Source organism: Aulonocara sp. 'chitande type north' Nkhata Bay, linkage group LG18 (assembly GCF_057382095.1).
Source record: "Aulonocara sp. 'chitande type north' Nkhata Bay isolate Kocher_YH1m ecotype deep benthic linkage group LG18, A_spYH_male_GT1.1, whole genome shotgun sequence".
NCBI classification, from domain to species: Eukaryota; Metazoa; Chordata; class Actinopteri; order Cichliformes; family Cichlidae; genus Aulonocara; species Aulonocara sp. 'chitande type north' Nkhata Bay.
Genome location: NC_141361.1, coordinates 6115556 through 6176503, shown reverse-complemented (window position 1 = coordinate 6176503; position 60948 = coordinate 6115556). Strand labels below are relative to the sequence as shown.

Sequence of the window (60948 nt, the reverse complement as noted above, 5' to 3'; positions counted from 1 at the left end):
GTCTTGGCGTTCATCCTGCTTTTAAGCAGCTGTTTGTGAAAAATGATCCGACATGGTAAAATGTAGCTCGCCATCACCAGTGTGTAAATGTGTGCGTGAATGGGTGGATGACTGGATGTGTAAAGCGCTTTGGGGTCCTTAGGGACTAGTAAAGCGCTATACAAATATACAAATACATATATGTCTGTAAAGGTTTCAGATGATGAACAGTTGGTTTTTACATGAAACATCCCAGCCAATACCAGTTTACTGATGACGGGTCCTCTGGACTAACCAATACTTTCTTCACAGCTTGTGACAATTTTCGTTTTCTTTTGGCCACCTGGATGCAAGAGCAGGATATCACTTTGGATCCTTTGTTGATATATTTACCGTGATAAATCTATACAGTAGATTGTATGTGTGTCTGAATCTGCTGCCTTGACTACACTTACTCAGACAACAGAACTGATGCACTCTGCAGAGAAATGATGAAGAATGTGCGTACTGAAAAAGGACTCAAGGAGTGCAAATCTAATGAAACCAAATATTTGATTGGTTGAGGTCGGTAGAAGTGCTGCTGAGACTTTGATTAAAAAACAAAACAAAACAAGCGAACTGGCACATTTCAGTCTGTCCAGATATTTTAAGTGTCCCGCCGCTTCACAGACCTGCCAGGTTTTAGATGGGTGCAAGCGGCTGAGTGTCAGAGTTGATAAACGTCATTTACTGCAGGCTCTTTAACAAACAAGCATGGCGAGCTTTTGGCTTACAGTTCAAACTCTGCTGAAGGAAACTGAAGCAAACTTAAGTACCCTGGGACTTTGAAGAGAAATGGCGATAAAAAGAGTTGATCTGGATCAGGACGCCTTCTCTTGTTCGATCTGTTTGGATCTACTGAAGGATCCGGGGACTCTTCCCTGTGGACACAGCTACTGCATGAACTGTATTGAAAGCTTCTGGGATGAAGAGGAAAAGAAGAAAATCTACAGCTGCCCTCAGTGCCGGAGGACTTTCACAGCGAGGCCTGTCCTGGTGAAAAACACCATGTTAGCAGATTTAGTGGAGGAGCTGAAGAAGACTGGACTCCAAGCTGCTCCTGCTGATCACTGCTATGCTGGACCTGAAGATGTGGCCTGTGATGTCTGCACTGGGAGAAAAATGAAAGCAGTGAAGTTCTGTTTGGTGTGTTTGGTTTCTTACTGTGAGAAACACCTTCAGCCTCATTATGATTCACCTACATTCAAGAAACACAAGCTGGTGGAGCCCTCCAAGAAGCTCCAGGAGAACATCTGCTCTCGTCATGATGAGGTGATGAAGATGTTCTGCCGTACTGATCAGCAGAGTATCTGTTATCTCTGCTCTGTGGATGAACATAAAGGCCACGACACAGTCTCAGCTGCAGCAGAAAGGACTGAGAGGCAGGGAGAGCTGGAGGTGAGTCGACAAAACATCCAGCAGAGAATCCAGGACAGAGAGAAAGATGTGAAGCTGCTTCAACAGGAGGTGGAGGCCATCAATCAGTCTGCTGATCAAACAGTGGAGCACAGTGAGAAGATCTTCACTGAGCTGATCCATCTCATCCAGAAAAGAAGCTCTGATGTGAAGCAGCAGATCAGATCCCAGCAGGAAACTGAAGTGAGTCGAGTCAAAGAGCTTCAGGAGAAGCTGGAGCAGGAGATCACTGAGCTGAAGAGGAAAGATGCTGAGCTGAAGCAGCTCTCACACACAGAGGATCACATCCAGTTTCTACACAATTACCCCTCACTGTCAGCACTCAGTGAGTCTATATGCTTTATTACAATCCACTCCTTTTGTCTGCAGCATTTTGACAGAGTGCAAAGGGCACTATCAGAGACCAGAGATATACTACAATCAATTCTAAGAGAGAAATGGACAAACGTCTTAATGAAAATCACTAATGTGGATGGTTCACTACCAGAATCTGAGCCAAAGACCAGAGATGAATTCTTAAAATATTCATGTGAAATCACATTGGATCCAAACACAGCAAACAAATATGTGTTACTATCAGAAAAAAACAGAAAAGCGACGTTCATGACGGTAATACAATGTTATCCTAATCATCCGGACAGATGTACTGCTAGAGGTCACAGTAACAACAAATAAATTAAGCAGAATTAAGCATGAACAAAATTATTCAAATCTTTAACTGTGGATGGCAATGAAAAAGATAACTTTAATTGTGTAACATAAAGGGTTGCTCAGTTTGAATGAAGCTGCTTTAAGATGGTTTAAGTAAGGAACTTTCAATTGGGGCATTAAAGTCTCTGCTTAATCAAGGTAAATAAAAACCTGGCACCAAATCTTAGAACAAAAGGTATTCAGGATACTATTTCTAATACTTTCTGAACTGAACTGAGCTAAATAATTTTACTGTCTGTGTTTCAAACCCACTCTGAACCCTTTGTGACTACATATTTACTGCTACTGCTGGTGCCACTGCTGCCTCCGTCTGTGTCTGCCCTGCTGGAGGCGTGTCTGTTGGTCTGCTGGTGTTTACGTTCACGGTGGGGCTTGCTGCTGTTGCTAGTGTGGCTCTGCAGCTGGATGTAGGTCTGATTTTCACCCTCCAGGATTTTCTGTGGTCTACCACTGTCCTTGAACAGCCCTGGGTGCATCTCCCTTCCTAGCTCTGCGCTGGTTTTCATCATTAATGCTGTACTGTTGATGCTCCTCTTGGTTCTGCCGAAATGCCGGCTTGGCATTAGTGAGACCAGTGATGGGTGGTGGTTGGTTGTGGTTCCTTGTACCTACTAGAAGAGGTTTGATGGCGACTTTGTACCCAGTACGTGCAAAGTGATTCCACCTCAAAACTGCAAAGTAATGGCTCCTTGGTTCAGATCCTCTGGTAGTGGGAAATCAGCTAGACACAACTAAAGTTAATCCACTGGTTAGCTGCACAGAGATGACCACAAAGCATGAAAACCTAGCACACATAACATGCAGCAGCTACACAATACACCTGCACGATAGCGACCAACAAAACTGTTTATCAGATGAACGAGCTTCTTACCACAGACGGGCACATTTTATAGTTGTTCATATTTTGGAAAATTAAGTTTACTCAGTTCACAACAAAACTACTTTTCCTTTTTCTTAGGAACAATTCATGCTCTTCGTTATGTTGATTTTTTTAATCATAAAAAGTATGTATTGTACAACGAATTAATGGGGCAGCCATTGTGAGGCTTTAGAACTTTGAGTGACAGTTGTTAGTATTTCCAAACAATAAATGATGTTATGTTGTGTCTATTGCTTCAGATTAATATGATATGTTGTTTTTTTCTTGCTTTTTTGTGAAGCACTTTGTTATATTTACGTGAGATGTGCTATATAAATACATTTTTCTTACTTACTTAAAATAATTTTAAATGTGTTAAATATTAATAATGTGAAAAATGTGATTAATTTAAATGCAGGTTTCTGTATTTGTCGTTTTCATATTAACCACCAGAGGTCGCTGCGTTCTTGTGCTCTTTTCTCAAGCTCAGGTCTCTTACCTGCATATCCCAAAAGTATATGGACACCCTTTGTAAACTTTTAAATGGTGTCTGTTTTTTTTTTAAAAGTTTGTTTTTCATTAGTTGTTAATATTTTGTTTTATTTTAGCTGGATTTCAATTCAGTTAGTCTCCAGAGATAAATTTTTTGGCTATTTGTTCCTATGAGTTTCTATTTTGAGAATGTTTAATTTTCAAACTACACTAGACTGTTTGAGAGATGTAGACATCACACGCTCAATAAACACATGTACAAATTCCTCATTTTGGTTCATATTTTGGCAAATTTAATTAAAAAAAAGTAAAGATTTTACTTTATTGTATTTTTTTAAGTTGTTATAGTTTTTGTTTTAAATGTTTCGTCATGCTACTGAACTTAAATAATCTTGTCTTTTGCAAACTCTTGTGGAAGACCCTATCCAGTGTTTACTTGATAGTGTTCATGCCAGCAAAGCTGGGTCCATAAAGACAATCTGCATGATAATTGTAACTTAATCTTTCATCTTTGCGATGAACTGAAACAATGATTGTGGACATGTCGTTGCACAACATCAGTGTTGGACTTCTCTAAGGTCTCATCTGGCTAAATGGGTGTAAATGCCTGCTCCCATATTCAGTGTCTGCATCTCATTTTTTTGGGTTGTTTTTGAATTTGGATGCCTGGTAATAATATTTGTGGTTTTTATATGTTTTTTCTTATTTATCTACCAGAGATGGGCAGTAATGAGTTACAAGTAACATGCATTACAAGTACAAGTAACGTCTTACTGTTACTGTAATCCGACTGCTTTTTTAAAGTAACGAGTAAAGTAAGGGATTACTATTGCAAAAAAGGTCATTAGATTACTGTTACTTTCCTGTAAGCACGCTGTGTTTGATTCCGTAATCGTGGGATGCGTGGGAAGAAAACTTCTTTTTACAGCGACAAAAACCCTAAACGTCCGAGCAAGTACCGACAGTATTCTGCCACGGGAATGTGAAACTCCCAGATCCTTCCACTGACCGCTGTGACACACCTGCACCAGGGCAAACCTCCGCCTGCCCTACTCCTGCTATACAGGTGAAAACAGAGCAACAGGTTTTATTTATTTTCTGCTGTGTTTTACTTGCATCCAGGGGCGATTTTAGCCCATTTTTAGGGATGAATCACAGCACCCCCAAAGATTTCTTACTTTTTTGACAATATTTGCTGTTTGTGTGACACACTACTAAAAATATAAAAAGCATACAGTACTTGGTTGAGACGTAACATTTTAACAACAGAAGTATAGATAACCCCCCCTCCCAAAGTGGTTTGTTCCAGCTCGCCTCTCCCCTGCTCTGGCTCTAGCGCTCTTGCTGCCAGAGCGATGGTGGCTGCGGAGGTGTGAGTGCCTGGCTTAAAACAGGACATGTTAGCTGCATTTAACCTTCAGTTACTCTTTATATAGTTAGGTAGGAGTCAGACCATGTTTCTTTTTAGCTGAAAAACATTACACCAGGTAACCTGCATTGTTGAAAACGTGTTTTCCAACAATGTTTGCTACCCTACAATCCGTCCTACTCTGTAGTAAAATCATCAACATTTCACCGTCCTGTTGCTCCCATTGAAATGTATACAGCCTATTTAAAATCAAAAACTTAAAGTTCTCCGTAGCCTATTGTTGTTACCACTGTCCTGTTTGAAATGGATACTAACTAGCTAACTGACTGGATGCCCATTAATCTTATAACTTCTGTTGTGTGTGTGTGTACAGAGAGGCAGCCAGATTCATAATGGATATAAGGAAGTTTTTTCAAAAAAAGGAGCCACATTCAGGTAAAAGTATAAAATCAAATGATCAATAATGTTGGATCAGTGTTTCAATATTTATCTTTTATTAGATGTACATGTGGTTTGGTTATTTGCCTTTTGGTTGAAAGTACACTGAGAGGACTTTTTGTTAGTGATCTTAATAGTATTTTTTTTTCATATTAATGTAATTTTTCATCTAATTGAATACAATCTATTTGTGTATGATTGTCAGTCCGAAGAGGAAGAGAGGAAAGAGGAGAATGTGAGGAGAAAGTACAAGGTCGGGAAGAACCAGGTAAGAAAACAGACAGGGAACAGTGACAGGCACAACAGAAACTGTTAAACTGACAAAGAGAAAAAAAACCTGATTTTACTCACACAATCTGGAAGTTGTGTTCTCTCCATATTAAAGCTGCTGTACAGACTCTGCTAAACAAACTGGGTTGAAACAGTTTTGACCCTCTTTAACAACATTCCAACATCATGTTATAATTGATTGGGGAGATTAAAATTAATTATATATTTTTATGTGGTTCAGCCACAACTCTACTAAAACCTCAGCCAGTAATAGGTAGGCCAACTTTTGGACCGTCCAGTTGTCTGTATGACTGACGCAGTACGTACATGAGGAGCTGTAAAGAGAAGCAGATGCTCTGTTTATATTCTAAAAATGTTTTAAGCTTGTTTCAAAGATTCTGCACTGCAGCTTTAAATGTTTTCCAAAAGCACACATACACTTATCAGCTTTTCTCAAACTTTTTACAGTGTGTACCACCTGATAAAAAATGTCAAGCTCTCCTAAGGACCACTATGAAAGCATGAAACTCATAAATCTTATGAATCTAACGCAAAATTAGTATTATTAAATTGGTCAAATTAGTATCTGCAGTAAAGATTTTTTCATGCATGGTATACATTCTACCACAGGCAAAGTTACCTCCATTTTTATATATATATATTTCTTAATATTTTGTAATAATTTATTTGTAATAATTTATTCTTTTTTGGGAGTGTTTTTTATGCATCTGTATTATATTATACATGCACATTAAAAGTGAATCGCTGTCCAAAAAATGCACTCAGTTTACTTTTTACTCACTATGAGCGTCACTCATTATTCTCACCCAGTAATTAAGGTTAGGATGTGTTTTTTTTTTTATTCCAATCCATTCTTCTTTTGCAGTATTTAAATAACCTTTATCTGATTTGATGGTTTTGTTACAGACAAAAGTGTTTTGCTTTTCTTTCACAAATGTGGGGATTAAATTGTGTTAAAATGTACAAAACAGTGATGTCATGTTTTGTGATGAGGACCCAGGCACAGAGAGACTTGATGAATTTAAGAATCTTATGATTTAATAAAGAAATTTGCAGAATTGCACAGAGATGGTAAAATTTTGATGACTGATAACGGAGACAAAGACAACAGACAACGAGGACAGGGAGGATGCAGGGACTGACAGAGACAGGCAAGAAGTCTCATTGTGACGAGTATATTTTTACATATTTTATTTATTGTTTACTCTATTTAATTTGTAAAATATGTGTATACACACACACACACACACACACACACACACGTAGAAAAATATTTAGTATACACATCCAGAAATGCATATACTATTATATATTGTACATATATTTATTAGTTTCAGATGTAGCCATTCTTGTATTTTGCTTGTTTACATTATTGTATTTTGCACAACTCTGTTGCTTGTGAAGCTCGCACACAAGAATTTCACTCACATGTACTGTACCAATGTACCTGCACATGTGATGTGACAATAAAAGTGATTTGATTTGATTTGTAAAGTGTATCTTGGCTGGCTGGGCAGCTCTCTGGGTGCTCAGCCCCCCCAAAGCTCTGATCCTAGAATCGCCCCTGCTTGCATCTGTTTGAAAGAGTGAGTGTAAACACACAAAAAAATTATTTTATATGCTGGAATATGCAGAAAATAGGTTTAAATGTTAAACAAATTTCTTCTAGTCAGAGAATGTTGCATATAATTTAATGTTTGCTTCATGCGCAAAGTTAAAAGACTAAAACTAATAAAACTAGTTTCAAAAAGAGACTTTTTCATTTGATTACATTTTATATGATGGATGATGCAGAAAAAATAGAAAGCTCTTTACCTATTCAGGTTGTAAATCATTTTTTAAATAAGTAACTAAGTAACTAAGTAACAAATTACTTTTGAAAATAGGTAATCAGTAAAGTCACGGGATTACTTTTGGGGGAAGTAATCAGTAATTAGTTACTGATTACTTTTTTCAAGTAACTTGACCAACACTGGTATCTACATACTTAAGGCAAAGCATTGCAGGTCTTCATTTAGCCCTTGGAGAAGTTTGAAACCTCATTATGCTTATTATGCTGCATGACGTTTTAACTAAATAAATAAATACTTATCATTAAGTGTATATTGTATATTTAACATGCAGTATGTGTTTTTGTATTATAGTATTTTTTTCACAATCTCATTGTTCTCACTTTTTTAGATTTTAATTTATATTTAACCTTTATCTAAACTCTTTGCCTATTTTAGGATCTAGATAAAAATGTAAGATAAAAAGGCTTAATTTAATATTTATATATTGGTCACATACTCAAGTATTGGCCTCACTGACTGATACCTGTGGAAATTTGTTTCAGCCTCTGACCTAATAACTCGAAATTTCGTCTAACCTTTGCTTGGCTTTTTTACTCTCACACAGAGGGGTGTTCTTTGCTCTTTACATCTGCTATCTTTGACAAAGAAAGATTTGAAACAGTTTAGCTTATCTTTTGATTTGACACTACAGTATGAATAAATAACAAACAAATAAACAAACTCGGATGCATCGGCTACTGGCCAAACTGGTATTTTAAATACCTGCAATTCCTCAAAATGAATCTCCAAAGTTCCCTTGCTTTAATGGGCGATCGCCCCCTTTTTTTCTGACGCTTTTATTTTATTTTGAAAACACTTTTCCGGTATTTTCTCCACTAATTTGCTACATGATATTTTGGATGTGGAATATTTTAACAAGGGCGTTGCTTGAATGACTCTTCACTACCAGCCCTTGAGTATTATTTAGTGGAAGTTGGACACGAAGGTCTGAATGATGTCTCATCTTTACCGTATGTCAGGTTAATGAAAGACAATGTCGATATTGTTATTGTTACGGGTTGTTAGCCGCTAGCTGTATGGCCGCGAGCCATGGTTCTTTTCAAAATAAAACATTTTAATCTTCCACACATTATATTGTAAACCCTACATTAAAAAGAACAACAAACAAAAAACAAAACAAACAAACAGTAAAATTGTGATAATTCCGACGGCCTTTCTTCTAATTTGCTAATTTTGCTGTTAGGAATTTATTGTGTTTGTGTTAAGCAGACCGAATTTAATATTAAATATCGCAGATTCAGTCACATGTTCAAGAGTGATTATATATAGAGGCACGTGAATATACACAGAAAACGTTTTTTAGATGTAATATACAGTTAATGGGATTCCGGTTTTTTGTTTTATTTATTTTTGCAATATTTGAAGCCGTGTGGAGATAATTGTGAAAACATGCATTGGTCAGGAAAGTTACTACAAGCTATATTATCTTAAATAGTCTAGAAAGCCCGAAATGGCCATTACTGTTCACAGTTATGATGTTGTGTGTCTTGGGAGTTTTGTCACTAAAATTGTAGCTTTTATTTTGAAGTGTTTCCTGGATTGAACCTGGTTGTTTTCAAAACAGCGACAGACAGCAGCCGAGCAGCACTGCAGTGAGCTGCAGCTCTGTTTCTGCTCGCTGTCTTTGGTTCTCCTCGACGACTTCTCCCCGTTTCCCTGATTTTTATTCGTTCATGTTCCTCCCCAGGAATTTGCACCGAAAGATAATCCCTAAATGCCAGCCCCCCTCGCCCGCTGGGAGGACAGCTGGTGCGCTGATAACATTGGAGTCGGGGTTGCCCTTGACTTGGGCAGGAGTTAGGAGGAGCAGGGGACGACGATCATGCAACCTGATGAAAGAACTGACATTATTGCGGCTGTGTGATCTGCATCGGCAGGGCTGTCAGGGATGCTCTGTGAATTAATGTCATCCCTGCTCCCGACCCAGGAGCACCAGCGTCCTGCTGAAGCAAGCATCTGCAGGGAGCCCTGGCCCCGGAGCTCCGCTGGCCGAGCAGAGGAGGCCTGAGCGGTCTCCACCTCCGGATTATGGTGGATGGTGGCAGAAGGCAAGTGTGCATGACAAGATAAACAAACCCAGAGCTGTCTGCTGTCCTGCAGCAGAGATACAGTAGAGGCTGTGAGCGTGCTTGTCATTGTTGCTTTTTTTGGTCTCTTTGTGGGAGTAGGTGTTCCTATTAATAATAGATGTGATGGCCAGCAGCCCCTGAACTGTAAATGTGTTCTTTGACTGGGCCGGCTTCTTTTTTTGAACCTCTAAAGAAAATTGACTGAAAATGATGGCTGACCACGAGGAAGCAGAGCTGTCCGAGTCCCTTCAGAAGGAGGACGGGTTTTCCAGCGAGGTGGAGGATCCAGGTACGAACTTCAAATCTAAAAGTTTGCCTGTTTTAAGCGAAGCTGCACCTCAGGAGAAAACCTTACTGGCGAGCTCAGTGCGGATGTCCATAACGGCCGAGGAGAGCACAGAGTTCATCCAGAACCCGCCCAACACTGAGTCGTTCCAGGCCGAGTCCCCAACGAGAGCAAACTACCCGCCAAAGCCAGGGAAGTCTGCGCTGAATAGGCCGGCCTCGTACATGGAGAACACGGAGATCCGAAGGAGTAAACACATGGCTAGGAGGAAGCCCCCGGGGTTTTTCGCAGCCAGGCTAGCTCAGATTCGTCTGCCCAGTCGGAAGCACCTTGGCGTCATCTTGCAGGACTCTCGCTGCTTCCTGTTCTGCATGTGCTACCTGACGTTCATCCAGTCGCTCATGGTGTCTGGCTACCTCAGCAGCGTCATCACCACCATAGAGAAAAGGTACAGCTTGAGGAGCTCAGAGTCTGGCCTGCTCGTCAGCTGTTTCGACATCGGGAGCCTCCTGGTGGTCGTCTTCATCAGCTACTTTGGTGGGCGGGGCCAGAGGCCTCGCTGGCTGGCAGTGGGGGGCATTTTCATCGCTGTGGGTGCTGCCCTATTCTCCTTACCTCATTTCATCTCCCCGCCCTACCAGATCCAGGAGGTCAACTCATCTTCGGCCAACGAGGGCCTGTGCATGAATAGCAATGCCAGCAGCAGGGATCGCGTTGACATCACTTCCTGTCCCAGAGACCAGGAGGGCAACGAGCACAACCTGTACGTGGCGCTGTTCGTCATCGCTCAGATCCTGGTAGGCATGGGGTCCACGCCCATCTACACGCTGGGGCCCACCTACCTGGACGACAATGTGAAGAAGGAGAATGCCTCGCTGTATCTAGGTAAGAGTTTGGGGGAATGTTTGGTTAGTTTTCCTGCCCACCTTAAATATGGAGCAGTTCTGCTGGGATTTGTACATGCATCCACCACCAGCATGGAGGCCAGTAGCAGCACAGTGGTGAATTGGGCATCACTGGCTCACAGCAAGACAGCGCTGTGACACTTTTGCATGTTGTGTTTGCATTTTGCTCTGGCAGATCTGACAAAACTACAGACACTATGAAAGATGGAAGTAGCCACCATGGTTACTAACCAGACTTCCACTGGTTTGTGAAGTCCCACTATGAAGCCTCAAGTTGAGCATCATTTCACTGTAAAAACACCCACCTTTTCCCTATGAATGCACCCACGATTATCCTCTAGAGACTCTTAGAATGACTAAAATTTCCAAATTGGGCTTGATGTTTATTCAGTGTGACCTTAGATGAGTAACTGAGTCCATAAACTCATCAGGACAGAGTTTAGAGAGGGCAGGTTGGAAGGTTGTTCTCCTATTAACTTCTATACAACTAGAAGTCCAGCTGTTGGCCCCTACTGGCTATTAGGAAGAACGCAGGTTTAAGTTTAAGGCACTTCCGCGCTGGCTTCACCTTTAAGATCCATGTTTTATACTGCCTGTGCTCACCACTCAGCAGCCGTACTGGCCGCGTCCAAAGTTTTAATCAAGTTTTAAATTAAGAAAGTCCATTTGAAATTATGTTAATTTTAAATAAATTAATAAAAAAATGTGAACTGAATGAATCTGGAGTTTTAGAGAAGTGTAAAATTAAAGGGAATTAAGGTACTGAAAGGCAAAAATAATACTATTATTAGAAAGCAGTAGTTTGTTTTATCTTAATCATATGGTTTTAATAATAATTGGAAGCCAAAGTTAAAATTGAAATCAGGTTAAAAGCTTTGGTTGTCAACATTTTATTTGTACTACACATGCAAAGCTACGCACCATGACGGCTTCGTTCATGGCTGTGTTAAAGTTCAGTGACTTTGGCTCCTCCCACAGGAGATCTGAACAGATATTACCATTAGAAAGACTGTAAGTACATTTACCTACATGTTTATTGTAAATGGTGTTCACCAGCAGTGCAATAACACAACTAGCCCACATGTTTTACTAGTTTGGCTGATGATTGGCTCTTTTTAGAGGCAGTGGTGGGACAACCGCCATCTGGAGCCATTATGGAGTCCTCCCAAAAACTTCTATTAGTGATTCTTTGAGTTCCATGTCTCTCTCTTATACAGTGTTTAGTAGAAGCACTTGAATCTCCATTGGGAACAAACTGGAAGCCAGAGAAAAACAACTCATTGCTTATGTTTTTATTTCGATGAGTCCCTGGATTTTTTTCTAGAGAAGAAAATGATGGAGTCATAATAGAAATGAAATACAATAAAACAGGCAATAACTAACCTCACCTGATTAATGCTGGGAAAAACTGAAATGTCTAAATGCTTTGCAACCCTTTGTAAAGTAAAAAAAGAAAAATTATACATTGTGTATTGTGTGTTTTCTAATGGTTTAATACATTACTTACTGTGTGAAGAAACCTCCAAAAACAAATGAAAATCCAATTTATATGACACAGAGAAAGCTATGAGGTTTGTAAACACATCCGGTTTATTAAACTCAACGACTAAAAATGTTACAGTATAGTTGATCTCAGCACTGCACTGAAAACCTACGAAGCACAAGGTAGTTGACTTTAAGAGCAGATGCTACGACACAGACATATAATTAGTGTCAATTTTGCTTATTGCTCTTTGTTTATCTATAAAATGGTTGAAAGAGCTAGTAAGTAATATCCGTGTTGTGTCTTTTGTCCAAGCAAATGCCTCAAAGTTAACAGAAGTTTACATTCATACACGATCAAGAAAAGTGATCGACTAAAGGATTAAATAGCCTGAAGAATGGCTGGTTACATGTTGGTTTGTTAGGTTATGTGTGTTTTATATGCTTCTTTTCCTCCAGTCATTACAATCCAGTGTAACAGCTGTGAGTTCACTGTGGCTGCAGCTGCTTCTCCACACTGATGAAGGACTCTTACAGCCTCTTTAAAACCTATAGCTGTGAAGCTTTTGTTTTTATTTTATTTATTATCATTTTAAGTTGTTGATCTTTGCCACGTCTTTCTTGTGAAAAGCAATCAGTCCTCCCACCTGACTCCCTCACAATGAGCTGATGTATTTTAAATTTAGAGTAACTTTATTTGTTAAATTTATGCAATTTTAGCTTCATATTATGAGAACTTTATGAATTATGTTCCTTCACATGTGGTGAATCAACCATTTCCCTATATTTTTGAAACCCTCACAACTTTGTAAGTGTGGCAGAGAACCACATAAAAACACATTTAAGCTAAAAGTAAAAAGAGCTGTCAAAAACTGCAAGAAAAGCAGTTTTATAGTCTAAATCCAAATTCATCTAAATCTCATGTTTGTTCAGATTTGATCAATATCGTGGGATAGATCATAGTTTCAACAGAGGAACAGACACAAGCTTTCATAGCCTGGATGTCAGATCTGTTTTCTGATATTTCACCAAAGAAAACTTAAAAAAGTTCAGTTTAGGTCAATTTTCCCAGCTTGTATCTGGTCAGAACCATTGTGGCATCGGAAAGGTCTCTCCTTTTTGACATCAAGCTTATCTTCTAGTAATTTCTTCTATCATAACAGGCCATCAGTAGGGTACGTAGTCCCTGTTAACTACATTCACTTTGGGTTAGCTGACTATAACTACAGCTTTGATTTCAGATAATAGCTATAAAGAAACATCTTTTTAGAGGTTTCTTTATAGTTCTTTATAACTCATTGGCTGCAGCTTATATTTAAAAAAAGGCTTAAAACTACAAACTCCAAGGATGGTGAAACATTGAGGCGGTGAAGAATAATAACAGTGTCTTTTAAGCTAGCCCGCTGGTTAGTTTAAGGCAATACAAAACATTCAGTTTGTGAGCCCTGGCTTAAAAATGCTTCTCACATGTTGAAGGTGTTTAATTATTATTTTTCTTTTTAAATTGGTTTTAAATTTTAAATTAAAAGACAATATCCAGTCTTATGGGAAAGCACAGCTGGATCTGCATCTGGCTGCAGGGATTTTATTGAGTGAAGAGCATTAGTGTGGTCCAGCAGTTGTTGGGTGATGATTAGCTTTTTGCTTCATCCCAAAAGTGTTAGATTGGGGAGGAGAAAGACCAGTTAAGCTCATAAAACTAAAACTATTTTTATATTTAATTACCTGCTCTGTGACTCTACTGAGCCGCAGACTTGGTCCAGAGAGTTCTGCAGCCAAATGGGTTAAGTGACCCCCCCTGTTTTCACATGCTTCCCCAGAAGTTCTCGCTCCAGCAGCCTCAAACAAGGTAAAGCCTAATTAAACCGCCAAATGAGAGCTGAGTTATGAAAGGAGTAGGGGGGTGGAGGGAAGCTCTTATGTGCATTCCTGTTATTTGGTGGTGGGGGCAAAAAAAAGAGAGCCTCTGTACCCGAGTCTTGGGTACAGCCTGAGCTCTGTGTTCTTTTGAGCTAAAATGGAGAGGCTTTGACGCATCCATTTTCTTAACCACTTGTACAATTCAGGGTCACAGAGACTAGCAGCCTTTCCCGGCTGTCACAGGTCAAGGCAGGGTAAACCCTGGATGGGTCGCAGGGCCAACACAGAGAGGCAGTCAACCTTTTACGCCTGTAATGTCTTTGGACTGTGGGAGAATGCTGAGTACCTGGACAAGGAGAACCCACACAGCGACATGGAGAACATGCAAACTCCAGAAAGGCCCCAGGCGAACGGAAGGTTCAAACCAAGAACCTTGTTGCTGTGAGACAACAGTGCTAACCACTACTCCACCGTGCCAGCAGCATTTGGTGCTGGGAAGGGGAAATTTAAGTCAGGGAGAAAAGTGAATTTCAAAGTAAATCAGAGGTCTCATACGATCCATAATATTCTTATTAAAATATAAATATGTCTGTATTTTAAAATATAGATACATTATTGTTATTATTTTCTCTTTTTGAGTAGGTATATGTACAAAAATCTAACAAAACAAAAACAAAAAAACGTTACCCACATTCTCCTCTAACTGAATCGGGTTTGTCCGGCAGGACCCAGTTGACCAGTAACCGTTGGCATTCCTTTGTGGTGGCTTAAAGAAAGCATTTGTTCACAGCAGCGAGCAATGGCTGGATGTGACAGAGCAATGCAGAGCAGGGCAGAGGATCCTCAGTGAGCAGGAGGTTGGCTGCAGAAACACAGTGATGTGGTCGGCTGGGTTAATGGCAGCTGACAGCTCCTTCAGTTACAGGAATGAGGACATGGGCTGTTTAAAAACAAATTGTCTTGTTTTCAGTCCTAATGGTGAATGTTGTGTGTAGGTTTACATTACCATCACCTGATATTATGTAAGTAAGATGCTGTGTTACTGGGAGACAGAATCAGAATGTTTTTGCTCCTGCAAAATCTTGACTTCTACTGGTTTTGCTTCAGTGTTTGATTTGCAGATTGATAGCATGTCTGCGTCAGTATGCTGAAATCTTGGACACTGCGAATCCTCCCAGTCATCAGTTTTATTATATCACTGGATTTCTCTCATAAGTTGCAACCAGTTCACCTCGCAGTTCCCAGTGAACGCACAGCAGAAGGAATGGGAAGAGACTGCAGTGTTTTTCAAGCTTTGTAACAGTGGTCAGCACATGCACAGATTAATTTACCTGTTAACAGTTCCTTTAATCTGTTAATTTCTCAACATGTAAACACAGGAACAATGAAAGGTTGCTGTTGCTACACAGTAATGGTTAAAAGCAGTATTTTTCTTTTGTTTTAAATGCAGTCCAGGCTTTTTTAAATATCACATGCAGTCAGTTTGAGGCTTTGTTTGAAGGTTTGGCTCTCTGCCTCTCTCTTGCATGAGTTGGGATCTACTCTGCGTCTGATATTGACCATGGAGAGTGAGCACAAAGGGTTGACTGTACTCGGATAGGCTCTTACGGTGCTTAGCCTACTTAGGTTATTATATTAGTGACATGAGATGAGTGGAGACAGATGATATCTTTGCTGAATCGGAAGCCATACTGTGAATTCAGCTATCCAAATAGACCACAGCTGCGTTTATCTGGGCTGAAGATCTAACTCTGCAGACACAATTTGAACTGAAATCAATCTGTGACACATGACAAATTATTTTCCCGATTCAGGGCGTCACTTAGTTTCTCAGGGCTCTTAATGGTAATAAAAGGCCACTGGGAGGGAGTTTTAAACTGGAGTTTCTAGTAAATCTTAAGTCCGACTGGCATGCCCATTGGAAACTGGGCCAACTCGCAGCAGCACAATGCATCGTTTTCTTTGAGTGTGGCCCTGACTTGTAAAAGGAAAAAAAAAGAAAGGTCTTTCTGGGACAAAGATGGGCTTTCGCAAAAGTAATTTGTTATTTAGAGAGCTTTAGAACAGCTGGGTGTTTATAAGACTGCTATTATCACTGCTCACAATAACAGTACTTCTTGTTCAAGTACATGCTTTTAAAGATGGACTTCAAAGAGGAAGCTGGTGTGTAATGATTGTACTGGGGCTCTCGCAGCTCGAGGTCAGCACCTTCAGCCTGGACTCCTGGGCCAAAGGTGAAGGAAAAGTGAAAGGCCTGATAAGTAGCCGGTAGACCTTTCACCTTAGAGTTTAATAAAGCTTAAAATCCATCCCAGAACACACAAGGCTTTCATTTAAGAGGATAACACCATTCATACTCTAAAACCTCTGGTGTGTAGCTTGTTCATGAGCATTTTCAAGCTGACTGATGAGTGATAAGGTGATGCATCTGAACTGAGACGAGGTAAAGACAGGGGAGGTCCTTGTTTTTGAACATTTATCAAGATGCTTAACTGTCTGCTGTAAACACACATTCTGGTCCGTATTGGCCCTTCTTTGTGTTAGCCTACATATGAGATCACGCCCAAAGGCAATAACAGACGGCCATTAGAATAATTCAGGACAATATTGCTTTGTAACCCCAATAAGAGGCGCTCTGTTTGGTTGCCATGCGAGGCAGAGGGCCACGCTGCAGCCACTCGAAATTTTAATGTGCCAGCTCAGAGACGCAATGTGGTCCTCGCCGGGTGTAACGCTGCTGCCATGTTTGGTAACGAATTACGTTAGCGCTCCATGAATATGACCTCAGACCTGTCGCCTCGCAATTTTTTTAAAACATTTTTTAATTTTTTTAGGGGGACAAGTAAAATCAGTGTTATTTACGACCATGAACTGCCAGTGTGACGGTCTAATTGGATTTAAGTTGACAGCAGATTAAATCACTTATTTTTGGCTAGACTTTGGTGCATCCACACCACAGGAGACAGATTTCTGTGTCTGAGTCTGCATACACCTGCGTACACTGAATTGTCTCGGGATCAGGATTCGTTTGTGATATTATCTTAAAACCTTTGGGAAATATCTCTGTTTTTTGTTATGTCTTGTTGTTGTGTAATTTAAAGCTGTGATATGAGGAGTCCAGCTTTACAGTGTCTGGCAGTGGGGAAAAAAACAGTCGAAAGCATATCTGGATCGAAAGCAGATGTAATTCACCTCTGGTAAAATTTCATCCAAATCCTTCCGTAACTTTTCAGGTTATCCTGCTAACAAACAAATAAACAGAAAAACAGGGGGTATAGCAAATATGATACAAATTAAAACTAGAAAATGTTTTAAAAGTTCAATAAACACTATTTTTTTTAAATTCTAATTTTCTGGCAATTATTTTTTCGTTCAGGGTTTACAGGGTTATCACCATGACACGTGTTGAAGCTTCCTTCTAAGTTTTCTTATTACTCAGAGATTAAGCATAAAAAACTATCATGGCAGGTTTGTACAGTCTTAATGCTGTAAGGGCCTCTTCAAAAGTATTCACTCAAGATATATAGGCAATAAAAGAAAGATCTAAAAGTAAAACAAGGGAAAAAAATAGTCAAACAAAAAATAGAAATAAGTTGATACATCAGGACTGTATGTAAGACTGCATTTAACTGTTTACTCTGTCTCAATAAACAGGTAAATAAAATAAAAAATGGTATCAGTCATTACAGTGACGCTACATACAATATGAATGTGACATTTCCAGTTTTTAGCTTTGGACGATGTGATATTTGGGCTGCGAATTACATAATAAAGCAACCATAAAGTGTCTTAGTGAAGTGTAACCAGATCAGCCCCGGTCAGATCAATCCCACAAGTATAAATATGTTTTATCACAGGATAAATGTGATCACTCAGAACAACTTTGTATTGATCTGTAGTGCAGCTTCCCTCTAAGAGAGCACAAACAGTGCCAACCAGACGCCCCCACCTCCACTGCACAACAGAGTCACCTGAGCCCCTCACTGTTTGTCGTCAGCTTTATATGTGGTGCGTAAACACTGCTTCCTCACAGTGAGGTGCCAGTCAGGACAAATGATGAGAAACAACGTAAACAACATTTTACAATAACTGTTGAAATTAGCTACCGTGCCTTATTTAGCCTGGTTCTTCCCATCGGCATGATCTGCATTTGTCACAGTAAGTGGTGAAGTTGTTGTTAAGGTGGAAGTGATTCAGAAATATTAAACTAGGCCACCACGAGTTGTGGTGGTTACCCATTGAACAGAATAAGCTACATGTTTAGATACTGTGATCCATTTAGTGCTTTGAGGTATTAACTTTACTTTACACTGAGTCTGTATGTCTAAAAAAAAAAAAAAAAAGGATGATTATTGCGCTCTTTGATTATACCTGAAAGTGTTTACAACATAGAGAAGAATGTTGCGCTTTCTGCTTGGCCTGTAAATCAAAGAATTAACGAGCCAGCAGTTCATCTTGAAACTGCTGTGAGTTACTTTTCTGTCAGCCAATTGATTCTTTCTTTGAAAAATCGTCAAGCTCCAGGAAAAAGCAACCTGTAAAGTGAAGGCATGAAACCCTCATGCTGTCACAGCTTGAAAACACTCGGATTTCTAACAAAACTGTTTTGCTTTTGTTTTTCCTTTGAGGAGCATCAGATGTTCTTGCAAGCCGCTTCAGCAGCGTTTCACTCTCCAGATTTGAGCCGCACGTGACACGAGGGTGGGTTATGTTTCTGGGTTTGTGTTCTCAAATATTGATCTGGTCAGCAGCAGAGACAACGTGGGAGGAAGGATTTGGTGTTATTTACCTCTGAGGGCTTTCTTTCTTTCTCTTTTTAAGTAAGAGAGGAGCAAGGTGCTTAAGCAAACAGGCAAAACAGGCAGGGTTAGCAGTTCAACACTATGCTGTTATATACCATAGACACTCATGGTGTTGGGTAATAAATGGTATTCACTGCTGTATAAATCTGTTTATCCTACTTGAGTTGTGTTTGCAGCTTAGATCAGACCAGGTGTTGTACAACACGGGGCCACATTTGGCCCTAAGTTTGTTCCTGACCGGCGCGTGTGAGGCCAATGAGAAGCTGGGATTGAAACATAAATAAATATACATCATGGAGCTCTTGATAACCCCAGTCGTTGATAAACTACACTTAGACTTTGTCAGTTTGGTGTATTTTATTTTGAAGGTGACTGCTACTTTTAAAGACTTTTTTAGAAATATGTGTAAATGGAGACAATGCAGCTTCACTGGTACTGTTGATGTTGATACGAGGTGTGACTTTGCCAGCCCTGAAAGGGCTCCGCTCACTATAAAATAAACGATTGAGACAGCATGTAGAGTTTTAAACAAGACATTAACTTCTAAATATGTATTTACTGAAGTCGGAGGTAAATCCTGGTGCTTAGTTTTTGGAGAGCAGATAGTTTTGTTTCAGGATTACAGTTTGAATCGCCGTTATGGGGCTGAACACACAGAGATACAAGAAAAAAAAAAAATTTGAGGAGGTAGACCTCTCAAGGTGAACATAACAAGACAAATCGAGGAACAATCTGGAAATAAAAGTGCAGGAAATGTGAAAAATAAAAAAACGAGCAGTCACTCGCGTGGACACGGTTCACCTTGTGTGGATGTAAAGGTTAGATATAAAGTAAACTCAGAGGCAGGTGCATTTGAAAGTCAGTTACTTTACTGCAGCTTTTGAGATTCATCTCATCCTCGCCTCTACACTTCTTATGAAGCGATGACAGGAAATGTGCATTACTGACTTCTTTTAAGCCTTTGTAGGGCTTTTTTCTTGGTTCTTTACAATTCCTTATAAGCCCGAGTAAAGGCCTGCAGCTGGAGCTCCTCGAGCAGGAATCGGCTTCAATGCTCTGATTTAAATCACACTTCAATAACAAAAGCGTCTAAAAAGTTTTGTTCCTGCCCGTTTGTCTGCTGTAGCTGAAAAGCTGCTGTCGATGTGTTAAGGGAATGGCTCATATATAGGTCAGGAAGAAATTCATGTGGCTGATGCTATTATTTTACCACTTTGGTGTCAGGCTGTTCTCTCGGCTCAGGTCTGGTTTCCTGCTGTTGTGTTGCAGTGGAATTAAAAGATCATCACTGGGGGTTTGCGTTAATACCAGGCTGCAGTTTACTCTCTTTTTGTTTTAATGCAGAGGTAGTGCACTAAAAAAAGACTGACCGTCGGGGATTAACAGCAAAAACCACAAACCAGTTGGTGTGCTAAAACTGTGTGTGTGTGTGTCTGTCGGTCATTTTCTAAAACGTAACAGGTTTTCTTGTCAGCAATTTTAAAACGGTTTAATTAAATCTTTGACTGAAAGTTCTGTTATTTCACAGAGGGGAACTCCACTTTCCTGTACTAAGATTTCCAGAGTTAGAGAGTGGATATGTTGGTATTTAATGATCCACTCTGGGATCCAGGTGCTGTCCTTCCTCACTTTAATATTTTAAAAGATTTGAAGCCAGTAGACCGCTAATGCTGTAAATCCCAGTCACGCAGCCTGTCAACTTTACTTAAAATTCTAGTGGACTTCCCAATATTTCATAAAGCCCAGGTTACACTGCCTGTTTATCTCATCTGCCCCAGAAACTTTGTAGCTTTGCACAACCATAGACTAAGTATAGTTAACCTGGGAATCTCTGCTTCCAAGCTGTTCTACTCTAATGCATGATTTCATTAAAATACTAGCACAACGGTAATCTTTACTCAAATCCTGTTTTTTCTTTTAAAAAGTATTATTTTGGGTTATTGGAAATGCATCAATTTTAATGCTAAAGTGGATTTTAATGGCTTTTTCTGATTCTGAGGCTCTGTAGTTTCTGGAAAAGTGTGTTAGAGAGGTGTGGTCATAATTTAATCAGCATAAAGGCACACTTGCAGACTTCAACACAAACAAATGCACAAAATCAGAAGTGTTTTGTGTTAACACTTTTAAAACCCTTTAACTTCCCCGTGAAGAAGTCTTTTATATAATAACTGCTTCCTCTCAGGGGATAAATGACCACATCGCTGGTTCTTTTACATATTTTTGTCCCTTGATGACTGACTAACTACTTCTTCTGTGCACTGGTCATTGTTTATTTAGAATGAATTATGAAGGCTAACTCCCCAACAGTTGGAAATTGGTTTTGAGATTTCATTTCAGTAAACGTGTTAGCGCTCCACCCAGCTTTTTACCTGCAAGCAGTCAAAGCTTGCTCAAAAATTACCCACACTGCAAATGCAAAACAGTAAACCTTCAGTTCAGATAATGATAATAAAGTCAGTGCAGTAATAGAGTTTGCAAAATGATTTATTTGATGCTGCTCTAAATCTGTTACAAAAGAAATCGGGTATTTCATGCAATGGCACAAACGACCATAGACCTTTAATGGGTTACACCATTCATTTGATTCCATACTAATGTTATTATGTCTTCTGTCCTGATTTCTTGTACAAATTTGAAATGTGCAGATATTTTATTTTGATAAACAAATATAAATGAACCACTTGGGCCTGTTTTAAACCGTACGCTGTTATGTGAACAAGCTTCTTTAGTGCATAGAGAACTATTGCAATGGAGAATGAAATGAAGTGATAGGGGTAACCTGGCCTCTCATGCTTCAGCTTTTTTAAGTCTGTCTCTGGAAAGCGGCGCGATATTTGGAACTGTGATATTAAAGCTTTGACACATCTGTGGTTTTAGTACTTGTGATTGTTGAGCTGCAGTGCAGTGTGATGGCCAGGTCAGTGAGGAGCGAGTGAAACGCTGACGAACATGAGGATCAGAACACGTGCTGAGGTGAAACACGCAGGAAGCCTCCTCACAGATTTCATGGAGGCAGGGAGTCTGACGTTAGCGCTTACGTCCCGCCGGGAAGTTGTAACCAGACCTTGCTGTGTCAGCAGGTTACTATGACAACGCTATCATACCATAACATTTCATCGCGCTCCCTCCTCCTCGTCTTGGCCTCAGCGCTGTCCGTCCGCCAGCCTGTCTAGCGTACCGCTACACCGCTTGCCTCCTCACCCAGCTTTTACTAATCCTGTCGTGTGCAGCTGCACTGTTGTACACCATGATTAAATCATACCATCAACAGGCAAACATTAAATGAAACTTGGCAACTCCAGTCCTGATTTATGCCTCTGATTTATCTGAGTAGACTGAAGGCTCACAAGCTTGTGCCTGCTGACTGAGCTCCGTGTCTTTCTGAATCTCATGATGTTTTTTTTAAACATTAATTTCAAAATTACATTTATTATGAGCATTTTGCAAGCTCTGAGCTTTTTCTCTAATGTACAGCTGCCATAAATCTCTTTCACGGCCCTGCTGTGAGTGTGTGTTGCTGCCCCAGCAGGTCCAGACTAGTGTAATCAGTGTAGCAGGGAGCCGAACTACATATGCAGACTCTGTACTTGATGCTGTAACACCTGAGAGCGCTCTCTGTGCTAATTATGCGTGATGTTGATGCAACTCTTTGGCTGCAGCAGTATTACAGCACATTAGGGTATTGTTACAGAGTAATCTGCAGTTATCAACACACGAGTGAGTGACATGATGCTAGCCAGGTGAAGGATGAGCAGGAAGGAAAGATGGATAATTAGCTACCTGCTCACTGCAACAGCTGATGCTGGCGCCACTGAAACATGACTCACAGTGCAGTTCAGATTGTGTCTCAAACCAGATCCAACCAGATCAGACTGCTTGGCTGCTTCTACCTGTTGTGTAACAAGCAGCATATTGAGGCCCTCTATGTAAGTCCGGCACACTGTCAAGGATCAGGGTATTATATTTATGTCTCAGAGACATCTCAGACTACATGGTGTACAGCTGAAGCTGATGAGGAGGACGAGGCCTCTGTGTGTGTGAGAGAGACTGGTTTGGTTGGTCTGCCTGTTCATTAGCAGTGTTACTCTAAGAGTTACAGAGGTTTGCGGAAAATTTTTGCCAGAGGTGGGGCTTAGACAAACCCAGAATCTGGATCTTATCCAGATGTGGATACTGGGACTTTTGAAGGATTGTTTATTGTGATATTGGACAAAACTGAACTTTCTGCCTCATTTTCTAGGAATGCACCCATGCAACTCTTTTTGATAGGATAGATTTATGTTGGCTTTGGGTATCTGCTGGTGCAAGGTACCGATCCGAAGCCAGGGTTAAATGAATAAGCTGAGAGGCATTGTTTGATGTGTAAGGAAACATCAGGATTGACTTAAACATTGATTGTGTGACTTTTAAAGTAAATTATAACAAATTCATCCACTATTAAGTATTAGTAAGGTATTAGCAAGTGCTCAATTCAACATTTATACACATTAATCCTCCTTAATCCGCGTCATTTGTAAATATACACATATGTTTATCCATCTGTTACCGATACACGATGTACAGCTTATCACTGCTAGTTGAATTCATAATCATAATCACTGTCACTATAATATATCTGTATTTATCTAATTTATGTATAAATGACCTACTAAGGAGAAATAATGCTATATAAATTATTAATTAAGCACTTGCTAATACCTTGCTAATGCTTAATAGTGTGACATTATTTTAAAGTGCTACCAAAAATTTTCATGTAATTTATTTGCACTTGTCTCGTCCCAGCCTACTGCAGGGGTGTCAAACATAAGGCCTGGGTGCCGAAGTCGGCCGTGGCGAAGCCTCGAATCAAGCCCACTGGATTTTCCTTCATACTACGCCAACATAATTAACTAACACCAATCAAATCACAGGAAAGTTCCTGTTTTTCAGCTATTAGCGAGTCCACAATAAATTTTAAAAAATGAATATGTTTTAATTACAGGTCAGTGTGTGCAATGAACTGTCACAACATTTTCTGTAATTTTACACATTTATCATGTAGTTTCACTGGTCCGGCCTACTTCAGATCAAAGTTGGCTGCATGTGGTCCATCCTGTATCAGTCTAGATTACAGTAGCACATAATGTGAAGTGAAATTAAGTTGCAGTGAACAAACATCCTAGCTTCTGCTTGCTGTAACACCTCTGTGTCTGAGCATAACAAGAATGAACGTAAACAAGTGCGCAGTAGAGAAATAAAAGTGTTGTCATATCAAAGCTTTCAGTCTTTTGACTTTCTTGACCGCATTTTGCTGTTAGGTTAAAATTAAATTTTGCAAACATAAAAGAAAAGCTGTAGCAGTAACTGTGAAGTACTTCCAAATTGGTCACTCTTTGCTTTTAGCCTCCTCCATATAATGTGCTAGCTTTTACTGCTGAACTGCTGCCAACGCATGGCATTACAAATCAGTCTGTTGTCACGGATACCCAGTCCAGCTTTTTTCGTAGCCGGGGTTGGACCGACATCTGTCTGTTTGTTCTGTCTTCCTCCCCTCACCCCAAGCTGTTGAAGCAGACGGCTCCCGCAGCCTGTTCTGCTGGAGGTTACTTCCTGTCAAAAGGGAGTTTTTCCTTCCCACTGTCGCCAAAGCGCCAGAGGTTATATGGGGATTTCTCTGTTGCGTTATTGTCGGGTCAACCTTACAATATAAAGCACCTTGAGGCAACTGCTGTTGTGATTTTTCGCTGTTTAAATAAAATTGAATTGAATTGTGGAATTAAGAAAAAACTGCGAGTCGTCTACTTTACAAACCACTTCATCCAAATAGCCTTTTGGATCCAGTCACTCAATTCAAGCATGGTGTGGAGAGAAGTTTCAGCCTCAGCTGAGGTCCATGAGTTATACTGAGACTGCCCAAATTGTCACCTGGCATTTGGACATGTAAAATGAGGCATGCATGTTCGACATATTAGTGTTTGTAACTCATCTGGCCAAAGATTCAGTGAATTTATACTGTGACCAAGTGAGGCGAAGTGTCCATTTGTCAGTCCATATTTCACAATAATCCACGCTCCTGTAGTTTTGGAAAGCAAAATAACAATCACCTCGTGGGTCTACAAGTTGTGGTCAGGGTTAAGGTTATATTTGTTATTTTATGAGCATTTTTATCACTACTACTTGGTCAGATTTTAATAAAACTTGCACACAATGATCACTTCTTGGGTCTTAACCCAACTCACATGTCTTGCTTTACCGGCATTGACCTGTGAACTATGACGGATCAGGAGGCGGATAAGCTGCTATGTCACTGACGTTTGTGGGTATTTCTTAGGATGACTTATGCATAGTGTTTTATGTTTATTTTATTTAAAAGGGGTAATGTACAGTTATTTAATTAACATCAGCACTTATGTTAATATGTGAGATTTTTAACTGCAGGTTGATGCAATTTATGTAACAACATAAAAGAAAAGGCAAGCATACAGAAGGATCTATGCAGAGATGAAACCCCGAAGTATCTGAATGATAAAACAAAGACACAACCATTAAACAAGTCCATCACCCCCACTGCAAAAACATAACATATATTTATAACAGGGTGGTGTTAATGGGACTGCACAGTGTTAACCGGTCTGAGGTTATAGATCATAAAGGTGTTATGCAGACTTCAGATTTAGGATGATTTTCATTCCCAGGGTTTATTCTACCTTAACATTGATCATTGGAACGCTGAGGCCAAAGATGGTTTCCCTCCATCAGCACAAACACTGCTGCCTCGACAGCAGCAGGTTGGTGTGCACTCTGCTCTCCTTCTGCTTCCTCTCTCTTTGCATCCTGTCTCCTGTCTGGTTTTATTTCATCTTTCTTTTTCCTTTTCTCTGAAAGCCTCTTTATGACAAACCATATATGTGCAGGGTACATAGTTGAAGTAAATGTGACAGAAAGCATGGTTTGTGTGGCTTGCACATTCATCTGTTGGATTTTTTGTGTTTGACCTATTTCTTTAACCACTGAAAAAAGTGCACACTGGCTCCTTTGAGCATTTGCAACCTGCTTATAAACCACTTTTAACAAATAAAGCACATTACTGTTGCTTAATTAACTGGAAGGACTCACAAAGACCTTCGCCAAGCTTCTAGACTTATCTTGCAATTTTAAAGACCGCAATCCAGATCCACACCAAAATTTAAGGTGGACCTATAATGCTAATTTCCAGCTCCATATTTTTAATGGCTTTTTTCTTGTGCTCCACCTTATTTTAAAAAAATTGTAATACTGCAGACGGACAAACAAGCACAGACATAATTCCTTTCACTTATGCTCCACCTCCGTGAGGTGCAGTGTCCTGGGTTCATACCAGGGCAGGGCTCTTCTGCGCACTCCTCTAGGTGCTCTGGTTTCTTCCATCACTGAAACATTAATTCTCCTTTCATTGCACTGGTTTATAGCTGGAGTTGGCTGTATTGGCTGCATACTGCTCCTAATATTTCGGATGGCTTAAATGGAGAGAATGAATTTTCCTATGGGCTTTCAGAGGCATCTTAATCTTCTCTTCAAAGCGTTTCTTTTGTTTATAAAAGTGGTTAATCTAGCAAAATTCTTAATATCACTAGAACACATGATTGAGAGGCTTTTAGAAAAGTTTTTGTTGCTTAATGGTTATGTATTAAGATTTGACTTCCAGTCTACGTTGGAAATAAAGAGCAGCAAAGAAAAGCCATCATCCTTCTGGTCCCTGACTACTTTATCATAAAATTTTAATGAAGGTCTCACATCTGCGCTGTCACAGTCTGTCTTTCTTTGTATGATTCATCATCTTTTTTTCAGTTTTTTGTTATTTTTCTCACTTTCTTTCTGGCTCCTCATATCTCAGCTGGGCCCGTTTGCCTGACCTATGACCGGCGGCGTGCTCGTCTCTTATCCCTCTGAAGACAGTCACGTTACTGCATCACGTTGTGTAACACGGCAACCTGCCAGCCGAGGGTTTTCCCTCTTCTTTTGCTTTGTAAGGGATTATCCACAGCTCCCCTCGTAAGGCCTGAGCCCTCAATCCCATCACTCTGTTTCATCATCCCAGAGTCTGGCTCTCTTAGTCAGATGATGTAATAATCGAGTGGAAGGATGGCATGGAGAGACAGACATTGTGGTTCTGTCAAGATGCTCTGCAGATGAGTAACTGCAGTGCTCACGTTGCTGCCGGCATTTCTGGAATGTGTTGATTTGATTGGGAAACGCTCCCTAAATGAGGAATGTGTGCTGAATCTTTTCATTTTGCTGAGTGTTTGGGGGTTTTGAGAAATCAGGCAGGCAGGTACATATTGATCAGTTTTCAAAATGTAGCCGAGGGAATTATTATACTGTTATTTTTATTTGAAGTAACTGTTAACCTTGTCAGAAAATCAACATAGTATAGATGAGCAGCATACTGCTGTATTTATAACGGGTGAGCTGAAAGCCTCTGAGAAGATCAGATACATCACGTGAATTATTGGCTATGGGAATGAGACTTTAAAAAATTACACATAAATCTGGATTATCAGCAGTCAGTTTTTATTATTGAAAATGTTTCTGTTGAATAAAGTGTTTTAAAAAATAATAATTAATACCATATCCAAATGTTGTCATTATAGTTCAAGGAAATTTGCGATACTAATATTTATGACGATATAGAAAAAAATACTGAACAAGTTTCAGTAATGAGGGGCATTTTTCAACGAGCTGCTGTCAGTGATGACACACTACCGAAATTGAATTGCGAGTTTACTGAAACAGGGTGCCAGCAGCAGCATTGTAACACAGCACGAGTCAAATGGAAGTACAGGTGGTGTTTTCCCTGGAAATTTTAAGGAGACGTATAAAATAACAGCTTAACATGTTTCTTTTATAATAAGCAAAGTAACATAACTTTGTAACTCATCAAGAACCGAGCAATATGGTCATATTAAAAGTTTACTTGTATTTTCTTGCTAGTGTGCTGTATAAGTCCTGCTTTTCTTCCATGTAACACATCAGTCATTTCCACCCATTTGCTCTTCTCTCTTGGCTCTTGCTGTCAGACATGCCGAGGCTAGGAAACACAAACACATGGTGTTACTATAGCAGTGATATCACAATATGACACACGTCACATAAAAATATTCACAGGTATTATCACATACGATACGATATGGCACAGCTATAGTCATTACACTTTAGCTAGTCTTGGCGGTTTATCAAGACATTTAACTACTTTTTAACTGTTTTTCCAACCCATTGAATTGAGTTTTGTTTTTCCCAAAAAGATCTAGCAAAAAAGAAGAACTAAATCTCTGGGTAGTGACCTACTGCTTTGTAACTCAGCTGAGGAACAGCTCTCTCTGTGCCCTGTTTGTTGTGTGACTGAGCAGCAATGCTTCAGTGACAGAGAGCAGCAGTGCAGCGTGAGAGGGGAAAAAACACTGAAAAAGTTATGCACACCGGTCATCTATCGAGCCATCCTCTTAATTGCTTATCCATCTTAGTGCCATTAGGGGTGCTGGAGCCTATCCTTACTCAGCAATTACTCTAAGGGTCTCAGTAACAGTGGGCTGTAATTACCCATGCAAACACTGGGGAAAAAACACATATTTGCAAGAATCAACCACAACGACGCTACAAAATTCATGATTTCAAGTTAAACTTGGTCAGTCCTGTGAAGAGCTACTGCAGAAGTGTTCTGTATTTAGGAAGATCAAATTATTTCTTTATTAATTAACAAGTATCGACAACTACACACTTCAGCATATGATCAAAAACGTAACATCACTGTAAGAGTGGCAAGTTGTTTGATTTGCACTATTTATAATAAGGCTTTTAAACCTTCATATAGTACATTGAAGTAAAAGCATGCTACATAAGTGAAAGTTAAGTGCATCCTGTTAAGTGTTAGTTTGGCAGCTTAATAAAAAAAAAATCAAAAAGTGTCATTATGGACATCTTTGATTCTTTAAAAGAAGGTTAAAAGAACAGGAACACAACATTTACAACTGTGTTAAGAGACGAACATCTCAGTTTTAGTGTCATTCCTGTGCAGCGTGCTGTTTGTATTTAGATTGACTGAGTCACTTCTAGGCCACAAACACAGTGGAAACCATGTTACGTGTTCACAAGCACTAATATAACTGAAATAATCATCACAGGACTAAATTAGTGATTTGAAGTTAAACATGAACAGTGCCTTTTCCCTTGGCTTTCCAGACATGTTCCAAAAACATCTCAATTATTCTACGAAACCAGTATCCACAAAAAAAGGACAGATAACAAAGTATAAGCAAGTAAACGTTAAGCGCTCATACTTGTTGGTCAAAGTTTGTATCATTTGCTGCTGATTACTAGCAAAAATGTAAAAGACAGATGTCAGAAGATATATGTCGTGTTTGCTTAACAACAGTAAACAATAAAAAAAATAGAAACAAAAAAAAAACAAAACTAAAGTGAAGTTAACAGTTTAAGCCATCACTGACGGAAACCCAGTGCTCCCAGTATTTCCCAGGACTCCCAGGACAGTTTTGGTTCAGATAATTTTCAGGTTCCTCCAGTGCCTGGCCCAGCTTTGAGTTCTTAAGTGCTTTCAACTCCAGCCAAGGAATTAAAGATTTTAATTCCCTCTAATTGGAGAAATCTTATTCGCAGCTTCAGCAGCCACCTGATTGCACAGTCATATGATCTGCACACATGACACACACACACGACCTTTTGTAAATGGCTAGATTAGTTCTAGTGTTGCATAAGGCCTGCAGTTTGACAAATGTCATTGAGTTCAGTGTAATGGTGTAACTTTGACACAGAAGCTAAACAAAATGCAGTCTGCTGTAATTGTACCGGTTGTTCTCAATGCTAATGGAGTAGTCAGCATTCTGAGCTGTGATAATCTACCTCACTATTGTTCAGCATTTATTAGCTTTAAGTTCAACCTCGGGTTTTTACTTTCAGCCATGATGGCAGAGCAGTGCCCACTAATGCAAAGCTCACTCTTTTTCAGTTCAGCCCTCGTACCTGTCCATTTTCAGTGAAATGTTTTTTGTTTGTTAAGCCCCTTAACACTGACCTATGAGTCATTGCAGCATAAAAATGGCTCCTATCACAAGGGATGAACCAGTGTTCTAGTCACACATAATTGACAACTTCACAAAAAAACATTTTAAATGGTATTTTTTAGGCCCTTCTTTATAGATTAAAAAAAAAGTAATGTGTATGTAGTGGTATGTCCACCTTTTTATACAATCTATGGATAGATGGTTGCTTTTTCAGCATTCATTACAAAATGAAATCCATTCATAGTACTCACAGTATTAAATCATTCCTCTGTCAATTATAGGTACTTGAAAAAGTTTAGGATTTATTGAGGGGCAGCAGATGAACTCTGGGACATGTGCTGCAGTAAAACTAGTCTAGTGGCACTGCTGGAAAAGGGAAGTGTCTGACAAAGAATCGAATTTAGCCGTTTCCTAACCTGCCACCATCCCATCAGTCTTGGGATCCTGGTTGTAGCTAATGTCGTGTCGTGTGCTGCCTCCTTCAGTTTTCTCACTTAATACATACAAAAATAGTGCAAATTTGTGACTTCTTCCTGCTTTGTGCTACTTGTGAGAGAGAGGAACTACAAAATATCCAACCAGGTTTTCTCAAACACGTGCACAGTTCATGTTTTAGCTCAGTTTTGGTCACATTAAAAAACTTCCAAAGCACCAGACAGCACACAGTCGAAGATGGGAGCTTTTGATGGCCTTCAAAAGAGATTGAGACCAAAACAAAGCAGAAAAGATGCATGAATGTTGGAGTTGATTTATCTGAACTGACTCCAGTGAGATGACGAGGCTGCTTTGTGTCTGCTGGATGTTGTTCAACTCTAAAAGTAGTTTTGATGTTCGGCCAAAACTTGCACACATTTAAAGTTCGAGCTCTCTGCTTCTCTCTGTTCCTTTCAGCCATCATGTACGTGATGGGAGCGCTGGGCCCAGCAGCTGGCTACCTGCTGGGTGGAGTCCTCATCGGCTTTTACGTGGACCCCAAGACTGTTGTCAACATCGACCAGAGTGATCCCCGCTTCATTGGAAACTGGTGAGAAGAGTCTGCCATGAGCCCATCGAAATGTAAAATATGTGTGTATGTTGAAGTTGGTGGGTTTTTTTATATAAATTTCCATTAAAGCAAATACACTCTGTGAGTATCACTACTATTACCAACACAGTAAGTTAACCATTTGTGTCTTCAGTGTGATTCACTGGGTTTAGTGCTGAAGCTCACAAACGGGGCACTGAAGAGTATCCTTCGAGTTTTTATCCCCAGTTTCTCAGAGTGTTAGTGGTAAATAAACTGTATTACTTAAGTTTCAGTTCATTAACACAGTACAGTTCAGTAGTATCTTTCTTGGTGAAAGTGCTAGAAACACACTTTAGTTGGTACCTGGGGTGGATTCTAAGTTAACCCTTTGGTGATATTCAATGGCTCTGCCTCGGAGACGAGCAGGATTATGCATCTAGATGCCTTTTTCAAAAATTTAATAAAAAGTTAAATTGTTTTGAGGTTCCATTTTGACCAATACTTTCCTCCTTTTCTCCAAATATAGCCAAATTAACGTGGCTGGTGAATGCTGCGCCGACTAAAAATGGAAACCAGAGAGTAAATACAGATTATAAATGTACATGTATGCTACAATTTAATACTTATGTCCACCAATTACAGAGTCGATCATTTATTTGCTGTATGTGACTCTAACAGTGTCGCATTCTTCCTGGTACAGGCTGTACTGCGGGAATATCTTGTTCTCACGGCTTCCCCGTACTGTGGGTGCAGAGATGCAACGAGACCAACGTAGCTGTGAGCGCATCTGTGATTAAATGAGTCGCAGGACGGACACACTTGGGCGGCTCTGTATGATAGACTGGGGCAGTAATAACAGACAGAGTGTACTTCACTCAACACCAAATAATAGGACTCTGTTAAAGTCTGGAGGGGTAGAATACACTTTGTCCCTGTTCGTCTCTGTGTTAAATGTGTGAGAAGAGAAGGAAACCTCTCCCAACACGGTCGCATCTGAAAACAAACTCCGGGTTTGAATCCTTCCAAACCAAGATGTGTTTGGTCCTTAGGTCACGTTTTCGCACATATCATCCATCTGAAAATCTGTTGTTGTGTGTGAGATGTGGTTAGTCATCTATTTAGAGCTCTCACTGATGCCTTCCTCTGACTGACAGCATAATCAGTGACTCACAAGCTAACAGCCACGAGCTTTCTACATGAATTATAGGTGATGATAGCAGGAAGATGATGGTGTACCAGTTTATGTGCATATTAATGAGGCACATGAGATAATACCAAGTCTGAGGTTGACTCTTTGGTAGCAAAAGGAGTAAAAACAGACTCAGAATTTAATAAAAACATGTGTTTTTAATATTTTACTTCAATAATCTCTGGGCTGTGTAGGTGGAGCGGGTTCCTGCTGTGCGCCATAGCCATGCTGCTGGTCATCTTCCCCATGTTCACCTTCCCCAAGAAACTGCCGCCCCGACACAAGAAGAAGAAGAGGAGGAAAAAGCTGAGTCTGGACGACCTGTCCAGTGACGACGACGTCCTCAAGGAGAAGAGCAACAACAAGACCCAGACGGTCACTTCGTCCATGGGCTTTGGCAAGGACATCAAAGGTACTGGAAAATCGATGATGTCAACTATTAGAGGAGTGTTTCCCAGAACTATGAGGGTGTGGGCTGTTTAAATATAACTCTTTAGTTCAATTTATTGACCTTAAAAGACGAGTTCAGACGGTCTTTCAAGTCTAATGAATGCAGAATCCAAGTCAGCCTCCTGTAATTGAATAACAGAGTAGAGGCTTATCGTGTAACTGCAGCTACCAGAGAAGAGAATAAAGCAGGAAGATTTCTACTATTAAGAGCCGTTTCTGAGAAATATGTTACCCTAAAAATCAGTTTGGGGCCACAAAACATATTTCAGCATTATAATGATTATTCACAGCTTATTGAGTATAAATAACCCTGTGAGCATGTCAGTAATTCATATCGTATACCACATGTTTCTACTCTGCAATCCACAAACTTTTTATTTTCATTAAAGTAACATTGGGGTTTTTTTGCATTTAGGAAACGTGACTAAACTAAAGAATTTGTCAGTTTTATTATGAAACAGTTGTAAAGTAGAGAGAAACAAAAACACCTGTTAGCATTTTTAGGCCTACTTTGAAACAAAGTAGCTGTAACGCTAAGATGTCCCCTGTGAGTCCCAATTAACCACGTTAAAATTGTCCCAATTTAATAATTAGTAACAGGAACAGGATAATTAGGAGTAATTTTGACTGAAAGCATACTGCTAAGCCAGCAGTGTTGGTGGTCAAAGCAAACATGTTGATGTAGTTATATCACTGTTAAATTCTGACTTTCCTCCTTGACTTTCATTCTTTTGGATTTGGAATCTGTAGCTAGTCAGCAAAATTAAGAGAATAAGTAACCGGATGATACATGGAGGCAATGACACGCAAAATATTACAACTTTTTTTCCAGTACACAACAGTATCCAAAACAATAAATGATGAAATAATTTCCTTAATCACGATCATCTAGTTTTCTTTCAAAGCCACGCGGTTCCACTGAGAATGGGCTAAGAGCTTCAGTTTCGAGACACCCGGGTTAAAGCAATAGCTACACTTTTAGTATAGAGAATAACTTCTACAATAGGATTTTAAAATAGGATGGGTACAGAGTAGAAGGATATAAAACCATCAGTTATATATCTCAGCACGCACAGCAACAAGTGAGGCAACAACGGATGGTTTAGAGCCGATCGTTGTCCACAAAAGTCCTGTTTTTGTTTCGTGTTGACCCCGCTGAAAGCCACAAGTCGAAGCAATGAAATGACCACATACTACATTTGTTGCTGGAGCTTTAATCTCTTCAGGATTGCAACTAAATAAAAATATACTTTTTGCTACATCGCGGTAGCATCTTTGATGCAGACTTCGGTGTTGCTCAGGCAGCTCCTCCTGAAAAGGTTTGACAGCAAAGTCAAGAGAACGTGTTACGTGTTACTGCAAGCTTTTATTTTCTTCTGAGTGCTGCAAAGTTTGGAAAAAGAAGTCCAAATGGAGTTGGTTTCATTGCCCCTCTTCACAGCACTGATTTAGGAACATTTAGCCAAGGGGGTGGTTAAAGTTTTGATTTGAAGTGCCAAATTAAGGAAGTAGTATTGAAGGCTTCAATTTTAGCTGTTGTTCGTGATTGTGAGGATTTTTACAGGCAGCCCTTGACGGGCTAAATGGTTCTCTTACCCCCGTGTGAAATATTTCACATTTATTTACAGCCACTTTTTTCCCAGTTGAGTGGTTTTATTTATTTTGTGATAGTACAGCTCTGTTTGTTTTTTTGTCATATTTTCTGTACTCCTGAGAGTAGAAAAGCTACTCTAAACCTGTGTGCAGTGAACAGCGTGTGTGCAAATGTGTACAAATTTTGACAGCGTGCAGATTATGAGGACAGTTGAACTAGTCTGTCTCAGCCATCTGTAGTTCAGACTGAATCACAAATGGATTTGCAAAAATCAGAAGGGTTTATTTTCACTGTTGTGACGCTGACAGAAAAAAACCCCAAAAGCTTTACTTTGTGTTCATGTTTTTTTTCTTCACCCTCTTCCAGACCTACCTAAAGCCGCAGTGAGGATCCTCAGCAATGTGACCTTCTTGTTTGTCAGCCTGTCCTACACGGCAGAGAGCGCCATCGTAACTGCTTTCATCACTTTCATCCCTAAATTCATCGAGTCTCAGTTTGGGATCCCTGCCTCCAATGCTAGCATCTACACTGGTGAGTTAAATGTACACATTTTAAAGAGCATTTCGCCTCACCATCCCACCTCTGAAATCCTGCAAAGACTGAAAACTGGGCTCAATAAATCTGTTTTTTAAACTTAGAATTTATTTCTCATATTAAATGAAGCCTCCTGTGATTTTCCTGCAGACAGCATGCAGACAGACCAGAATATTCATACGACATCCAGGGCTTTAATTTGTGCAACTGCAGCGCTGGTTTTATCGGAGAGCAGAGCCAGAGAGGCTGTTACCCTAGCACTGCAAGCCAGCACATTAATAATAAAGAAACTGCTGTTCTTCAAATGAAGGGGGCACCTGGGACGCTGAGCTGGAGCACTGAGTGCATCACACACAAAACATTAAGAAACACACAAAGATACAAGCACATTAATGTCCTACATACACTCACAGTCACACGCCGATGCACATGCACACTTAAACGGGCATACAGGCTAATACTTTAGCTTAAACACAGAGCGTTTGAATGCTTGTTGTGCTGATTTTCTGTATTTGATCTGAACAACAACAATCTAGATGGATAAATAGCATTTCAATGTGTTAACGCATGGGTTTCTTTTTTGTGTGAACTGTCCCTTTAATTTGAAAATCCAACCTGAGGCGAATGCTGCCTTGTATCAGGCGATCCATATAGAAGTGTACAGTCCTGTTTAAAGCCATCCCGTTGTTGTGGCTGATAAATAAAGCAGCTGAAATGAACATGACACTCGGGGCTGACGACCTTTTTTAGTGGCTTTGGTTATTTTGGTAGACGAGAGCTGTTTGCAGTTGGACCACATGTGGAAGTCTGCGTAATGCTGTTGTTTATCAGGTTTGATGAACTCTGCACATATGAAATAGCTTGCAGGGTATACAAGTCTGTAAGAAGGAGTGCTTCAATTAGAGCAGGGGTGTCAAACATATGGAGGCTGGAACCTGTAAACTGAGAGCTGATTGGGACATACATTTGACATTAAATATATGTGCTGTGTATGTGTGGCCATTAATGTGACTCTTATTCACCACTGTGGGCCCTCATGAAACTGACTTGGACTATTTTAGGAACTGAAAAGTCAGAGTGAGGTCATTTATGATTCCATTTCATCCCAGATTTAGGAAGTTATTTTGTTACTGGAGAAAATATAAGGCTACTTACAGCTGCTCCCTTACTCATAGGGATAACTCCACAAAGTTAAAGTGTTTCAGAAAACATTCGTCCATTGATTCTTTTTTTGCTGCTTACATGAATCACAAGGGCGGCAGTCTAAGCAGAGATGCCCTAACTGGTCGCCTCCTCAGCCAGTCGTGTCCTGTCTCCAGATCTTCAGATTGTAAGGGACAAATTTATGATAGAAATTCTTTTTATAGTGAAAAATATCAGAACCGTACACACAGTGGAGTCAAAAATGACCCCACTCAGTCCCTCTAAATGATTCTCACTCTCTGTACGGATTATTCTTTGCTTTGAATTTATCATTTTAATAAAAAGAAAACGAGCAAAAAACAAAACAAGACTTTGCCCTTTTAAAAAATTGATTTTGATTGCTGTCGTCAAAGAACAGCACATCATTAGTCACACTTGTAGGTAACCATGAGTCATCTGAACTTTCCACACAAAAAACTCGATTACTGAAAGCGGAGTTTATAAACACCCAACAAACTACCGTAGTGTTTTTCACACTGGTTCTGCATTAATGTTGTTTATTCCTTTCATTCCTTTTAGCCACATTAGTATGATTTTTCTCCAGGAAATTACATCTTGTTATCAGAAATGTTTTAGTGTTTGAGTTGCATAACTGTCTCAGCTGTAGGCGGAGTGGGCTGTGAAGCCTGTGATTAGAACTGCCACTCATATATATTTTCAGAATATGCCATCCTCCGGTGAGTGAAATAAAATTATTTCTTGGGAACCTGCTCAAGAGTTTGTGAAGGTCCCAGGACCCCAATTTGGTATCCACAGCTGTTCACTTTAAGGGGCCTGAGTGGGTAGAGCAAAGCAGGAGCCCCCACCAGCCTGGAGTTACGGCGCTTTCCCTTCCCTCATTCAGCAGAATAAGTAAGATAAAGTGTAGGATATAATTTTGTGCCCACGTCTTTAGAGTTAAATCCACAGTTTAGTGTTTTGTCCTCAACTGTGGAAAAAAAATCATACTCGGTTTTTGCAGTTTAGTGTCTTCTGTACTTTAAAGCTTTAGTGAAAGCATGTTGATGTTGTGTAGCCACACTTCTTTTAGCTTTAAACCTGCGATCATCAAGAAAGAAACAGAAAATTCACCCACTGATCACTTGAAACTGTTCTTAGAGCCCCAAACTGATTTTGTTATCAGACACTGCGTTGGACATTTGAACACAGGTTACTTTCTTTAGGAGCCTGCCTCAAGTGGCCTTTAGAGGAACTGCAGTTTTGTGGCACTTGCACATATCGGCTTCTGAGATTTTGATGCTTGGTTTTGGATTTAAATGGCCAGTCAGTCTGTAATCCACGTGTCTTTAGTCATGCTGGCATTGTGTTTAACATTTCTAGAACAATCTTGAACGTAGGGCAGGTTTCATTAAGGAGGAAGCATTGCTTACAGAGAACCAGACAGTGTGGTGAGCTTTTAATGACAGTCACTTAGGACTGAACAGATCTGGGGACTCCCTGAGGCTAACGGCTGGGCTTTTACCCTCGGGAACTACATACCTTTATGGACTTTTTCCTGTTATAATTCCCATTTAACAGGAATGCACACGTGATATATTACACATACCAACTAATTACAACTTGCAACAGCAGTGTTTTTTATGTGTTGTTGGGTTCGTGATATAGAGTTAAAAAAAGCATGGAGCCGCTACTCTGAGACAGAAGCTTCCTCCGTTAGACTCCATCTTCCAAGCTGAGAGGACAGACAGCTGCACAGGACACATTATCTAACACCTACTGAGTGAAGAGAGCATCTCTGCTTGGGTTAGAGGCTTCACTCCCTCCGAGGCTACCCACACTATAAATGTGTGCTGTCATGGCAATGCAAGGCTGCCCGGAGGCGGATGTTGTTGTGATCGCTGCGTTTTCTTTAGGATCTCATTGAAGAGAAAGCGATAGCTGCAGTGGCCACAGCTACACAGTGTGCCGCCGATTTGATCTGTGAAAGTCCAGCTTGAAAGCGAGCTGAGGCTTGAACGATAAACATATGCTTTGCTCACAGAGAAAATCATCTCTGGCCCTTAGTCCAGATAATTTACCCGCCTCATCAAACGCATTGTAACTATAGAAACAAAGTGCAGTGCGTCATACTCTGAAACGCACACACGGTAAAAAGAAAAAGTGAATTCCCCACAATGTGCAGCCGCAGGTTTAATTGCTACAGGATTAGTTTATTTTGACTTCATTACCCTGGTGAATTTATGGCCACTTGGTGGCAGAAAAGCAGCACAACCAAACTGAATTACCACGTCTAGTTTTTATGGCTAATGAGTCTGCAACACGCAGCGTCCTCAAAGACTCAAATATGAAGTAAAATTTCAAAGACAAATATTGCAGTTTCTTTAAAGGCTACGGAGCCCCCCAGGGGACATGGGAGAAAAAAAAAAATTAGGGAGGAAAAAAAAAATTAGGGAGAAAAAAAAATTAAGACGGACTTTTGCGAGATCTCGCAAAAGTATTGCGAGATCTCGCAAAAGTATTGCGAGATCTCGCAAAAGTATTGCGAGATCTCGCAAAAGTATTGCGAGCGCTCGCAAAAGTATTGCGAGATCTCGCAAAACTCCAACAATGGCGGCAGCTACTTAGTTGTAATATTACTCTTTCTGGGTCACAAAATACACTTTTAAGATATTTTGAGGCGTGAATGTAGTTGTGTAAACGTCAGATACCTGCTCGGTTTACAAGACATCACATATTTGCAAAAGTGCTCCGACGTTTTTGGAGATCTGACACCCACTAGCTCGAAGCTAACGGGAGGTCGAGACCTACTACAGCCGGGAGGAACACCGCTTTCCCGGCACATCGTGCCTCGACCTCCCGGTCGGCTTCGAGCTGGCGGCCACTAGCTCGAAGCTAACGGGAAGTCGAGACCTACTACAGCCGGGAGGAACACCGCTTTCCCGGCACATCGTGCCTCGACCTCCCGGTCGGCTTCGAGCTGGCGGCCTCCGAAGAATGCGGCTAAAACCTTTGCGAGATCTCGCAATACTTTTGCGAGCTCTCGCAAAAGTCCGTCTTAATTTTTTTTTTCTCCCTAATTTTTTTTTTTCCTCCCTAATTTTTTTTTCCTCCCTAATTTTTTTTCTCCCATGTCCCCTGGGGGGCTCCGTATAATACGACCCCTTTTTTCCTCCAGTGAATTATCAGAAAGCAGGTCAACAGACAGAGTCCCAGTTCATTTGTCTGTTCCTCTTTGTCACAGATCTTGAATTGCTGCCGTTTTGGTATTGAAGCTTTGAAAAATCCCATAATAGAAAAGAGTCTTTGTTACTTTGTTATCTCCTGTATTGATGAAGCTGTGAGGCCCCACCTCCATTTGCCTCATTATAAACTTTTCATAGTATAAAGGTAAAAGTTTCTGTGGCTGCAAGTTATTGTAATCTGCTGATCCTGAGAGGTACGGGTAAGACTTTTTTCCACATTTGATTATTTCTGTTTGCTTGTCTTTGTCTCTTCAGGTGTGATTATTGTACCCAGTGCCGGCGTGGGGATCGTCCTGGGCGGCTACATCATTAAGAAGCTAAAGCTGGGCGCTCGCGAGTCGGCCAAGCTGGCCATGATCTGCAGCGGCGTGTCCCTGCTCTGCTTCTCCACGCTGTTCATCGTGGGCTGCGAGAGCATCAACCTCGGAGGGATCAACATCCCCTACACCACCGGGTAAGGAGAAGCTGGGCGGGTGAAACCCGGGGAGGTGGTGGGTCGTGCTGCATCACAGCTGACGAGGAAGACCGACGTCACTTCGGCGTCAATGCCACTTCATTCATGTCTGAATTGAGTCTTTACACTGGGTCTGTGTGTGCTGTTCCTGCAGTGATGTGGTTGTGGAGGATGTAGAGAAACACTCAAAGGATGGAGGAGACAAAGACGAAGCTAAGAATAAACAGACAGAAGTAAAAGAAAATCAGACTGACTGAGGAGGAGGGTTAAAGAAACTGAGTAATGAAAGCGGCTGAAAGAGTGAAGTCAGCCAAATAGTTCATCTGGTCGTTTAAACACATGTAATCTGTTCCTGCCACTTTTCTCAGCCTTATTTCGTGTCCAACTTTGTGTAATGTTGACCTCGGCCCTGTTTTTATGAGCATCATCTTCGAGCCTCAAAAACATGAGAGGCAGCATCCTCCCTACCTGGATAATACAAAGTCTTAAAATGCAGTGAGGTCTCTGGATTCTGGTGGGCTTTGATTTGATTTCACACACTGTTTATTTACTTTGGTCCAAATCAGTCGATGAGTTTGTAAACGTGTAGATTTTCCCCATGATTTGGTTTCTTTTCACACAGAACAAACTCCATAGAACGTAGCGTTTTGTGGGAACGAACAGATGAACAGAATCAACTTTTGGAGGTACAGGAGGTGTTTAGCTCAAAGTTGGCTTGGCTCACGTTCACATCCCTAAACAAATTGCTCTGAAGTTTGTTAAGACATGACTGAGACCTCCTCCAAAGGATCTCTGTGGATGTTTTCATCAGCACCAGAGTGATGACTGTGTTCACACCTGCATCTGTGAACCGCACCGAGAGGAAAAAACAGCCCAGAGTTTGATTTAAACAGACTAAACAGCGCAGTGTGAAAACACACTGATAACAACACAAGACATTTTGTGACAAAGTTTTTCTGTGTGGCGGAAAAACTAAACATCCAAACACCAGCCTACAAGCAGACAAAGCTCTTGCAACGTGCATTCTTGCACTTTGAAGTCATGTCCAGAACATTTATTACAGCGTTTTGTTGGCCGATATTTGTGTAAAGGACTGATGTACTGCCTGTTGCTAGAGGCAAAGACCAAAAGTACATCTGTACAAGAGGTGGGCGATGGATTTTCTGGATCTGTGAATGGTTCCCCTGTAAGGCAGGCATGAAACTTAGTCACAGACACGGAGAGTCACAGACGCCCTGCACGGGTCATCATTCCTGTTACAGTTCACGTAACGTCCAACTGAAGGATGCACGCATAGTCGGTGGCACTAGCATTTGTCACTTGGACCAGAGTGGATCCTAGAAACGTCTTTAAGACTAACAGATGTTTAAGACCTCTGCCAGAAAACAATGGCGATGTCACGTGATCCGAAGGCTTATGCTGCCTTCCTTGTACCTCACAGGTTATAGGTCGGATTTGGAAAAACGGGCGGTGACTTGCTCTGAAGGTGGAGCCATTCAGCCATCAGTGCAGCGCCTGAGTACAGCACAGTGTATATATTTTTTCTCAGTCTAATAATACAGCTGTAGCACGTTCACTGATAGAATCCAGTCGGTTCTCTGTATAAGACTTTTTTGCCTAGCTGCAAATACTGTGTGAACAGTGAACACAAAGTTCAGCAGTTATACTTCCAACTTTGCACTTGAGATAGAAAGCAGCATTAACTCAGTCGGTGTCCAGACTGAAAAGTACATCGTGGTTATAATATCATTATAGGCCCTGCTGCTTGCACTGACAGTGGCTGGTGTTGTAAGCAGGCTATAAATAGTTTAGTTTGCTTGTTTGCTAATGTTGCTGACATGGTACTGTAATGAAATGGTGCCTTCATGTGTCTTAAAGATGATCAACCAAACCTGGAGGGCTGGCTGATTGTGAAATGCTCTCTGAATGATTTCATTCAGCCCAGTTTGTCACTTATAACAGACTGTAACCATAAACCTCTGCTTTTCACTGTAAAGGGCATCTGCAGCTATTTCAGTACTGACTTCCAGTGACACAAAAATACATTTGTTACCTACAATCACATGAAGCAGAAAGTTTTCCCCTATTTCTTTTCTTCTAATTGTTTCCTGTCACCCGACTGACGTATCAGTGACGTCTGCTCCAAACTGGTCTGTTTGTTCGATCTTAAAAATTTAGAAAATGTCAGAAAAAATTGGCTTCACGGTTTTCCAGGTGACATTTTCAAAGAGCTTGTTTTATCTGACATACAAAAAGTCAAAACTCTTCCATTAAAAAAGGTAGGAAAAAACCTCATGAACCTCAGGAATGTGTTGGTTTCTCAGCGTTATTATCTGTTCATTTCCTGTACTGCATTTTTTAGCATTATTCTTATTCAGAGAAACAGAATAACTTCTTGGCTGTTATTTATTTATTTATTTATTTACTAGGAAACCTTGGTGGGCATATCCTCCAGCTTTATAACTATATAGCCTTTATAACAGCTAGATGGTTACTGAAGACAATTAGCAGCAGGTTTATTTGTTGACAACATAATAGGAAAAAAAGAGATTTTATCCTTCAGAATAAAATATTTGGCTAATTTTCTTAAAATGTTATAGCTGCTGTAAACCGAACAAACTCAAATCTTTGATATGAAGCCATAATAAAACATCTTTTCCCCTGCAATCATCCCACACAGTTCTGAAGTTCATTTTTAGTCATGTTTTTAGAGGCGGCACAAGTTTTTGGCCAGATCTGCTCCATTCAAGTCTGCAGTTTCATCAACCTGACAGCCCTTAGTTGTTTTTTTCAGCACCTCCCCTGGTGTCGTTCTTTTGCTTCTCCTTCCAGATGTAAACTTGGAATCCTGACTCTTTCCCTTAAACCGCAGACATCCGTTTGCCGACTGCAGCGTGGCCTTTCTCCTGTTTAATCATTTCCCGGTCTGACCGAGTAGGTGGTAGTTTTCATCACCCCATCTGTGGCTCATGTCAGGGAGGAAGCGAATGTTCGGATGAGTGCAGGATAACAGATAACGAGCCAGTGAACGGAGGCGTTTTCTTTTGCACAAAGCGTCCCTGAGAGCGATTACATGGCAACCGTGGAAAATGTCCAAGGACAGCTTGGAAGAGAGGATCTTTGGCTGCGTGCCCTCTCTGTTTTCTCTCTCGTTTGTCCCTCTGGTCTTTTTTTATTTCCCTCTGTGAGTCTGTCTGTCGCTTTCGCCCTCCACTCTTCATGTTTAATTCTTTTCGATTCCCTCCCTTCTGTCTCCTTTTCCTCGTCCTCTCTCTGCTTTTTCCTCTTGTTCGTCTGTTGTGTTTTGATGACAGCTGCGTCCATCCAACCCTACTGCTTAACTTGTTGTGAACAAAATAGATCAGGACGTGCCAGCTTGGCACAAACTTTTACATGGACGAAGGAAAGAAGAAATGATTCGTTTTTCTACATCTAGGACCAAGGCCACTGTGACCTGAAAACAGCTTGTTTTGCCCATAACTTAAGAATTCTAGTTTTTCTTTTTGGCTTTTCCCAAACACGTCAAATCGTCTGAGTGTTCAGTGAATTTCTTTATCTGTCAGATTTCTCTGAAGAAGATTTGTAACTTTTTCCTGACGCAGTGTCATCATTACTAAATAAAATAATGGAGAAATGTACCGAAAGTGCTCATTGAAAAGCTGTGATGACTTTTCCATCAGCCTGAGCTTTACTTTGATGCTGCTTATCAGTAATGTGTTAGACAAGCAGTCACTATGCGGATCAATGCGAGCAAGAAATGAGCTTTTACACAGTGTTTAGTGTAATGATGTCGCCTGTTAACAGACTGAATTTGACTTAATGCCACTAAGTGCTGGGATTAATTTGTTTTCAGTGTTGAACACTCAGAAGTGGAATAGCTTTAAAGGAAAATAACTGTCTAATTAAAAAGGTTCTGTTTTCTCCCTTCAGACCTACACTCACTATGACGCAGAGGAACCTGACCGGAGGCTGTAATGTGAACTGCGGCTGTAAAATCCACGAGTACGCTCCGGTCTGCGGCTCTGATGGCATCACATATTTTAACCCCTGCCTAGCTGGCTGTGGCAGCGTGGCCAACGACAGCACTGGGGTAAGAGGCCACGATACCTGTGTCTTATTTTTTTAAATGTTGACACTAAAACATCTTAAATTCAGTCTAAGATGTATTTTAAATGTTTTGTTTCACTATTTTCTGCCCACGGCACGTGGTTTTCTCAGCTTGACTGTTGCTATTTTCAGCTCATGCAGCTCCGTCCTCTCATCCACAGGCAGGTCGCGGCAGATGGCCGCACCCCCCTGAGCCCGGTTCCTCCTGGAGAATACTTCCTGTTAAAAGGGAGTTTTTCCTTCCCACTGTCACCAAGTGCTCGCTCATGTTAACTGGGATTTTTTTTCTGTATTATTTTAGCAATTTACCTTAAAATATAAAGCGTGTTGTTGTGATTTAGCGCTACATAAATCAAACTGAATTAAATTAAAGGATCAATAAGCTCATAGCAGAATTGCTACTCCACCTACAGCATTGGTCCAAATTTAATCAAACTAGCACAAACTAAAGGTCACGTATGTCATTTTTACTGGCAACAACCTCTGAACTGTGATGGAGTTTGGTGATGTTCTCAAACAGTCATGTTTGCTGGGTTAGCTTCTTTAAACCATTCAGCTTCTTTTTAAAATTAGAAACAGGTTCTAATTTGGTATATTAACTGATGTAGAAATTCTATTTTTCTGTTCTTTTCAAATTAATAATTGCATTTAGACAGTGTTCTTGAACTTAACTGTTACTTTATAAATTATTTCGAAGTGAGATGGAAGAAGGTCTTAGTTTAGATGTGCTTTTCCCTCAATATTCATTTTAAAAGGATCCTCAGTTTAACTTGTTTGAACTTGTAAACACTACGGGGTAGTAGTAACCTGGACACTATCCTGGCGTTGTATATGTGTGATTTCAAGGCCAAAAACCAGAAGATTTTAATAATTTTGGCAAAAGAAGCAAAATGTTACCAAAAAGTTCCGTTTAATTCATTTTGTTGTTATTATACAAGCAAAGCCAACACAATGATATATGCAGTATTAATATGTAGGTGCAGCGCAACACAACACAGTAATGACACGACACAGTAACATAATAGAAAAGCAAAAACATAAAATGATATAAAAGCGGATAAAATAAATAAAAAAAATCATGTAGATTAATATAAAGAAAATAAAATAGCAGATTAGTGACTTATAGGTAATCTGTTGTTACTGATAAAGTGTCAGAGTGTGGCAGGTTCTGATCCAGTGATTATGTGTGTTACAGTGTGTGACTGAGTTCAGTGCTTATGGTGCACATGATTGGAGAGACAGATTTACAGGCCGGGAACAAAAAAATCTGTTCCTGAGCCTTACAGTGTGAGACACTGGTACTGTTTCACACTCAGTGGGGGATCAATGTTGAAAGGGGGAGTGGGGTCATAGTTCATGTTACACGCATGCAAGGTAAAGCGTTTCAGGTAGCAGTCTTTAACGGCATGTAGCGGGTGCCAACAGGACGCTCTGTTGGTTTCACTAACTGCTGCAGGTGCAGTGATTGTACCAAGCTGTTGTGCAAGATGTTACCGTGCAGTGGTAGAAGCTGTCCAGATGGAGCCTTTTCAATCTCCTCAGGCAGTGGAGGCATTGTTGTTGCTTATCAGGAAGTATATAGAGACCATGTCAGGTCCCCAGAGGCATAGAGACCAAGGAACTGAAAGCTCGTTATGTTCTCAGCTTTACCCTGTTGTAGATGGGGCTCTGTCTACCTTTTTTGGACTTTCTATAACATTAAGATCAAGGTTTTTGTTTGAGTCAGCAGATGCTGGATCTGCCCTCTGTAGGCCATGTCGTCATTATTAGACGGAGGCACTCGGATAGGTTTGAAAGAGTAATAAAAGGCCTTTATTTTCCCAGTGCTAAAGACATTCTCACTTCTTTTTAGCAGTTACATTAATGTCTAAAGTAATAACATTATGAACCATGTATCTAAACTTCCATACGTATCTTCATTTGCCCTCCAGATCCGAAACTACTCCGACTGCGCCTGCGTTCAGAGCCGGCAGGTCATCACGCCGTCGACTGGCAGTCAGGGCAGCAACCAGCTGCAGCTCGTCATCGTCAAGACCTACCTGAACGAGAACGGCTACGCCGTATCGGGGAAGTGCGACCGCACCTGCAATACGCTCATCCCCTTCCTCATCTTTCTCTTCATCGTCACGCTCATCACTGCTTGCGCTCAGCCCTCCGCCATCATTGTCACCCTCAGGTACGCCTTTATGAATCACTCACTGTGAGGAGGATGGGATGTCAATGTTTTGTTCCAACTAAAAGTCGTCAGCCTCTTTGGTTTTTAAGTACCGGTAACTGCCTCTCTGCAGACCAGGTGTTCTTATCACCTTTCTGAGAAAAAAAGAAACAATTTTCTATTTTTGTAGGAAATGAGTTTTCAAAAATAATCAAAAGTGGTGGAAAAGTTGAAGAAACTTTACTGACTGTAGACAAACTGTGAGAGTAAAGGCGACACTGTTGACTTACTGGTTGATCTACATTCCCTCTCTTACCTTATGGACAGCTGGCCTGCAAGGAGCCAGTTGAGATGGTTTAGGCATATGAACAGGATGCCTCACGAGCGCCTCCTAGGTGAGGTGTTTTGGGCATTTCCCATTGGGAGAAGACCCCTGGGATAGTACTGGGATAGTGCTGGCTTGGGAATGCCTCAGTATTCTTCCCAGATCAGCTGGAGAGGTCTGGGCATCTCTTATTAGACTGATGATGTGACGATGAATTTGAACGTGAACATTTCTTCTTTCATCCAAGTGGCAGTACTATCAAACTGTGATTTCCAAACTTTATCAACTCAATTCCCACAAAGTCTTTGAACTGATTTGTCTGATGGAAATGTATGTATTTGATAGATATTTCTGAACATTCGACAAATAAAAATGTTAACATCATTAAAGGATTCAGGCATGGGGCCATTTTCGATTTAAAAATGGATAAGTGGGTCTTTGTTAAGTAGATTTGTATCATGCAGTAGGACAGTCAAGTAAGATGAACATAATAAAGCCAAAAACACAGATATTTGTTGTGAATGAGCAGAATTGTTGCTGAATCACGTCTAAGCTGATCAAGTCTGCCGGCATCAGTCTTGTTATCTTTATCTGATAACAAAGCTCTCCTGCTCTCATCCAAACATGGTGACGTCTGTGTGCAGAGTCAGCAAACTTTAGAGTTTTATCAGAGTCGACTGGTGAATCCCCGCCCTTTTAATGTCCCTGTAACCCACTAAGATTAAAGGTAATTTGGCTAATGCTTGAAAAAAGCTGTAAACATAAACATGGTTATGTGCCGTCTGTGGTGAAAACACTCTTAGCCAAGTCCACAGATCAGTTCCCATCCATTTGGTTCATTTTTACTTTTGCTTTTTTTTTTTAAGAATTAACCGTTTTATTTTTCATAAATATGGCCGTGAAGCTTTTCGTTTCTTTGGAGGATTTTATTGCATATTACAGACCAAGAGGTTGCACAACAGGCATGGATGGTGAATATTTATTCGAGTTGTGAAGTTTGACTGTGTGTGGTCTCAGAAATGTTTTAGATGCAGGCACGATGCTTGGAAATAAATCTACATTCACGGAAACACAGAGTTGTGTGTTGTTATCACTGAACAAACACTTAAAATTTCAATTTTCATTGAACAAACACTTAATTTTAGTGATTCAACTGTAATATTTAACATTAGCTTAGGCAGTTGCTTTATTTGGTTCTATCATCCTCTGTTTCTGCCTTCCTCAGTCACCTGTCTGTGTGTTGCAGGTCTGTAGCGGAGCAGGAGCGGCCGTTCGCTCTGGGAATGCAGTTTGTCCTCCTCAGGACTCTCGGTGAGTAGAACCGGAAAGCACAGAGCTGCTCGTCTTGTTTTATTTTGCCATGAAATTAAATAGAAAAGCAGAATATCAGCAGTGTTATTTGTGGAGCTCGATGGAGAGATGGGCTCACTGCTTGTAAACACTCGGTGCCTCCTGACTCACGAGATGTTTTACAGATTTTTAAAAAGTGGCAGTTATCCTGAATAAGGAGGAGTCAAAGGAGGTGAATTATATTTGATGCATGTTCAGGGAGCTGCTGTCAGTGTAAGTTATTTAGAGGACAGTTAGAAACTGTGTTTGGGGTTAATCAGGTGGTGAGGATTATGAAATTTATGAAATCCAGGATGGCACTTCTCATCTTGTGCTGCAGTTTCTCACAGCAGCTCCTGCAGCTTTATTAGTGTCTCACCTCAATGAGACAGCTGAGAGCTCACGTCTGTTCTGGGTTTTTTTTTTGTTTAGTTTGTTGTTTGTTTTTTTTACCTCCCTTGACCTCTTCTTTCCCTGTTTTCTCTTCCATGTCATCGTTTTTTTCTTTCTTTCTGCTCTTTCCATCTCCTTTTCTGTCCACTCTCTCGTTCTTTGCCCCGCCTGATTTCTTCTTCTTCTCTTTTTTTACTCAGCCTACATCCCGACTCCCATTTATTTCGGGGCCGTCATCGACACCACCTGCATGTTGTGGCAGCAGGACTGCGGCGTCCACGGCTCCTGCTGGGAGTACGACGTCACTTCTCTGCGCTTCGTGTACTTCGGCCTCGCTGCTAGCCTCAAGTTCCTTGGCTTCTTCTTCATCTTCCTCACCTGGTACTCCATTAAGTACAAAGAGGAGCGGGTAGAGCGCTGGCTCAAGCGCCACCTGTCGCCCGTCGACACCGTGGGCAGCCTCGTCTGCCACCCCGGCGGCCACAAGGGCCACGCCCGCACCCGATCCTGTCCCGTAAATATCCCTCGAACCGACCCCAACGCTCTGCCTGCTAATGCACCGCCGCGCGCCGGCACCCTGAACCGTGGCGTTAGCACCCAGAGCTGCCCCGGCCAGGAGCTGAAAGCAATAACTCCTCCTCCGGCAGCCGCGGCTGCACCTTCACCCGCAGCGGCGCCCAGCCCCGCACCTGCCCAATCACTGGAACACGTCTCAGTCCGAGTCTGAGCTCCAGATCGGGGCCAGGCGACGAGGCAGGTCTCTTCCACTGACATCTTGTTTCTCCAGTCAGCTGGGTTTTTAGCCGCTGTCAGGAACACCAGTCACAACACGGATGTCCCGCTCGCATCTCAAATCTCTGATTAGCTGGTGAAACACTGGTAAACTACGTGGACCGAAAACCTTCAGGTAGACCTCCACTTTGTCCAGACCAGGTGGAAATCTCTGCTCGGTTCATTGAAATGCAAATGGAAGCTTGGTTTCCTTTGAGATGGAAGACAGTTCATCGCTTATAAGCCCCCACCTCCACACTCCACCTTGGCAATGTGTGCCTTCTGTCACCACGATCCTCACATTAATAGTACAAAACACACTGGAAGCCCCTCACACACAGACTGGTCACCTTGTAGGAGTCACCTGAACAGATACCTCAGCTTCGCTAACCTCTCCCTTCAGCTTCACCGTCGCCTCACGTCTGCGTGCTTCATCCTCATTTGCGATTTTCTTTTGAGCCATTTTTGTTCTTGTATCAGCGCTTTCACTGGAAAAAAAAGAAAAACCTTTGGAAATGTGACACACAACCGTTAAAGAACTGGAAACCGATGGCATGGTGCTATGTGAAAAACAGCGTCCTTTTTTAAAATCTTTTTTTTTTAAAAAGAAAAAACCCAACAGGTCACTGGGCTAAGCAGCTTGGCATGCACAGAATGCCTTCCTCTTCGATGCAAGGCCTTTTGTTGCTCCCCTGACACAATGACACGCAGTATTACTGCTGAAAGTCGGATTGTTTTGGCTTTTTCCAGCTCCATACAATGCATCCATACATCCGGGCCTCCGACTGGCACCCTGTGATAAGCAGCTTAACCTGGGAAGAAAAAAAAAAAAAAAGAGGATCGGCATTTTCCTCCTGACCACATTCCCGGCGAGCCAGCGGCGGATTCTCCGAATAAACGACTGGAAGAACGAGGAAAGAAACGGACTACATTTCAGGCTCAGTGACTTCCGTCCACTTTACTAACAGCAACTCTAACATTTTTACTCAACATGTAGGCTGGCGAGTAGTCGACCATCACGTAGAGGTCATAGTGTAGTCATCTGTTCCCTTTGTCTGCTCCAGAAATGAAAGCGGCGTCTGCAGATGGAAACTGTATGAATGCACCTTGATGGTTTAATATGAAACACTAGTCCTGGTGTATTATGGGTAATGACCTGCTCGTCTGCCAGAACGTGATGTGTGTTGCGTTTGATAGGTGTAAGTCGCAGCCAAGTGAGGAAAAAATAAGAAAATAAGGCATCAGTTTGCAGAATGGTTAGGTTGTTTATTGAGAAAGTAGAGAAAAGGTCACAGATTCCTGATGGAGTGCAGCCAATGATCGTTTTCTTTGATCTAAAAAAAAAGTCAAACAATGTAAATCAACAGTTTTTCTGAGCTCAAATTTTTTTGTTCAACCCCGAAACCCAAAGATGTTTTTAGCAATATGAAAAACCGAAACGCTTAACCTATCAAATGTGCAAGTCCAATTAGGCTCATTTCCAGCTCTACTGTTTTACTCTTGGACTCGACTAGAGTAGCTTTGCATGACTCACAGTTTAAAATAATCCTCTTTTAACTCATACAGGCCTTTGTTCAGTCCCTCAATTCGTCTACTGTCCCAAACAAGCTCTTTTAATATTTTACACCAGTGGTTCTTAAACATTTTCAGGCCTGATCCTGTTTTCACCTGTCACTAAACCATCTTTTGTCAATTACTAACAACAAACGTAGGGTCTTGATCTAGAGTCAATGCAAGAGCATAGAAAAAAAAGTACCACTGCTTTAAACCTGCTTTCTTCTGGTTGGCTGCCCCTCACAAACAGTAGGTTTGAGCAGGAGGGGGTGGGGCTTTGGTCTCACACCCAGAGTGGTGTTGCCTGAGATGACAATAGTAGGGACTTCCCAGCTCACTCACTTAAATATTCACCATTAAAACAGCAGACATTTAAAGTAAGGATAACAGCTCGACTTTAAAAGACGTGAAGCGCCAGTTTGAACCTCAGACGTTGTTTTTTCTTTTGGCAGTTTGGTGTAACAGATTTAGTCGTTAAAGGTCAGAATAAATTTTGCTCCATTTATTATGACATTTAAAAAATATAACATTAAACTCAGCAGCAGTCGTTTTTTGGTAGACGTTTTCTGATCGTGTTCTGTGAAGGAAAAGTTGCACAACTGCTACTAAATGCACTGAAAAGCAAGCAGTCACCGTATTTGGAAAGTTTTCAACAAGAAGCCTCAACAAAAATAAGTAAAAATGACCAATCTGAAGAAAACACAACCCAATAACAGAAAAATTAGACCTTTTTTTTTCTTGTTTGTTTTGATTTCAAAAGTAACAGTTAAGTCATATTTAAAGCTTGTTTTAAAATTAGTTAGTGGTTAAAGTAGTTAAATTTTTGATTTAGCAGCCCAGTGGAAGCAAATAAACACCATCACTTTTATGTTTTTAATTCTACTTTACACTAAACAAACTGTGGAACTGAAGTGATTCTTAACAGTGATGAAAGCTCAAAAAGTAACAAGTTTAATTCCTAAAATGTTTTAATAGTTTTGCAATAAATGAATAGTATTAGTAAAAGTAAAGCAATAACATTTGTCGGACACTGTCAGTGCGCACAGTGATGGGACAAACTTTTTGATCCCGAAAACAATTTTGCTCCAAATTTTTTGGATTCTTTTAAATCCAGAGATTACATTTACAAAGGAAATATTTTTGAACCTGTACCACCATGTAAGCCATGTTTGTGTTTTGTACATAAACAGTTGGATGAGGATTTGCTTCCACTGTGGCTGCAGGCCAAAACTTTTCTCCTCAGTCTAGAAACCTTGAGGGCATTTCTGAGCTTTAGGAACAGAAATATAAATTTAGATCAGTGTCAGAGCTTCTTTCCTCTTGGCTCTCTGTTTACAGCTCGTTGCACATCCGTGTTTGTTTTTCCCTCTGAAAACTCAAACCTCACAAAAACACTGTGTTTGGATGTCGAGGTGCGATGCCCGTGGAGGCTCGATGTTACATGTGCTCTTACTGTACACGCGCAGTTTCATCGATCGCTGTCCTGTGAGGACACCTGCTGGGCAGATGTGTACCAGCCGTCCGACACACACATCATGTCCCAAACCAACCGAAGAGAAAGACGATCAATACTTGTTACATGCGAGACAGAGAACAAGAACCAAAACAGTATTTTTGTGTGTCGACAGCACGGTTGGTGCCTCATTTTGTCCCGGTGTTTTTACTTTTGAGACCTCAGATAAAAGCAGCTCTGATATTTAATGCTGAGCATTCAAACTGGGCAAACTTTAAAATGAGATGCCTGACCATCACTCCTGAACCCCAGAAAGTTTACACTCATTTAAAGCCACCTGTTTCATTTGCTGCACGGTTTGAGCTCCAGCAGGTGAAGGACAATTTTTAAACCGTTTTCTGGCGGTTAACCTCTTTCACCAAACTAATAAAAACGTAATAAAAGCAGCTATTTAAGCAGTAAGACTTCAGACAGATACCAACAGGTCGACTTGGGCTGTATTTTTATGCATTCATCAAAGATTCAGTAAAAGGACTCGATGTTACAGTCCCTGACAATGCATTGCTTTAAATGGAGAAAATCATGAGGGATGGCTGTTATGAGGAAAAGCAGCCCAGAAACTTGACCAGCGGCACACATCGTTGTGTGCCTAAACTTTCGTTCTTTTACCCAAGCTAGTCTGCCCTTTTTTCCTTGGTTAGATTTAAAGAATTTAAAATTCAAAATAGTTAAACTCAAAGGTTTGAGCAAGTCTAGGCATACCTGTAAAAAGAGAACAGTTGCTCATACGTTTACGTTATATGTGCATTATTGACACAGTATTGTCACTTCATTGTAATCGTCAATACACGGTTATCATGAAACTCATAACAGCCAACAAACAATCGATCAGTCGACCCTTGTTTTTGTTTACAGTTACTGCATTAATATTATTATTATTATCATTATTATTATTGTTTTACACGTGCTTCCTATTTTGTTCCCCTCAGAGAGTCGCGGTGCATCTTGTGCAGCAATAGGATAAAAAATAAAATTCAAGCTAGAATATTTCAAGATGAGGCGCGTGCTGGAGCTGATGACTGACTGGTGAGCTTTAAGGGTTCAGTGATGTTAAAAAAGATTCTTGTTTTAATTAAAGTGATTATCATGGTTGAACAGGTTAGAGCTCATGTCTGATGCAATAACATGTTTCTGTAATGTTAGAGTGACAATAATCACACACAAGAAACGTCGTTGGGACAAAAAAGAAAACGCACCACTTCTCAGTAAATGGAAGGAAAACTTGACGCACGATTCCAGTAGAGAAAGTAGAGTAGAATCAAATTTCAGCACATCATTCCATTTTCATGTACAGCGAGAACAACTAATACAAATCTCACCCGTGTCCGTCTGTGTCGTGTTAGAGATGCTCGTCCATCTGTTTAACATTTAACAACCAGAACATCTGCTGTTTCAGTTTGTCCATGCAGCGCTGTGGTTTAGCTGCAGGCGGCGCTGTTTCACGTCTCAAACGACACTGGGGGGATGAACTGCTGACACCAGTATTTCTTGATGCCTGGCTTTTTTTCCCCTTTTTGATACCACACAAAAAGAAAATGGGAAGTTTTTGTTTAACAGGAGGAAAAGGTGCGTTTATTGGGGACTATTTTTCATGGCGGATTAGTCAACCTGTTACTTTTGGGGCAGCACAGTGATGCATGTGGGAGTGGGTCTGTGTTCATGGTAATAAAGGAACATTTCAGTCGTCTTTGGACAGCGGTGCAGTGCTGTTAGGAGGAAGTTTGTGGCTTTCTGGGTGTCGTACAGCTTAATAAACCTTGTAATGAGGCACACAGGAAGCCTCCTAATCACACACCTGGACCACCTGATGCACTGATAGATATTCTGTAATCTTTATAATGAAGCTGAAAGCTTTTTAAGGGGTTCAAAGGTCCAGAAATTCTCACTTCTCATTTTAGCCGCACATAACCAGCCGTGCAGGTGGTGTCAGTATTTCATCCTCCGGCTTCAGGATTTTACCACATCGAGTCGTTTACCTCCGTGTGTTGCTTCATATGTGGCATCATTTCCAGACTGTGACTACAGACAAAGACTGAATCTTTACGAGCTCCTTCAGGCAGATGTAGGTTTTACCTTCTTCTTCTTCTTCTTCTTGTTTTTTTTTAAAGAAAAAAAACAATCAGTATTGTATTTATTTCCAAACAGTGTTTTTGAATGACTGAACGATCGCACTGATGAGAGGCAACATGTAGATTTGTGGATGCACTGTTTACAGATGCCTTGGTTACTTGACTTCTGTCAATAAAAATGTGAAGAAAAAAATTAATAAAAGAGAATTACAGAAACTGCTGCTTTGTGTTTCTTCTTCTGTCTGCAGTCGTTTATCTGCCGCGTTCCCTCCAGCTGGTTTATCTTAACAGGAATTGAAACACAGAAGAATAACAATAAAAAACAACCCAATGAGCACATGTGGTTTTATACATTTCTTATATGTTAGATTTCTGTGGTTTGCAGTTCTTTAGATGTTATTCTGGGTTCTTTTGTGACCTGGATGAGTCACTGGTAGCTTCTTGGAAAGTTCACCTCTCCGTTGTTCACTGGAGCCCCAAAGCCTTACAAACATTTGCAGACTAATAGATGCCAATAACTTTGTAATTGTTCTCATAAGTGTTCTTGAGCGTCTTTACATCGTGGTGTGATGTTTGTTTTTCTGAGCTTTTAGCCTGCTTCACTTTGACAGACAGGTTCTGTTTGAGTGATTTCTGGATTTCTAACGAAATCATCATTTATAAAACACTTTTTTACTTACTTGGGTTATTTTTTTATCTAATATTAAAATTAGTTTGATCTTAAAATACAGGCCATATTAAAGAGAAATGGAAACTAGAACTAAATATTATTATCACTGATAATGTATGGGAAGAGATGTGTAAAACTTGTCACAAGGGAACAAGTAGTCAATTATGGAGAGTTTGACTGGAAATTTAAAATTAGATTTTTTTAAATACACCTCTTGTTATCTCCTCATATTGTAAGGAACCCAATGCAGAACTATGTTGGAGAAAATGTGGGGGAATAGGAGACGATTCACACATCTTTTGGGACTGTCCAATAATTCAAGGCTTCTGGATAAGAATCAAAGAAGAAACAGAGAAAATCAACCCTTACGTTGGGTGAGTGCTGAGTGTTTGTATATGTGTGCGTGAGGGTGGGAATGCATGTTTGTGTCTGTGTGTGCCTGTTTGTCTGTGTCTATATGTCAGGTCGGGTCTTAGACTCCACCTCTCTGGGAACTCCCAGGCCCTCCAAGGCCTGTCTCCCCTCACCACACTCCTTGCCGGTGACTGATGGGTTGGTGCATTGGTGGTTCTTGGTGTCATGGGCTGGGCATTCAGGTATGTAACGGCTCACTCCCGGTGGCTACCTGGCGGGGCCTGGCGCCTGTTGCTCGGTCAGGCCTCCTCCGGGGTGCGGGGGGCCCTCCGGCAGAGGGCCCCTCCGGCCTCTGGGCCTGCAGCTCGGTTCACTCTGGCACAGCTGGCTGCCGGCAGAGCCGGCAGGCACGCCGGTGCAGCCCCCTCTAGCTTCTGCTCTGTGGCTACTGGGTGACGTCTCGTCTGGGGATCCTCAGGCCTTCCCATGAGGGTGGCACGGATGCCCCTCCCGTGGTCCTCCTTGGGCTCTCGCACTCTGAGGCCTCTGGATGTCTGGGGCCTGGATCTCCTCCATGCCTGCTTCATGCCCTGGGGGACGGGGCTATGGCTCGCTACATCCTCTTGCAGACCATTACATGTGGAAACCATTTGATGTTATCAGGGCCCTGGCTCTTGTTCACATTAACTGTATGAAAGGCCTTTTGGACATCGCTGAGTTCAGTGATGAAGTGTTGAGTATCTTTCAGTTTCTGTTTCAGTTCAGAAGAACTAAAACGAGCATCAAGCATATTCAAATCTCTGTCTGACTTAAAACCGTCTACAATGATCTGACTGCTGCTCTGGGGATTTTGAAACCCTGATATGGTTTTCATACAAGTCCAGGCAGACCCAAAATCTTTTGCTGCAAATTTTCTTTCAAGAAGGTTTTTGTAGATCTGTTTTGCTTTCAAGAGCTCGATTTTCAAGTCTTTGGTGACTGCCTGAAAGTCAGTAACAGCCCCCTCTTTTAAAGCCTGTCTCTTTTTCCTTAAACAGGATTTGATGCATTTGGTGACCCATGGCTTATTGTTAGGTACACTTTAGCACGCTTAAGGGGTATAATCATGTCTTTACAAAAACTGCATATGAGCTAACATCCACCAAAGCATCAAGACTGAATAAAAACTTCCCAATCTGTCAATTTAAAACATTCCTGCAAGGTAAGCACAGATTCTTCTGACCACATGATTGATTGATGATAACATAATTTTTTCACCCCCCAAAAATTCACGTTCAAAGCAACATATCAGCCCGATATCACACAGAACTGTCACATGACATCAAACACAAGCTGTCAGCTCTGCAGAGTGGGCAATCATAATGAAGCAGTTCATTATAAGCTGCAGACTCAAGCTGCTCTTCATATATTTGTCCACCAGATGTCACCAAAGAGGACTGTGATGAAAGCTTCGAGTAATGAACCGTTTTTCATTACAAGCTTGGCCAACTGACTACAATCTACAATAAACTAATATGGCTTTTCAATCCTCTCTTCAATCACTTGGTACCACCAGGAACCTTTAAATGGGCACTCAAGCTGCCTGGAGACTGTTTTGTCGTGCACATCAGAGAAACCACAGGTAAGACAATCTTATCCAAAAGGTCAGTGTAACAGTATTGTTTTCCACCAGCTTAACCAAACTTCCCACACTAACTGAAATTTCTTTTCCCAGGCAAACATTAAACAGCAGCAGCTGGAAAACTGGAAAACCTAAAGCCAAATAATCAATAAGACATAACAAACTTTTGTATGAGTGAGTATTGATAAACTGAGCAGAATTAAACCTCAGTGAAACCACATAGAAGTTCTGGTAACTGGCACATATTTATGTTTAATATGTTGTTTTATATTTTGATCAGTTTCAGGTGTTTGTGCGACTGTGTTAACCATCAGTAAAACCACATATAAATCACACTTCTGTGTTTAACAATTACAACACTTGATGCTGTTTTTCTGATTCAGGATTATGTGTGTGATGAGTTGGCCACACAGTTCTTATCTTTCTGCTTCAGACACACACAAAACTGCCGAGGTTGAAGCTGGCTTCAGTCTCTTTCTACCCCAGGTCTCACCACATTTCCAAAATGTAAACTCTGAGTCTCATAAGAAATGTGGTTCAAAAAGATGTGCTGATCTATGAATGCATCCTTACTGAAAGCTAAAGATGTCCAGCAGACAAAAACAGCAGCTGAATGAACAGTTATCATGAGCGAGTGTACAAACACTATCACAGGAAATAACAGAAATAAACTGTAGTTTCCATTTATACCTGTAGTATTTTTTCAGCTCCATGTCATCTTCCAATATGTCAAAATATGATTTCATTGTATCTTAAACAAATACAAACTTCTTTCTTTTCCCAGAATTTAGACAAATGAACAAAAAATAAATGATTATTTATTTAGGTATTAAAATAGGAAAAATCTGTTTAAATTAGAGCACCATTAAAACAAGAAATTAGCACAGAAATGCCAAAAGACAAAAACAGAACAATAAAGTGTCTTTAAAACTGATTCAAAAACAGTTGTAGGAGCAGTTTTATGAACCATGTTCTGTTAATATACTGACTAACCAGCAGCAACACTCTGACTCAGTGTTTCCATCTGTGTTTATTTCCATCTTTACAGTCAGGCAGAAACATCTCACAGCAGCTGGAAAAACCAGTGAGCACACTTTAGAGGAAAAAAGTGAAAGTTTATGTTCAACTGTAAAATATTCTCTGTAATGTAAATTGTTCTGCTCTCTGACAAACCATCAGAGGTGCAGCACGTGTATCATTTGGTGTTTGAAGCAGAAACAAAAGCAAAGAGTTAAAGGAAGACACATTTGAAGAAGAAGGAAAATGAAAACAAGACGTCACTGAGCAACAACCTGACAGAACGAGAGCAAACAGTTTACTATCAGAACTGAGGCTGATCATTAACAGGGAGCAGCAGGTAACAAGGTCATCAGCAGTGGAGGAAAGTATGGAAGTAATACTCAGCTTCATATTTGAAGATACTCGAGTATCTTAGCTGCAGGTCTGGAACAATGGTTTTATTTCCTTTCCCATTAAACATCTCACACAGCCCTCATCTGTGACCCTTAGCAAACCCACTGGATATCTACCTGCACATAAAGGAGATCAGATCAGTTCCATCTAGACCAGCTGTAACAGGAAAATGCTGCTTACACTTTGATGCATCACTTTCAGTTTGTCATATAAGACAATATATCAGATTGAGGCATTATTTTCCTGCAGTGAGTAAATCTACTTTGAACTTTACTCTTTTCTTTTAGGTAAAGGCTCTAAACAGTACTTGTACACTGTGGAAATCCCATAAGAACGTCTCCTGAACTCTGAAAAATAACAAAACAAAGACTAAAAGGAGGTCATGGGTGCTGATGATGCTGATGATGATGAGGAGTAGCATGCATTTAAAAAGTGACTGATGTCCTAGAATACAACAGAACAGTGTCTCTACAAACTTATGAAAACATGACAGTCTTGCATTAGTTTGTATTCTTATGATTTCAAAAAACGAGGGAAAAATCTCCTTGAAATGCACAATTCCTTTTTGTTATTTCTTAGTGTGTGACGTATTTTATTGGCTTTATGATTGGTGCAAACAGTTTCCTGATTCATAATGGAAATAGATTTTAGACACAGGAGGAACACGCAGTGATCAGCAGGAGCAGCTTGGAGTCCAGTCTTCTTCACACTGAGGAGGGACATATATGCAGGAACAGTTGTCATAACTGTTACAACCACCAGATGGCGAAAGAGTCCCACTGCAACTTTAAGCCATGAAGGATGTGTCTTGATGTTTGCTTGTGATAAATCTGCTTTATGTGAGTCTTTTTCAGAGAGTAACAGTAATATGTCTGATTATATGTCTTTAATCAGTAAAGTCTCGCTTTGCTAGAAATAAATAAATAATAATAATAATAATGGATACTTTATTGATCCCCATGGGGAAATTACTTAAATAAATAATTGTAAACATGCAGCTGTATGTTAGAAGTCAAAGGGTCCTTAAGTCTTCTGTAAATTGACGGGGATCAAATGAAGGACACAAGTATCTGTTCTTACTCTAATAAATGCTGCTTTAATATCCAACAGACTATTTTCCTTCCTCATCAGCAGTAAACAGCTCGACTGCGTCTGTGCATTTGTGTCCTCCATACTTGTTTCCACAGACATCTCAGGCTTGATGCCACGATGCAGTGTAGAAACCTGACAACCCTCTGACTCATGTTCAAATGTTCAAGGACATTTCTCAGGATCATGTATGACCCCTTTTTGACATTTGGACTTTCATTAATAATATTTGTGTTTCTGAGTCATTTTTGTGGAGACTTCTGTCCAACGTAGTGTCCAAATGAAGCCTGAAGCTTTTCTTCACCCTCTTGTCAGATGGTCAGCAACAAAACTCTGTTCCAACCAATGTCTGATAAGAGATGAGACACAGCAGCTGAGCAAATGATCATTTCATGCTGAAGACATCCTCAGACAGATTTAAACACATACATAAACACAGCCTGGTGCCAATAACACAGCTAATGACACTGCTGTATCACTGGCTTTACTGATTAAAGACCATATCTGAAGGAAATCTTTGAACACAACAGAAAGTGACCTTTTAAACCTGCGACACTGATGCTGCATTCAAGGACCATTAAAAACATTTGAAAGGACTTAAGAACATGAAGAAAATGTGACTTGTTTCTCTGTAATGAAGCTGTTTTAAGTGAAGAAAGTTGAAAGGCCACAGAGCGACTGCTGAATCTTCTGCTCTAAACATGAACTCTGAACTTTGTGATGCTTCAGGAGGAAAACTGCTTCAGTTATTCTCTCAGATTAGTTTCATATTTTCTGCATCAGATTTGAGTGAGATCCTGGAATGAAGACAGAAGAAAAGACTTTGTTCAAAGTTTGATTTATAGTCAAACCTTCCAGTTTATTCACACAATAAAACATCAACACAATATATGAATTCATTCATTAAAATCACAGTTTTTCCTCATTTCTTTGATGATTTTGACAAAAACAAACACAAACACACACACATGGTCTGCCATACTCATAAAGAGAAATGTCGACATTTTTCAATACAAATATTCCAGAAACATTTAGAGGATAGAGAAGTTTACATTTTCATGTGGAGAAATATTTTAGTAAATCAAAATGATGATGAGCAGTGATAGCCTCCATAAACAGTCACAGGAAAGATCTCCTTTAAAAACTCAGAAACATCAAGAGAACAACTAGAAGATGTGGAGGTACCACCCATAATGTTTGACTGACAGCTGATCTCTGTGCAGAAATGATGGAGAGAAAATAAAATGAAACTAAAACACAGATTTAAACCCACAATATGAAAGACTTCAGTCTATTTCAGTTTAATCAACTCAGCAGTATCTTCACTATAGTAAAGCCAAAGTCCAGCATAGAGCGGCTGAGTGAATGTGGTCTGGACTCTGTGGAGGAGAGTCATGGTTTCAGAGACGCTGTAGAAGGACAAAATACCTGCTCTGTGATCCAGGTACACTCCTACTCTGGAGGAACGAGGACCTGAGACACGAGTTTGGATGTTGTTGTGCCAAAATGTATAACTGTTGTTGTCACAATCTAATGACCAAGATTTGTCATTAAGTCCAAATCCACATTCATTACCCCCTCCTTCTCTGCTGATATTCTTGTATGCGACTGCTACATCAACTCCTCCCCCTCTCCACTCCACCTCCCAGTAACAACGTCCAGTCAGACTCTCTCTACTCAGGACCTGACGCCTGTTAGTGAATCTGTCTGGATGATCAGAATAAGACTGTTGTTGATACACTACTGTTACTTTTCTGTTCCCCTCTGATAATAACAGCTGTTTGTTTGCTGTGTTTGGATCGAGTGTGATTTCACGTGAATATTTTAAGAATCCAGCTCTGGTCTTTGGCTCTGGTTGTGACAGTGAAACATCCACTTCAGTGACTGTCAGTGAGATGTTTGTCCGTTCCTCTCTCAGAATGTCCTGTAGTTTATCTCTGACCTCTGACACAGCTGCTGTCACATCCTCAAAGTAGCTCAGAGGACGGATATTGATGCTGGATGAGTCTGTAGACTCACTGAGTGCTGACAGTGAGGGGTAGTTGTGTAGAAACTGGATGTGATCCTCTGTGTGTGAGAGCTGCTTCAG

General features: G+C 40.6%; 3 protein-coding genes across 4 annotated transcripts in view; 2 read left to right on the top strand and 1 right to left on the bottom strand.

Annotated features, from left to right (window-relative positions):
* The first annotated feature begins 813 nt into the window (after window positions 1-813).
* LOC147307847 (tripartite motif-containing protein 16-like) lies at window positions 814-2109 on the top strand. The gene has a single exon (XM_086272426.1). The coding sequence runs from the start codon at window positions 814-816 to the stop codon at window positions 2107-2109; it is 1296 nt and encodes a 431-aa protein (XP_086128552.1).
* Window positions 2110-8992: 6883 nt separating this feature from the next.
* Window positions 8993-53928, top strand: LOC147307846 (solute carrier organic anion transporter family member 5A1-like). Its single transcript, XM_086270890.1, has 9 exons — window positions 8993-10687; window positions 30776-30908; window positions 32274-32491; window positions 34490-34654; window positions 39298-39496; window positions 43427-43586; window positions 45535-45779; window positions 47330-47394; window positions 48006-53928. Exons 1-9 carry the CDS (start codon window positions 9724-9726, stop codon window positions 48530-48532), a joined length of 2676 nt encoding a protein of 891 aa, XP_086127016.1. The 5' UTR covers window positions 8993-9723; the 3' UTR covers window positions 48533-53928.
* Window positions 53929-59716: 5788 nt separating this feature from the next.
* LOC147307845 (tripartite motif-containing protein 16-like) overlaps window positions 59717-60948 on the bottom strand; it is a 2142-nt gene continuing 910 nt past the window's right edge. Inside the window, exon 1 of one of the 2 annotated variants that reach the window (XM_086271998.1) lies at window positions 59717-60948. This exon is cut by the window's right edge and continues 910 nt beyond it. In XM_086271998.1, the coding sequence (XP_086128124.1) occupies window positions 60151-60948 (798 nt within the window). In that variant the 3' untranslated portion in view covers window positions 59717-60150. The other variant, XM_086271999.1, reaches the window with a different exon arrangement.

Excerpts from the sequence above, each read along its gene's own strand:
- LOC147307846 (XM_086270890.1), top strand. The coding sequence starts at position 9,724 with ATGATGGCTGACCACGAGGAAGCAGAGCTGTCCGAGTCCCTTCAGAAG. Across the intron at positions 10,688-30,775 it reads GAATGCCTCGCTGTATCTAG|CCATCATGTACGTGATGGGA; the intron begins GTAAGAGTTTGG and ends TGTTCCTTTCAG. Across the intron at positions 45,780-47,329 it reads GCCATCATTGTCACCCTCAG|GTCTGTAGCGGAGCAGGAGC; the intron begins GTACGCCTTTAT and ends TGTGTGTTGCAG.
- LOC147307847 (XM_086272426.1), top strand. The coding sequence starts at position 814 with ATGGCGATAAAAAGAGTTGATCTGGATCAGGACGCCTTCTCTTGTTCG.